This window comes from Myodes glareolus, chromosome 10 (genome assembly GCF_982192425.1).
Source record: "Myodes glareolus chromosome 10, mMyoGla1.1, whole genome shotgun sequence".
Classification (NCBI taxonomy): Eukaryota; Metazoa; Chordata; class Mammalia; order Rodentia; family Cricetidae; genus Myodes; species Myodes glareolus.
In genome coordinates this window covers 86,386,016-86,457,690 of record NC_142035.1, presented here as the reverse complement: position 1 = coordinate 86,457,690, position 71,675 = coordinate 86,386,016, and the positions used below count along the sequence as shown (strand labels likewise).

Sequence of the window (71,675 nt, the reverse complement as noted above, 5' to 3'; positions counted from 1 at the left end):
CTGGGATTCACTTGCTCAACCCTGAGCAAATGTAGAATAGAAGCTGACTCTCCTTACCAGCTTCCACAGGGAGGCCCTTCTGTCAGACCCCGTGGGCATTTGCTCTGCCTGTCTGGCCACCCAAGGATAGACACCACTCATTTCTGCGGGCCTTTCTATTGCCTGTCAAAGAAAATTCATTTCCATTATAAGGCCAGGGCAGCCTTCCTATTGTCCCCACCTACCTTCCTTCTTTTTGTGGCTTTATTGAGTTATAATTGGCAAATAAAAATTTTATATGTTGAAGGCATATAAAGAAATATTCTGATGTCTGAATATGGTGTGAGATGATTGTTGTAATCAAACTAATTAATTTACATATTCCTCAGGTATTAATCCTTTTATTAGTGGTATGAATATTTAAAATTTACTCTTAGCAAATTACACCATACAATGTTATATTTTTAATTATAGTCACCATTTCAAAGTCTTTATTTCTGACCAAATTCTCTCCCTCACTAAGTCTATGTTTATTTTTATTTGACAGTTTGATCTGAGATCAGAAAGAACAGTACGAAATAGATACAGAAAGGAGAAATACTTCAGATAGAGGGTGTAGTAGGAGGCTGCTTGTTCATTTCCCAGCTGCCTAGACACAGAAACTGTATTAATAAATCACTGCTTGGCCAACTACTTAAGCATATTGCTTGCTAGCTCTTACATCTAGAATTAACCCATATCCATTATTTTATATTTTACCACGAGGCTTGTGGCCTACTGGCAAGGTTTCAGTGTTTCTGTCTTTGGTGGTGGCACCATGGCTTCTCTTTGACTCTGCCTTCTTCCTCCCAGCATTCAGTTTAGTTTTCCCTGCCTAGCTAAATTCTGTCCAGAGCAGTTTCTTTATTCACCAATGGTATTCACAGCATACAGAGGGGAATCCCACATAAAGAGGGAGTAGCATGGACCAAGGTTATGAGGTAGGTGGGAAAACTGAGAACATGGATGCCAGAAGGCTAGCGTGCCTAATGAAATAAGTACCAGCAAAGCACCCAGTTTCCTCCTGCCCTCTTTGTGCATCCATTTTCAATGGAGCTGCCACTTTTACAGCAGCAAAATGACCAATCGGAGGCCTCTCTGCCATGATGCCTCCCCTCAGCTCACTTTGACCCGAGCTGCATGCTCGCCACTACCCAGACCAATACACAGGGGTTACTGATGCGATCCAGACCAACTGGGCTGGTGCAAGACCCAGTTGCAGGGAGGTGTGAGAGGTACTTTCTTAGCAGAAAGAGGGAATTGTGGGTAGACTGCAGTGCTAAGTCTCTTCACTCGCGCACCCCCTGCTAGCGGTCTTCAGGACAACAGCCAGCCTCGCTGCCAGTCCTTCCTTCACTCTGTTGTCATCACAGTTGCAGCACCAACCATAGAACTGGTCTCCCGTCAAGGAGCAAGAAGACAGTAAGGAAGGCTGTGGAACATCCCAGTCCCCTAAACACCCCCCCCCCCCACAGACACATACAGACACACAGACACACAGACACACACAGACACCCACACCCATACACACCTACACAGATACACATACAGACATACACCTACACAGACACACAGACATATAATTACACAGACACCCATCCCCCCACAGACACACACACCTAACAGACAGCCACCCCCCCATACCCCTCACAGACACACACACACACACAGACACCCACCCACACCCATACATACCTACACAGACACACACCTACATAGACACACACACACAGACAGCCATCACATCCTCCCAGACACACACACAACCCCATAACACCTACACAGATACACAGACACACACACAGACATACCCACACCCGTATACACCTACACATACACACACATATACCTAGACAGACACCCCCCACACCTACACAGACACCCCTCACATACCTACACAGACACACACACCTACACAGACAGCCACCCACACCCCCCACAGACACACACACACAGACACCCACCCATACCCATATACTGACACACTCACACATACAGACACACACCTACACAGACACACATATACCTACACAGACACCCACATCCCACACACAAACAGGCACACACCTACACAGACACACATATACCTACACAGACACCCACATCCCACACACAAACAGGCACACACCTACACAGACACACATACACCTACACAGACAGCCACTCACACCCCCCCAGACACACACCTATACAGATAGCCACCCCCCTGTTGTAGGAGGACACGGTTGCCTGGTGCCCAGTTGCCTGGCTAGCTTAACCCCCGAAATAATGACACAAAAATTATATTAATTAAATTACTGCTTGGCCCATACGCTCTAGCCTCTTATTGGCTAACTCTCACATCTTGATTCAAGCCATTTCTAATAACCTGTATGTCACCACGAGGTTGTGGTTTACCGGGAAAAATTCAGCATGTCTGACCTGGCAGCTTCATGGCGACTTGGCTCCATGGTGACTCGGCTCCATGGCGGCTCTCTATCTGCTATTTTCATCCTCCCAGAATACAGTTTTGTCTTCTCTGCCTATATAAGTTCTGCCCTATCAGGTCAAGCAGTTTCTTTATTGATTAACCAATGAAAGCAACACAAATACAGAAGGACCTCCTACACCCCCCACAGACACACACCAACACAGACATACACCTACATAGACACCCATACCCACACACACCTACACAAACACACACCTACCAAGACACACAGACACACATACACACCTACACAGACACCTACTCCCCACCCCTCACACCCCTCTACACATAGACACACACCTACACAGACACACAGACACAGATGCACAGACACACACACCTACACAGACACCCACCTACCCACCCCCCACACCTACACAGACACCCACACACACACCCATACACCCCCTACACATAGACATACACCTACATAGACACACACCTACACAGACACCCACACACCCACATCCCTCTCCACAGACACATACCTACACAGACACAAACACACAGACATACACACACCTTACACAGACACAGACACACACACACACACACACACACACACACACACACACACAGAGTCCAGTGTTGCAGGATATTTGAACAGACGTGTAAAGATGTGTCACTGTTTTATCTTGCTTGCCCAAGGCACATGATTGGTTTAATAAAGAGCTGAACGGCCAATAGCTAGGTAGGAGCAGATAGGCGGGATTACAGGGGAAACAGGAAGAGGGAAGAAATCTGAGGAATATGGAGGGATGCCAGCAAGATATGGAGATAGTCTGACATACAGAATGGAGGAGAGGTAAAAAAAATAAATAAATAAAAGAACCCACATGGCAGAACATAGATTAATAGAAGCAGACTAATTTAATGTTGGGGGTTGTGGACCCCCAGACCCTGAATTTCCTGTAAACAACTTGCTTGCAGCTGCTCTGAGCAAAACAACTTGTTTTTCTGAGTTTGCAGCTGCTTTGAGCATGAGACCGGCAAGTGGGTTCTGGTTGCTGCAGCTGAAAGATCCCGAGAGCTGGGGCGTGGCCAGAGCACTATATAAGCTTCCCCCAAACACAATAAAGTTGGCATTCTTGTTTCAAGGATGACCCATGCCTCTGTGTCTCTGTCTGTCTGTGTGCATATGTGTTTAAATCTCCAGGCCCCTTTCCCGGCTCACGCCCAGTTCCGTATTACAGATGGAAGATACAATTTAAGTTATAAGATCTAGTTGGGAACATGCTTAAGCTAAAGGCCAAGCTTTCATAATTAAAACTACATCTCCGTGTCATTATTTGGGGCTGAAGGTCCCTAAGAAAGTCTGACAAGAAAGGCTCACTACAGTCCAGAGCTGTTTAGTGATGCAGAAAGTGGTGGGAGCTACCAGAAAGATCTTTCTGAAAGCTATCTCTTGTGGAGGTGGAGAAAGAAGGGCCAGGCCATGGCAACCCTCAGTTATAAACTTGCTGCCATCTTTGCCCCATGGGTCCTGTGTGATGCTCATCTTCTCACAGATGTGGCAAGCTTTCAAAGAATTGAAATGCCAAGAAAGCCACACATGGGGGTCCTGGGTTGCAGCCAGCATGCATGTTTGCCACCCAGCCCACAAAGTATCTTACAACCTGAATTTCCTTTAAAGACCAAGAGACTGAATATAAAGTTTCAGATTTCTGGTTTCTCTTGCAAAGAAGTTCTAGAAATTTAGGCCTGCCATAGCTTGGAGATGGTTACACCACAAGTCCCCAGTGGGAAGATCTGGACAAAGGGGTGACATTTTTAAGAGGCGGGACCTACTGGGAGGTGATTTGTGGTAGGACTAAAGTTGGTCTCAGGAGTGGATTAGCTTCCACAAGAGTGGGTTGATACTGGTGAGTGAGTGGGCCAGACCAGAGACCACTGTGGGTCCAGCTGTGAATCTGGGACCTTTGAGGGAGTAGACCTGAGCCTGGATCCCTGTGGGTCTGGGCGTGAGTCTAGGACCTCTGATGGAGTAGGCAGGAACTAGAGATCTCTGCGGGTCCAGGCGTGAGTCTGGGACCTCTGAGGGAGTAGGCCTGAACCAAGTCCCCTACAGGTCTGGGCGCATCCGAGTCTGGGACTTCCAAGGGAGTAGATCAGAGCCAGAGACCTTTGCAGGACCAACCCCGAGCCAGGGACCTCTGCAGCAGCAGACCAGGAACGTTTACAGAAACAGGTCTGAGCCAACAACATAGACCAGAGCAGGCCCGAGACAGCAAACTCCACAGGAGCAGAGCAAAGCCCAGTAGTGTTGAGTGGCCTCCAGGAACACAGAGTGACCAATGAGATAACTAGAACTATGGTACTGACTGTACCATAAGGAACAACCATCTGAGCCTTGGATCCACTGGCACCTAGAAGATTAATCACCAGAATCACAGACAGCCCCAACCACAACTATTAGAGGAAAAGATGAGTAGAAAAGGTAAGAACACACACAACACCACAAAGAACAACATGACATAGGTAAACTCTAGAGACCCTACAACAGCAAGACTTGAACAACCAAATATAGATGAAGCAGAAGAAAATGACCTAAAAAATAACTTCAGGAGAAACTCTTAAAGAGGAAATGAGAAATTCCCTCAAAGAAATGTATGAAAAGACAATCAAAAAATTGGAAGACATTAGCAAATCCCTTAAAGAAAACCAAGAAAAAGCAATCAAATATATGAAAGAAACTATTCAAGACTTAAAAACTGAAATAGAGACAATAAAGAAAACACAAGCTGAGGGAATTATAGAAACATAAACCGTGAGAAAACAAGCAGGAACCACAAATGCAAGCATGAACAGCAGAATACAAGAGATGGAAGAGAGAATCTCAAGCACTGAAGATACAATAGAGGAAATTGACTCATCAGTCAAAGAAAACATTAAATCTAACAAAAGCTTAACCCAACATATCCAGGAAATATGGGACACAATGAAAAGGCCAAATCCAAGAATAATAGGTATAGAAGAAGAAGTTCAACTCAAAAGCACAGAAAGTATATTTAACAAAATCATAGAAGAAAACATTCCCAACCTAAAGAAAGATATGCCTTTGAAGATACAAGAAGCTTACAGAACACCAAATAGACTGGCTCAACTCTTATAACATATATTAGCCCATTATTCTTGTCTATGTTAGCCACATGGCTCAGTACCTGGTGTAGGAGGTTCTTCTGTCTATGTGTCGCTTTCATTGGTTAATTAATAAAGAAACTGCTTGGCTGATAGGGCAGAACATAAGTAGGTGTAGGTGGGGTAGACAGAACTGAATGCTGGGAAGGACAGAGTAGCAGACACCATGGTTCTCCTGACCAAGATGGATGCTATTAGACTCATGTCGGTAAGCCACAATTCAGTGGCGATACACATTAATGGAGATGGGTTAGATCAGGATGTGAGAGTTGGCCAAGAAGAGGCTAGATATAATGGACAAGGAAGTAATTTAATTAATACAATTTCTGTGTGATTATTTTGGGTGTAAGCTAGACAGGCGGGACAGAACAAGGGACCCTGCTCTTCCTACAACAAGTACCTTTTTCAGTGAGACAGTCACATCTTGCTTCTTCTGTGGCTGGTCAGGACTCCATAGGAATGGGCTTCCTCCTTCCCAGAATTCTCCTGTTCTAATTGACCCGCCTCTACTTCCTGTCTGGTTGTCCTGCCTATACTTTCTTCCTGGCTACTGGCCAATCAGCATTTATTTAAAATATAATTGACAGAATATAGACAATTGTCTCACACCATTTCCCCCCCTTTTTTTTTTAAACAAAGGAAAATATCCACAGTCCATTTTTTGGGAATGTGGGCGTAGTTTTCCAGGCTACTTCCTGCTGGTTGGAGGTGTTAATAATCTTATGGGGACCTAAAGAAAATTTAGAATTATGATCAAGTCCTGATTGGAGTATCCTATGAGGCTTGATCATCTCAGGCAGAATCTTGAATCTGTTCTGGATGTAGAACTCTGACATCTGGGTCATCTGTTCCTACCAGAGATTTCTCAGGTGACCTTCCTTGATCAAACCTGATTTTTCTTAACTCAGAATGAATCCACAGCTTCTCATTTCCTGTGGAAATAAAAGCAAAACCTCTTCTCCAAAGTAACATACCTTTTGACTTTAATTTTGAAGTCAAGGTATTTTCAAAATACCTGCCTTGGATTAATTCAGCAGCATTTATAAACAAATATCTTTTAGCAGCTGTTGCTCCTTCCTCAGCATTCAAACAATTCCAAGAAAGCATAATGAACACACAGAATCCAGACTCTCTGTGTATTTCCCATCTTTATGTGGCTTTATTTTAACCTCTGTTTCTTTTATTTTTACTTTTAATTTTTGGTTTTTTGAGAAAGGTTCTCTGTGTATCTTTGGCTGTCCTGGAACTCCCTCTGTAGATCAGGCTGTCCTTGAACTCACAGAAATCTGCCTGCCTCTACCTCCCAAATGCTGGTATTAAAGGTGTGCACCATCACACCTTGAATTCACAGAGATCTGTCTGCCTCTGTCTCCCAAGTGTTGGGATTAAAGGTGTATACCACCCACACCCAACTACTCTCTTTCTTTCTGTTTTATTTTTAGGACTTTAACCTTTTTCTTTTCTCTCCCAAGCCTGCATATAATTTTAACACACTATAAACCATTTAAAGTTTTTCTTTGGCTTTGAATATCTCTTTACTGTATCTCTCTCTCTTTTTCTGACCACATGAGTCTTTAATTTGTTAAGCAATATTGTTAGGATTAAAGCCGTGGCTTTAGCAGCTGGATCCAGCACATTCCTTAGCTTTCTGAGATTCCAGCCTCATGGCAGAAGTACCAGCCAGAGCCATGTTTATTGCCACAACTCTATGGGATTTCAAGGTTCCTGCCACCGCCAAAAAGCATGCGGTCAGTTTTTCATCCACACCATTTAAGTGTTTTGTGGCAGGACCTCTTAAAAGAGCGGCAAGGTTTTGCAGATAAAGCTGAGTCAGGAAGCCTCTCTTAAATGATTGCCTCTAGCAATCAGAGCCCATCTGAGAAAATGCTGCTATCAATAAGCCATGCTCATCTCTTTTCTGTCTAGAATTACTTCCCAACCTCTGTCAGGTTTTATGTGGATGCAGTTGTCCACAAGTTGGGCACCATTTGTTGTCAAGGTTTCTGTCCTGCCTGGTTCCCGCAGTCGTTAAGTCCCAAAGAAATCACACAGAGGTCTACATTAACTACAAACTGATTGGCCCATTAGCTCAGGCTTCGTATTAACCCTTATAATGTATATTAGCCCATTATTTTTGTCTATATCAGTCTCATGGCTCAGTACCTTTTTCAGTGGCATAGTCACATCTTGCTTCTTCTGTGACTTGTCAGGACACCAGAGGAATGGGCTTCCTCCTTCCCAGAATTCTCCTGTTCTCATTGACCTGCCTCTGGTTGTCTCACATATACTTCCTGCCTGACTATTGGCCAATCAGCGTTTACTTAAAATATAATTGACAGAATATAGACAATTGTCCCATACCATATATATGTTAAATAAAAATAAGTTTTTAGAAATGTATTATCTGTGCGATATAATAACCCCATAAGGTAAGCACAGGTGGGAGCCTCTTAAGATGACAAAGGTTTGTCTTCATATGAAAAGATCATGGCTCCTGGGATCTTTCAGCCAAATCACTGGCCTTCTGTGGTAGATGCCTGGGAGATCAGCAATTCTGGCTGAGGCTCTGAGGGTGTTTCCAGACAAAACTAACTAAAGGTGGAAGGCCAACCTGAGTGTAGGTGCCACTAATCCTTAGGCTTGAGACAGACAAAAGGGGAAAGGAGAAAACCAGTAGCAAAGGCATTTTCTGCTGGGTCCTGGTCACCAGAGGCTAGCTCCTCTGCTTTGATTCCACAGAAACACTTCCCGGGCTGAGGAGGTGGCTCAGTGGGAAAGAGTGTTCACACAACATCATGAGGATCTGCATTTAGTGTCCACCACCCAGATAAAAAGCTAGACATGGCCACACGATGTGGGACACCTTTCTGTATGTTGTGAATATGTTTTAATACTATTGGTTAATGAAGAAGCTGCTTTGGTCTAGGGCAGAGCAGAATACAGCTAGGCAGGAAATCCAAACAGATATAGGAAGAAAGAAGGCAGAGTCAAGGGAGGTGCCAGTAGCTGCTGAGGAAGCAAGATGTGAGGTAGCAAGCCATGAGCCTCATGGTAAAATATATTTTTTTAATACTCAAAAAAGCAACATGGTTTATAGCTGAGACAGGGACTACCGGGTTTGACTCCCAATTTTGTCCCTTGCTAGCCATGTGAGCTCAAATCACTCATTCCTGTGTACTTCAGTCTCCCTCTCTTACACAGGAGACAACTGTACCCACGTTGGGTTGCTTTGACAATTAAATGAATATTGTAAAGACTCTTTAAAATATTTTCTTACTTGTTTATCTGTTTGTACACACTTTCTTGCCTTGGTATGTGTGAATGGTCAGAATGTGAGTCCTCTTCTATCACAAAGGTGCCTGGGATTGATCTTAGGTCCTCCGGCTTGGCAGCAAGTACCTTTCCCCATAAGCCATCTCTCTGGTCCAGTTGCTGGTGGCCATGCCAGAGGAGTAGCAGTGGAAAGTAATTCACTTCAGGTGTCAGCTCATCAGGAGGAAAATCCCTGATGGGTGAGTCTCAGGTAGACAAGGCCCTGAGACCACAGGCTCCAGAATGTCTTCTGCTTCTGCTGGGCCTTCACCTTTGCCCCTGCCCTCTTCCTCTGGCATCTGCTCTGGTGAGAGTGGGTGTGGGGAGATCCTGGAAGCACCCCATTCTGCTGGGCATTTCTACCTGTGGATTATATGAAGATGATTTCTTCCTATCTAATTGATAATAATAATAATGCTAGTTTAAGTAGAGTCTTGAAGATAAAAGATAAAACAAGGAAGTGTCGCACAGCTAGAACACATGAGTTTCTATTGAGGAGCTATAGACTGGGGTTAAAGATTAAGGAAAATAGGGGCTGGAGAGATGGCTCAGAGGTTAAGAACACTAACTGCAACTCCAGAGGTCCTGAGTTCAATTCCTAGCAACCACATGGTGGTTCACAACCAGCTGCAATGAGATCTGGTGACTTCTGGCCTGCAGGCAGACATGGAGGCAGAACACTGTGTACATAATAAATAAAAAACGATTAAGAAAAATAATTGAGTCCCAGTAGCCCAACTAGTTTAAATTCTTCTAATCTTAGTGTTGGGAGATGTGTTCACAGATTTTGGAGTGCATCATAGCTGAAACAAAGCTTTGAAAATAACTTAAGGTTAGATTAGATATTTTTGTTAAGTAGTTTTGAGCTGAAAAACCCAAGAAAACAATCTAAAGTTTTAGAAAGTCATATAGTTGAATGAGGAACTTGTTAAGGTCGGGAACAAGAACAAAGCAGCCCAATTATCATTGACTGATGTACCTTTCTTGATAGGATTGGCAGATGACCAAAGGTGATGATTAATTCCTTATACCGTTTTCTACCCTCAATCTCCTGATATACAAACTATTGATGAGTGCGTATATATTCTAAAGACTTAAAGTAGAGCTGACAGATTGTTTTTCATGCATAAAAGTTTAGGTTTGTGATTCCTCTAAGATTTCTTTCAAGATAAATAATGAAGTGACTGATTCTTTCTTTGTAACCACCCAACAAAATATGTAGCCTGCCCATCAAAATAATTGGCTGAGAAAAAGTACCCTCTGTTTGCTCATATTCTGTTACTGTGTAACAAGTTACTTAGATGTGAATGTATATGGGTTCTTAGGATAATTTGTTTTTCATCTGTAATATATAAAGTGTTTAATCATTGTAAGGGATATGGAAAACATGCTGTTTTTTACTTGTATTCATTGTAACCATTCACTGGAAAAAAAAAACAGAATGCAAACTCATTGCAATTTTTATATTGCCCAAAAGATTTAGTTGGGGTTTATAAGCTGTAAGGGAAAGACTAACAATGGAGTTAAAATGAGTGAGAAGGAAAACATCAAGAGTTAGAAGGAATTACAAGGAAGGAGAAGGAAAACATCCAGAGAAACAGAAGGGACATTTCTGGATAGAGATTAAAAAAAGAGAATAGAGAATACAATTCAGAATACAAAAGAATAAAGAAATGGTCTGGAGGAAACCATCAATAGAGAGTGTGAGTGTCTTTCCCTAACCCCCAAAGATAAAAAGTCTTAGTGTGGGCCGACTATGTGGATTCCTTCCGAGCCCTGTGCTGCTGGAGGCTGGTCCTCCAGACAGCGAAACTCAGTGGTGTCTGCAAGTAAAGTCATTAATTGAGTGAAGATGGACAATCACGCAGTAAGTAGGCAGAGTCCTTAGGCAAGCATATGGGCACAAATTCAACCCTAGAGCCCACACAGAAGCAAGTCAGGCACAGTCATGTGTGATTATAAACACAGTCAAGTAGCTGAGGACAGGAGAATTCCTGGGACTTGTTCTAGGCAGCCTTGTGGGATCATGGGTCCCAAGTCCCAGGGAGAGACCCTGTCTCATAAAATAAGGAGGATAGCTCCTGGACAGTAACACCTGAAGTTGACCCCTGGCTTACGCATGAGTGCGCGCGCGCGCGCGCGCGCGCGCGCGCGCGCACACACACACACACACACACCTATCAGCTTCTGACCTGGAGCTAGTGGAAGGCATTTGGATCAGAACCAGGATCTTTCAGGTGAAGCCAGTCCTTTGCTTTACAAAGCCCAGAAACTCCCTTTAACCTTTCTATACCTTATTTTCCTCCACTGCAAAGCAATGGCTTTGGGCAAGTTTAAGGGCAAATAGTAGTTTTGAACGAAGACAGATCAAGTCTGGAAAAGACTTAAAACAGTTTTGGGGCCTCATTTTCTTACCTATCAGAGTCTACTGTAGGCTTACTGTCTCATTCTCAACCTGCTGCAGGCAGTGTCTGCACGGGAGCTGCCTGGGTGACCCAGTCCCATCCCAGACACCCAGATGTGGGAATAAAGCACCTTCACGGGGTGCTCTGGCTGGAGACTCAGGAGTAGCCACTGCTGCTGGCTACAGGCTTCTGATTGCTGACCTCCTGTGTGACTTCTTAGAGCCTCCAATTCTATAAGGAACCCCAGTTTCCCTCAAACGATGCACCCTGCATCCTAGGCTAGTGTGTTAGGACTCTCTTGCTGCATATTGAGTTTCCCACAACTAAGAGGCTTACGATGACTGGTAGTGTCTCTAGATGTTGAGGGTTGAGTGGTTCTGCTGGCCTTGCAGAAGGGCACAGGGTAGCAGCATTCACCCACTGCCAGGAAGGGCTCTTGGCTTGCAGGGTGTATCCTCCACAGGGCTTTTCCACTCAAGGTTCACCGGTAAACATGGGCGCAGAAATGCATACCCTACACCACACCTCAGAAAGTTTTCGTTGCCTTTGGCATCTGCCTGCACCACCCCACAACCCAGCATTCTGGTAGGAGTGACTGAATCACAAGGACCCAACACAGTTGGGTCTCATTCATACGACTTACTGTCGTGAACTGACACTCTGAAGTTGGGTGTCACAGTAATTCTTCCTCCTTTAAGTTGTTGGTCAGGTATGCAGTCATATGGTGGGCAAGTTAACGTAGCTTTGGCCCTCTTCCTCATCTGAGAGCTCTAGGCCGAGGGAGCAAGCATTCTTTTGAGCATTTGCCCTGTGACAAGCACTGTAGCTGGTGGTAGCCCAAGGCACTGTAGGAGGCCCAGCTCTCCGTCTGAATTCTGCTACTATTCTCCACACAAGCCTCTCTGAGCCTTAGTGTCCTCATCTGTAAAATGGGAGCATCAGTGATGGTTCACCCCACAGTAGGAATGGCTGTGGAGATGAGTGGCGGACCAGCATCACTCAGAGCTATGTCTGCCCTCAGTAAGCACACAGCCAGTAGCAGTCGGTACTAACAGAGACTCGAACTCTGGCCACCCACCTCCCAGGGTGGGTATATGGAGAATCCTTGTCCCAAGAGACTGCAGGCCCAGGAAGGCTGCCTGCTGTAGCTGGGTCCCTGCAGACTTGGCTTCTAGATCCCACTGAGCCTTGTGTCCCTCAGTCCACACACATGCTAGGTCTTGGTTTTCTTTCTTTCTTTCTTTTTTTTATTAAATCACATACAACTCAGGGCATCAGGCCCCACCAACTTCATTAGAACCTGGGATTGTGGGAAGTAGGAATCACAGGCTGGACACATTCTCCCCATCCTTTTATGACAGGAACAGAAACATCAGGCATTACCACAAGGAAATGGGGATACAAACGGCCCTAGAGAAGGGACTAGGAGAATGGCAGCTACCCTGAGGTTAGGAGGGTGTGGTGCTGGAGTTATGGTCTGAGTGCTTCTGTCTCCAAATTCATGTTGGAGTCCTTATACTGAAGGCTTTGGGGGTGATCAGGTAACAGGGTAGAACCCTCATGAATGGGGCTGGTGTTCAGCCTGTCTGTGCTTCTACCACAGAAGGGGTTTTCTCTGAACCACTGATCTATGGGCTCCTTGATCTGGGCTTTGCTGCCCCAGAACTTACAAACCAACTTCTGTTCTTAGCCACCTGGTCTAGACTGCTTTGTGACAGGAGCCAGATGGGCCAACTCTGAGCCAGCCGGCTCCTTTAGCCCCAGCCTCAGAGAACAAAAATGTCTCTGACTGTCACGGGGACAGACCCCACTTCCTGCACAGAGATGAAGGTGTGGGGGGGGGCGATGATGGAGAGGAGTACAGAAGGGGAGTGTAGCCAAGTGCTGGAAGCCAGGCAGGTAAAGCCAAGGTTAGGGGCGCAGAGGGGCTCATCACCCTACTTAACCTGCAAAGATGGGTGGCTCCCCCTGTTCTAAAGCTGAAAACAAGGAGTGCAGAGGTGAAGGCTTCTCAGCAGCCGCTCCTGGGTGCAGCTGCCATGGATGGGTCTGCCACACCCATCCACACAGAAGAGGGCAGACTGGCCAAGCGCCCACCTCCCTCCAAAGGTGGGCTGGGGTGGTCCTGATGTTAACAGCACCTGAGTGACCGCTCTACCTGCCCTGGGCCCCAGGGATGTGGGGCCATCCATCTCCCTTCAACCAGCCATAGCGGGGTCATAACCCGTTTCTCCTGTGCAGCAGACAAGACATTACTTCATCAATCCAGCCCCGTAAGGCTGCAGCTGGTCCCAACCCCAGAGGCAATACTGAGGTAGATGGGCCCCAGAAGGAGGCAGGAAGGAGTGCCACTCCCAGCAGGGTTTCCCCAAAATGAGCTGGGGCAGACAGGAGATTTGGCAGCTTTCTGACATTACCAGGAAAGACCCTGGCTCCTCTTAGATCATATTCCGAGGAGGATGTAAACAATATTGCTCAGGGCCACAGCAGCTGTCCCTGCAGGAGCTCACACCCCAATGGCATTCTTCTCACCCTCTTTGGAGCTTGGGCTCTCCTGGGTCTTCTGCATCTCCCAGCCCCTGACCCAGGTGTAGGCTGAGGAGCCACCCAGCACCATCAGGTTGCTTGCCCACCACAGGAAGCTCTTAGCTTCCTCATAGTAGAGCACAGCCAGTACTGTCTGTGCACAGGCCTTGGCTGTGCCCGACACATTGTGGGTCAGGGGACTGGTGAATTTGATCTGCAGTCCTGTCACGTAGCCGATGGCGAAGCCGAACAGGCCACCTAGCGTCATCATGACCCAGAAGTGGGCACTGTCCAGATGAGGGAAGTCAAGGAGGGCACGGAGCTCGCCCAGCAGTGCCATCAGGGGCAAGAAGAGCACACAGGCATTGACATTGTTGTAGAAGGTTAGGCGCCAGATACTGTTGTCTACCGCTGGGAGCACCTTCTTGGTGTAGATGGCATTGAGGGAGACGCAGAGGCTGGCCAGGACCCCGAAGACGGTGCCCATCAGGGATAGGGTGCCCTCAGCTCCCTCTTGGTCTATACCCAGCCAGAAACCACCTGCAGCAGAGACAGAAGAGTGGCAAGGTGAAGAGGGATAAGAATAGGAGGCGAGGGACAGGATTCTGAGACCACGTTTCAGACTGTTCTGTGGTCCTTACCTCGTCATCAACACAACCAAAGTCTAACGCTTGCAGCAAACAAGGGCTGAGGGAGTAGGACCCAGAATGAAAACCTGTGGCCCCGCAGCTCCTCCAGGCACAGTCTAGCAGAAGGGGACGGCAAAAAGGACAGTGTGACCCTGTTACCTCTCGAAATACAATTGTGATCACTGTAATGAAGGCTGTAAGACAGACAGGTACCTGGTGTCCTATAGAAGGAGGCTATATTAGTCGGTGGCTAAAGTGACCTTGGGCAATGGCTTTGGCTCCATCAGTCTAAGCATTAGGTCAGAGCTGCTCCTGGCCAGATGCAGCTTGGAGAGTCACGTGAGGACTCTTCTTACTCAGGATCTTCTGTCCAAAGAGCCTGCATGGCTCCCCAGGCCTCAGCACTGGCTTCCCACATCTGGCTAGCACTTCCTCAAGCCTCCCTCCCTCTCAGCTCCCCACACTATAGAGCTGTTTAGCTGCATCCAAAACGCTCCTTCTTCCAGGGACTCTGCCATTCTTTGAGGTCAAAGCCATCCTCTCCGGGGGAATCCCTTCCCGATCCACCCAGACCACCCAGGCCTCCTCCCACTTTCCTGCTTTCTGCCCTTTAACACAACGCTCTTTGCCTGTCCCTGGCCGGTAGGTGCCTGCCCCTGGCCGGTAGGTGCCTGCCCCTGGCCGGTAGGTGCCTGCCCCTGGCCGGTAGGTGCCTGCCCCTGGCCGGTAGGTGCCTGCCCCTGGCCGGTAGGTGCCTGCCCCTGGCCGGTAGGTGCCTGCCCCTGGCCGGTAGGTGCCTGTCCCTGGAAGCACTCTGGTCTCTTTATTTAGATCCTGCATTCCCACAAGGCGGAGGCTTACTGCTGCCACAGGGATCAGCAACACAGAACAGGAGGACAAGCACAGGCATCAGAGAGATCTGGATTCTGACTGCTCTGTGGTCTTAAAGCTGAGCTACTTGGGTGAAGTTACTTAATCTCTATGAATTCCAGTTTCCTTCCTCTGTAAAAATTGGGGCCATGTTCTTGCTCCCATGTTGACCAATCTACTCTTTGTCTTATAACTAAAATGATCTTCCTCCATGGCTCCCCATCACCTTCAGGAAAACTGTACTCATTCAAATGTGTGTTTCCAGCCTGCACTACTCTGGCAGCCTCTCTGCAAGGCCTGCCTAGATTGCTCCCCCTGCTCCCTCTAGAAACCCCACAGTCCTTACCAGAGATGGGCCCTCCTCACAGGAGGAGGGAAGGGAGACCCAGCAGATGAGGCCAGTTCTGGGGCAGCAGAGTTCCACTCTCCCATGCCACTCAGGCAGGCTCTCATGGCTCTCAGTGGCCTCACTATCAGCAACTTGTGACTTGGGGCCCTGGGCTCAGGTTCTCTAGTGACTGTACCTTCCTGCATGTAAATTTCCCCCTAGGAGGCCCACCCTTCTAACCCTGGCAGGGCACCTTGTAGGGCAAAGAGGAAGTAAGGAATACTATTCTCTTAGGGTGTAAGTGTGGGGGCAGGCGGGAGTCACCCAGTGCTGGCAGCTTTACCTGCCTCTCTCTGGTCCAGAGCCCTTACCGCTGGATTCAGGGGCTGCTCAGCCCGGGGAACATTTCTAGGGCAGGTGTGTGCATCAGCCTGGTCTCCACATCCAGAGCACCTAGCCTGGGCCTCTGGGACACCAGAGAAGAGAAAGTAGGCCAAACAAGACAAACTAAAGAAGCTGAGCAGGTACAAATGAGGGTCACATTTCTATCCGCCCAGGACTCCGAGGGAGCGGAGGCCTTGGTCTCTGTAGCTAGCAGCCATTTAGTGCCATGCTCTCAGTGCCAAGCATGCCCCTAACACATGGTTCCCGGACACGCAAAGACGGTCGCAGACCAGGCTCTAACTCCTGCAGCTGAGGAGCCAGACGTTTAAAAGCTCATCTGACTTTAATTTAAAAGCACATTTGGTCTGTAGTTATTGTGTTTGACTGCACGGTGCTAATTTCCAAAGGGCAGGAACAAAGCGGACTGGCTTGAAGCACAGGCCAGAGAGTGGCATCCCAGACTATCTTAGTTATGGGACCCTGTCAGTAGCCTAGCCTCTCCCAGCTTCCGTTTCCTCTGTTATATGGTGGTGACTACAGGGATGCCACCACCCAGAGGGCTTCTGGGTAAAAAAGGATGCTACATTCGAGTCTGGGAAGATGGGTAAAGGTGCTTGTGCCAATCCTGATGAGTTCAATCTGCAGCACCCATGTGATGGCACAAAGGACCAGTTCTCAAGTTGTCCTGATTTCCACCCATACACTGTGGTGTCCTCCACACACACAAAAAAGAGGAAGAAAAAATTTTAAGACATGTATCTACCCACTATTCTGATGTTACCTCAAGGTAGCAATGTCAGAGGGAGACAGTGAGCTCACTAAAAGGTGTGCTGTCCTTGTAAAAGAACACTGGACAGAAATCAGGATCCTGGAGCTCTTGAGAAGGAACAGTGGCATGGTGGTTAAGGTGTGATCTATGCAGGTAACTGCTTATGTTTAAATCCCAGCCAGGGCAGTGATTAGCTGTGTGATGCTGGTTGAGTTACATAGCCTCTCTGCGCCTTGGTTTTCTTTCTGTAAAATGGAGGTATATTTTACCTTGTCATGGGGATTAGTTGAGTTACTATGAATCCAATGCTTAGATCTGAGTGCCTGGCACACTTGAAGCACCCAGGCAGTGACAGCTGTCTTCCCTGTAGTTGCTGCTAACATAATTACTTTTACCCTGCTGCGTCCCTAACTTGATGAGTGACCACAGGGAAGTTGTTTTCTGCAGGGTTCTTCCTTGGACTGCTGATGCAAGGCACCTGGAACTTATAGATAAAGCAAAGGTGCCTATAGTGTTGACCTTTAGGACCTCAGTTCGCCTCCCATCCCGCTCCCCACAGTCCCGGGCACCACTCACCAATGATGATGCCACACGTGAGCAGGGCATAGAAGGAAGTGGTCTGTTTGAGCAGCAGGTACGACAGAAGCACATTGAACACGGTGGTGAGCGAGCGCCCCACGTTGTAGAAGGCTACCCCCACGTACTTGAGGCAGAGGTTATTGAAGCTAATCATGCCGATGAAGACCACCGACAGCGGCAGCACGCTGCGGGCCACCTTGAGGTCCAAGTTCAGGGTGGGGAAGTCAACGGTGCTAGGGCAGCAGGTGGCCAGAGTGCTGAGGCCCTTGCACAGCAGCGAGGTCACCAGGCATTGGTAGAAAGTGACGAAGATAGGGGTGTCCAGCTTCAGGGAGGGGCTGTCCAGCAGGTACTTGTTGAGGAATACCATGGAGATGGAGATGACCCAGTAGAGAGAGACCACCAGCGCGATCTGCAGCGCCCGCAGCAGAAACGGCTTGTTCCTGTTGTCTGCATCGGCCTCCTCGGAGGCAACAGAGGCTCCAGATAGCGCCATGCGCAGGATCCTGGACCGCTTCAAGGGGGCCCTGTTCATGGTGGCAGAAGAGCTGGGTCACCCCACGACCAGAAACATCCCCAAGCTGCTAGGGTCTGTGGGAGAAGCCTTCAATTGTCACATGGGGTGACCTAACGGTCCCCTCGGTCTTGTAAGAAGTTCTGCTTCCGGATTTGCCCAGATGCACCGCTCCACATCGCGCTCGCTCCCAGAGGAGGGGGTCATGAGACAAGACCCAGGGAAGGGAGAAGGGACCTAGCTAAGGGTGCGGGCCTTGACGGCCACGGCCGGCTGGAAGACAGGGGGCTGGTGCCTAATAGGGGCGAGTAGCAGGGAGAAAGGAAGGGAAAGGGACAGAGGGCAGGGTGGAGGAGGAAAGAACAGGACGCGGACCGCGTGGAGAGCAGAGCACCGGGAGGGAGGCGTGGGCTACGTGCAGGGCGGGCTGCAGGAGCGCCCGGAAGCGCTCACCGAACCTAAGGGAGGGCGGGCTGCACGCAGGCCACAGAGCTCATGGAGGCGACCTGAGGGACACTGACAGAGGAGTGGCAGACGCAAGGCCTCACCGAGGCGGCGAGCCAGTGCGAGTTCCGGCTCAGCTTGGCAGGTCCCGGGCCGCGTCCCGGGAGAGGCGGGCCCAGCGCGCATTTCCTGACACGCCTCCGGGAAGCCTTAAAGGGCCCGGCTCCCCGCGCCTTTCGCCTTTTCCGCGGCCGCCGAGCGCGCGTACCATCGCCAGCCGGAGCGTGCCGGCACGTCTGCACCTGTGTCCGTGGTCCTGCCCTCTTCTTCTGGGAAGCCCCGGAGGACAGGGAGGGGTTCGCAGGTGCTGGAGCCTCTCCCATTTCCTGGAAGGGCTCTGTCACCCTTCCCGCCACCCTCGCTGTCTGTTCCCCTGGCCTCTTCAGATCGCCTAGACTTGGTCAGTTGCTTCTACACCATCTTTCCAGAAAATAAAATACCACCCCTCCGCTTCTGGAGACCCCCACAACAGCCCTTTGCTCTACGACATCCCCCACTCCCGAAGCCCAGGCCATTTGGGAAGACCTTGTTGCAGTCCTCTCCTTTTTCCCTCCTCCCTGCCCCCATTTTCACCCCTTCCAAACCTAGTAGGGAGGACCAAGGTCCCAGAGACCCCAGCAGCACGGGCAGAGGCCGGAAGCCACCACCAGAAAAAGTCCATTCTGGACTCCCCGACCACAGCCTCTGAGGCTCCCAATGCAGCATCCCGTGTCCGAGATTCTTTTCCAGAACGTACCGTCCGTCCGCTGGATTCGGCTCTGGCTGCAGGCTGGTTCAGGGACCTGGCGCTCACCCCCGCGGTGCCCTCGGGTGTACCTGGCAGCACCGCCCTCGCCTGCACCTGCAACGCTGCCCAAGCCGCGCCCCCGTACGACTTCCTGCTCGCTGACCCCAGCGCGCGCCACGTCGGGCTCCGGGCGAGGTGGGCGGTTGCCCCGGGAGCCCTGCCAGAAGGCCCCTTTCCTCTATCTAAGAACAGCCCTGTCTCCCACCTTCCGCCCCAGCCCTACTGAGACTCCTCCGTCCTGTTACCATCACTGGCGCGCCCCTTGACAAGGCTGCATTCCTGGTTTTGCGGGTCCAAGCTGGTGCTTCCAGAAGGGCGTGGGTGGGGGAACTGCCCCCACTACCGGAGGAGGGTACCCCTCCCCGTCCCGCGGACTTGGTCTGAGTGGGCAGCAGCTCTAGGTCTTTTACTGCGGAGCTATGAATACTGGCTTGTCTGTGCTTTCTTCCTACCATCGATTTTGGGCGGGCAAGTTTGTCCCAAGCCGAGCTGGCTTCACTGGGGAGCTACCTAAGTAGTGGGGTTCAGTCTTGTTCCTTGTGTGGTTGACCATAAAGATGTCGTGTTTAAAATATTTCAAATAATATTCTATTAGCCAGGCCTGAGGTAAAGGGCCTGTACTCCAGCTGCGGTAGGAAGATAAAAAGTCTGGGTTACAGAGAAAATTCAAGGCCACTTAGTGAGACCGTATCACAAAATAAGAAGCATTTGTCCCAAAATAAAAAACGGGTGTGGGCACACACGAGAGACATGGATAAAAGGTTGTGAGTATAGTTCTGTTAGAGTGCTTGCCTGTCATGTACAAGGTCTGGGTTCAATCCCAGTACAGCCAGAGGAAAGGGTAGGGATCAGGACTATTTGTCAAAATAGAAAGTTGAAGCACATTTAGCTATAGACCTGTTGGCTTTTATGGCCAGCTGCACTCTCCACCAGGACAGGAGTGGCACTGGTTGCCGTTGTCCAGCCAGAGAAGCTGTGCCTGGGAGCCCTGTGTGCCTCACCGGGGGCATCTGTGAGAACACTATCATGTCCTCAGAATTCTGGCCTTCAGGAGAGGCTCTTTCAGGTACACTGTCAGGCCCGCACCTGGGGAAGGGCGCTCTCACAGAAAACATTGCTGAAAGGACTCGGGCTTGGGTCACAGGGAAGTAGAACTCCAGGCATAGGTTCATTAGCCACTTACTAATCTCATTTGTAGCATTTTCCAGAAAAGAGTTTGTTACAGGTGGCCTAGATAATTATGTTGAAATTTCTGGGTGTCAGCCAAGGAGAAACTAAACCAGCAGAGTGCGGGTGAGGGGAGGCTCTTTCCCTGCTGATGAGTGAGTGTCCCCTCACCGTCCTTTCTCGGGGGTTTACACACACACACACACACACACACACACACACACACACACACACACATACAGAGTTACCAGCACTTTAGCAGGGGATTGAACAATTGGAGGAAATTGGTTATCAACCATTGGCCTTTTTTGGGGGGACTCTTCTGAATCAGGCAAGCTGGCATTGGGCTTCAAGAGAAACTGGTCTGTTTTGAGATGATGTTTGCTTGCTTCCTAGAAGTTGCTGTTCAGTTATGTGGCGTTCCGTGCAATTGACATTGTAATTAAACTCCAACTGGTTCATCCTTGGCAAGTGCAAAGTCAATAAACTCAACCAGGAAATCAAAGTGTGAAGATGCCAGGGCAGGTGGGCCATGGCTATAATTCCAGTGTTAGGGAGGTTTAGACAGGAGTGGAGGACAATTAATAAAAACATAGAAACAGAAATTGGGGTTCAACCTGCAGTTCAGAAAAGCAAAACAGTCAGCCACTGGCTCTTACCTCTACCTCAATCCGAAATGGAGATCTTGTCTCCTGGAATCTCAGGACGAGACTGCGAGAGCTGTCTCCTCCATTTTATATTCCGCTCTAGGGCTGGGATTAAAGTTGTGCACCACTACCGCCCTGTTTCTATGGCAAACTAGCGTGGCTACTGGGATTAAAGATGTGTCATCACTGCCTGGTCTGTGAGGCTGACCAGTGGGGTTGCTTTACTCTCTGGTCTTCAGGCAGGCTTTATTTATTAAAATACAAATGAACTATCACTAGACAGGAGAATGGTCAGTTTGAAGTTAGCCTGGGCTACATAGTGAGTCTCAGTCCAGACTGGGCTACATAGTGAATCTCAGTCCAGTCTGGGCTACATAGTGAGAATCTGTCTCAAAAACCGAAAGCGACAGGGCTAGAAAGGTGGCTCAGTAGGTAAGGGTGCTTCCTCTGCGAGCATGAGGTGTGAGTCTGGATTCTCAGTTTGCCCATAGAACCCGGGCTCTGTGCATGTCTTCAGTCACAGTTTTGGTGGAAAGGACACACAACGAACCACTGTCCTGTCATGCATCGGCTCTCGTGTCTTGGGATCATTGGGATGAACCATTTGTCCTGAAAGCTTTGGCGTGTTCCCCACTGCTTGATGGAGCTCCTACTCAAATTGTCAGATTGCTTCAAGTCTGAATTCAGTTTGTGCATTGCCTCGCATGAACCAGCTTTAATATTGGGCATAAGATATGGGGGTTTATTATAGGAATTTCCTGGGCCTGGAGAGAAGTCTGCCTTTTGCTAGTATCTGTGCCAGACACTACTGCTTTTCTACTCCAGGAGGGCTTGCTAGTTTTTCTGAAAAGGATCAGAGAGCAAACATTTTAAACTCTAGATATCAGGTAGTCTTTTACCATGAGTCAACACTGAGTATTGAGTAAACACTCAATTTCAGTATTAGTAAATACTCAACAATTTTAGTATTGTAAACAAATGGACACAAATGTATTTCAATAAAACTTTATTTATAAACACAAAGAGTGAACCGGTTTTTGTTCATGGGCTACAGTTTTCTTCCTATATTATTTTATCTTTCTTCCCTGCTAATATTATCCATATACTGTAAATCAGTGTGTCCATCTAAACTGCTTACTTCCAGATTCTACCAAGAGGTAACCATATGTCATCCTTTTGGATAATGAGTAGTACTGTTGTTGTCTTTGTTGCTTCCTTTTCCTTTTTCTGACTACGATGCAGAACTGAGGTCTGGACGGACGGGAAGCAGCTCTCTGGTGACCTTGAGTCAAAGGATCGCACAAGGAAAGTCAAGAGCAGCATATTAGAGCACGGGGAAATTGTGGGCCCTCAGATTTTCCCTACATTCTCTTTTGCTGTGAGCTGCCTTCAGTTTATTGTAGGAGATAATCAGTTAAAGCCACCTTGGGACCTTTAGTCTTTGTTTCTCTTTTTAAACAGAGACCTTATGGAAACAGTTCTCCTGGGTAGTTCCTGCTACTAACCACTTGTGCTGAAGGCTCCGGTAAGGTTTGGGATTGGGTGGTTGCGAGCCTGGGGCAATAATGCAGATTGTTTAGTTATCAAAGACTGAGCAAAATCCTCAGAGCTGCAAGTAGGTGGAGGACTCCAGAGGCGCGGCTGGTGTTCAAGGTGTTCAACTCTGCCAACAGGAGTACCAGCTTGAGGAGCACATCTTTTGGGCAAGATTTGGAAAGTTGCAGAGATGAACAGGGAGCCAGTTCCTCTTTTAGTCAAATTTATAAGACATGACTTTTATTTTCTGAGTTGACTTCAGTTAATACTTGACTCTGAGTGGCACAGATCTTCTTGGGTGTTCTGCAGGCCGGTCCGCACAGGCGGGTCATCACAGCACCCTGTGAGGTGGAGTCATTATAACTGAAGCCCAGACCTTGCAATAGCTCAAGAGGCCATTGAGGAGAAGGTTGAGAGATCTGGATTTTAATCCCAGCCTGTTTGCTCCTGAGCTGAAGTCAGCTCACCCTCAATTTTCTGCTTAATCTCTCAGGTTCCTGGATGCTGTGGTTTGGATGTCCTTTGTTCCCTAGAGTCTGTGCATTGGAGACTTGTTCCCTAGTATGAAAATATGGGGCTGGGGGGGGCACACACCTCTAATTCCAACGCTCAGGAGACAAACGCAGGAGAATCTCTGTGAGTTTGAGGACAGCCTGGTCTACAGAGCAAGTTCCAGGACAGCTACATAGAAAAACCCTCTCTCTGAATGTGGCTGGCAGTGAAGGCTGACTGAGAAGCCAAGGACAATGGCACTGGGTTTCGATTCTACTGCATGGACTGACTTTGTGGGAACCTGATTTGTTTAGATGCTTACCTTTATAGATCTGGATGGAGAGGGGAAGACCTTGGACTTCCCATGGGGCCTGGAAACCTGACTGCTCTTAGAACTAGAGAGGGAGGGGGAGGTGGGGAGGGGAAGGGAAAAGGGAGGCGGGGAGGAGGTGGAAATTTTTAACAAATGAATAAATTTAAAAAAAGAAGAAAAACCCTCTCTCAGAAAAAAAAGAAAGGAAGGAAGGAAGGAAGGAAGGAAAGAAAGAAAGAAAGAAAGAAAGAAAGAAAGAAAGAAGGAAGAAAAGAAAATATGAGAAGTCATGGGGCCTTGGAGGAGTGGCCCTTTATGGGACATTCTTGGGCCCTTAATGGGTAGGGCACCGGCTTTGTGAGTAGAGCTTGACCTGGCCCCACCCAGCACTCTTGCTTCCTGTTCCACACAGGAAACAGAAAAGTCTTTATGCTTCCATGCATGCATTCTTGCTATGGCCTCTCTGTGATGGATTACCTACTGAAGGGTCCTCTCCAGAACTCAGCAGGTACAGGTGCTACACCTTTGAGCTGCTAAGCTGTTGTCTGAAGAAACTTTCTAGGTTTACTAGTAGCTGCAGCAGGCATTTAATTCGTAATCACAACTAACAGTTAACATGCCAGTTCTAGGGAGTATCCTGGCATTGGTGCTGTTTGCCCTACTACTGAAGAATATGCCTGGGCTCCGACTGTCCCAATCTTTAGGGTACCTGCTATGGGACACCTTGGCAGCCCGACAGTTGATCCGCTGTGTGGGCTTTTCCTCTAGCTCCACCATCCATTGGGTTTATCTCCCACTGCAGCTAGTAGCTCCCTGGTGATGGAGAATATGCTGGGGACAGTGGTGACGAGCAGTTACTGTCACAAGCCACCCTGCGGCATCAACACTACTCACTTAACATACATTGCCTCACTTCCTAGAAGGTAAACTGAGGGACTAGGGATGTGGATCAGTTGGTAGAGTGGTAGTATGTGTGAGGCCCTGGATTTGATCCTCAGCTCTGCACCAAAGAGGACATAATGGGATATGCCACCAATCTGAGCATATATGTGAGGTGGAGGCAGGACAACCAGAAGTTTAAAGTCATCCTTAGCTACAGTCCATGCAGCCTGGGTTACACATTGTAACGATTGTTCTGTCTCTTTAAGAGACAAGCCACGCACACTCCCTCCCCCATCCACTGAGGCAGGCTGATCTTCAGCTTCCGGCCTGAGCTCACTCTTCTTTTCCATCTTCCTCTCAGAGAGGCAGCTTCACTTCTGCCTCTCTCCCCACTTCTCTGCTTTCCCCCTTCTCTGTCTCTTTCACCTCTTCTCTCTCTCTCTCTCTCTCTCTCTCTCTCTCTGTCTGTCTCTGTCTGTCTCTCTCTCTGTTTCCCCTTCTCCCTTCCCCCTCCATAACCCCCTGAATAAATATTCAACCTCACTCTGTATGTCGTGTCTATCCATGTCTCTGTCTCCTGCCTGCCTGCCATGTGTCTCCCTGCCTTGGACCAGCCATTGTTTGGGGACTGGCAGCCGTCTCTGCCTTGGACTGGCTGCTCCCAGGGCCCACTGTCTGCCACCACATGGCCTGCTACCACCATTTGGGACCTACAGCATTTCTGCTGTCTACTGCTGCCAGGGATCTTGCAGCATTTTTTAAAAAATCATAAAACACGTGACCTTACAGAGAGAGAGAACTAATAAAAGAAACTGAGGTTCAGAGAAGTAAAGTGACCTATGATCTAGGGTCATGAGAGCTTGTAAAGACAGGGCTGGGATTTGAACCAGGGCAGTGACTTACTATCTACACTACAAATGCTCTTCTACCTCCCCTAGTGTACAGCACTGTGCATCTCACAGCATTTCCTTCTTCCCTTCTTCTCTCCCACCATTCCCTCCATCTCTCCCTCTCTACCATTCCTCCCTCCCTTTTTTCCCATTCTTTCTTCTGTGCTGAGCATTGAACTTTGGGCCTCATGCATGTTAGGTAGGTGCTCTACCACTATATCTAATATCTACAACACACATGCACGTTTGCGCATGTGTGCGCGCGCGCACACACACACACACACGCACACACACCCTGCCATTTTTTTTCCCTTTTAAGTTTTGAGACAGGGTTTCACTGTTACTAGGTAGGCCTTGAATTCACTCTATAGCGTAGATGGCTGGTGCTGGAGAATTGTCTGTCTGTTTATTTTGAATAAACGCGGATTGGCCAGGCAGGAAGGATAGGCGGGTCAACCAGACAGGAAGTAGAGTCAGGGCAATGAGAACAGGAGAATTCTAGGAAGCCCACTTCTCCCAGTCCTGTCCAGATGACTGAAGAAGGTACTGAGCCATGTGGCTAGCATAGATAAAAATAATGGGCTAACATAAGTTATAAGAGCTAATAAGTAACCGGAGCTAATGGGCCAATCAGTTTATAATCTTATGGAGTCCTCTGTGTGATTTTCTTTGGGGCTTGCCGGTTGTGGGGTATTGGGTGGGACAGAAACCCCAACAAGCTGGCCCCCTCATGTTACAGATGGTCTTGAACTTGTGAACCTTCTGCCTCTGCCTCCTGGGAGCTGGGACTATATCTCTATCAACAGGCCCAGTCAACATTTTCACATATTGGAAAACCTCTCAGAACATCAGCGCTTCACCGGCGCTTAGGGACTGTCTACATCCCTAAGAAGAGAAAGGCATGGGTTCAGGAGTGAATTTCTATGGAGCAGTTTCTAAAAAGATTGAACTCGGCTTGCCCAGCTGCTCCCAGGCCAGCTAGCATCCCAGCCTTTGCTCTAAGACCATGAGGCTGAGTTCCAGGAGTTTGTTCTTTGGCACTTAGCAGCAGACCCACAGGAAATGTGCACTGACTGAGTATTGTTGGGAGAGGCTGCTCATTCGTTTCTCAGCCACCTAGACTCCCAAAATAATTACACAGAAACTATATTATTTGCAATACTATTTGGCCAGTAGCTTAAGCGTATTGCTAGCTAGTTCTTACATCTAGAATTAAACCATTTCCATTATTTTATATTTTACTACCAGGTTTGTGGCCTACCAGCAAGGTTCCAGTTGACAGCTCATGCCTTTCCCCTCCAGTGGCTACATGGTGTCTCGTGACTCCACCTTCTTTCTCCCACCATTCAGTTTAGTCTTCCAGTTCCTCCTTCCAGCTCTACTCTGCCGTATCACAGGCCAAGCCAGCTTCTTTATTAACCAGTAAAAGCAACACATATAGAGAAGGACTTCCCACACCATTTCCCCTTTTCTGTTTAAATAAAAGGAAGGTTTTAACTTTAATACAGTAAAATTACATATAACAAAACAGATATCAAGCAAGAATCACAGTTACAATATTTATATCTACTTTATCTTTTATCATAACTAAGGAAAACTATAATTATATCTATTCTTCGACTCCATCAAAGACCCCAGAAAGACATAATATTACATAAATAAACAGGAAGTACATTGTAGGCAACTTCTAAAACTCCAGAATTGGCAGAGACATCTTTGCTGCCTGGACAGTCAAAAGTTCTTCTGTATAACTGGGGCATCCATCTTCAGCCTTCAGGCCCACAATATCCAGAAGACTTTTCCATAAAGCAGAAAATTTCAAAGAGAGTTCCAACTATATTGGTAGTTTGACAGTACTTTTTTCTGTGTCCTGCAGAATGTCTGGAAGACTCTTTCTTTCTTTTTTTTTTAAAGTAAATTTTATTAAATTATAAAAGTTTCCATTTCCGCCCCTCTTCCCAACACTCTCCCACTCTCCCCACTCCCTCTCCTCCTCCCTCTTCGTCCCTTAGGGCAGTCAGGGTTTCCTGCCCTGTGGGAAGTTCCAGTTCCTTCCCCCTCCCTCCAGGTCCAGGAAGGTGAGTGTCCAAACAGACTGGATCCCCAAAATCCAGTATATGCAGAGGAAACAGGTCCCAGTATCATAGTCAATGGCTTTTCAGAAAGACTTCGGGCCAGCCACAGTCAGAGAATCCGGCCAAATTCCGAGAATCTGGTTAGATCACCTCCTCGTTCAGTCCCAGTCCAACTGGCCTTGGTAAACTCTCATTAGATCCATTCCCTTGTATCAGTGGGTGATAGCATCCCTCGCAGTACTGATTTCGTTTTTCATGTTCTTCCTCCTTCTGCTCCTCATTTGGACCTCGGGGGGCTCAGTCCGGTGCTCCAATGTGGGTCTCCGACTGTATCGCCGTCCTTCGCCAGATGAAGGATCTATGGTGATAAGCAAAATATACATCAGTATGGTTATGGGCCACGGCCGATTCAGGCACCCTCTCCTCTGTCCAGAGAACAATCTGGGGGATCTCTCCTTGGACCTGGGATCCCATATATAATCAAGTCTCCTGTAAACCCTAAAATGACTCCCTTAGTTGAAATATATTCTTCCCTGATCCCATATTCATCCTTCCTCCCTCCCCCCCCATCCCAGGCCACCGAGCTTTCCCCGTTCCTCCCCTACTCCCTTCTCTCTAACACTCTCCCCTTCCATCAACCCTCCCACCCCCCCATGCACCCGAGGTTACCTGGGACTCTTGTCTATTACCTACCTCCTGGTGGATAGCTAAATAATCTTCATCAGGTTCATCTTCTTATTTAGCTTCTCTAGGATCACGAATAATAGGCTCAAAGACCTTTAATTATGGTTAGAATCCACTTATGAGTGAATACATACCGTGTTCCTCTTTTTGGGTCTGGCTTACCTCACTCAGTAAAGCGTTTTCTATTTCCATCCATTTGCATGCAAAATTCAAGATGTCATTGTTTTTTACCGCTGAGTAAAACTCTAATGTGTATATGTTCCACACCTTTTTTAACCATTCTTCTATTGAGGGGCACCTAGGCTGTTTCCAGGTTCTGGCTATTACAAATAGTGCTGCTATGAACATAGTAGAACAAATGCTTTTGTAGTATGTTAGGGAATCTTTAGGGTATATTCCCAAGAGTGGAATTGCTGGGTCCTGAGGGAGGTTGACTCCCAGTTTCCTGAGAAACCGCCACACTGATTTCCACAGTGGCTGCACGAGTTTGCATTCCCACCAACAATGGATGAGTGTTTCCCTCACCCCACATCCTCTCCAGCATAGGCTATCGTTGGTGTTTTTGACTTTAGCTATTCTGACAGGTGTAAGATGGTATCTCAAAGTGGTTTTGATTTGCATTTCCCTGATCGCTAAGGAGGTTGAGCATGATCTTAAGTGTCTTCTGGCCATTCGAAGTTCATCTGTTGTGAATTCTCTGTTAAGTTCAGTACCCCCATTTTTTAATTGGGTTAATTAGAGTTTTAGTGCCTAGTTTCTTGAGTTCTTTGTATATTTTGGAGATCAGACCTTTGTCTGATGAGGGGTTGGTGAAGATCTTTTCCCAGTCAGAAGGCAGCCTTTTTGTCCTACTGACAGTGTCCTTTGCTTTACAGAAGCTTCTCAGTTTCAGTAGATCCCATTTATTCATTGTTTCTCTTATTGTCTGTGCTGCTGGGGTCCTACTTAGGAAGAGGCCTCCTGTGCCTAAATCTTGTAGACTACTTCCCACTTTCTCTTCTATCAGGTTCAAAGTGGACGGATTAATGTTGATGCCTTTAATCCATTTGGACTTGATTTTTGTGCATGGTGATAGATATGGATCTACTTTCATTCTTTTACAGGTTGACATCCAGTTATGCCAGCACCATTTGTTAAAGATGCTTTCCTTCTTCCATTGTATACCTTTAGCTCCCTTGTCGAAAATTAGGTGTTCATAAGTTTGTGGGTTAATATCTGGGTCTTCTATTCGATTCCATAGGTCGACTTCTCTGTTCTTATGCCAATACCAAGCTGTTTTCAATACTGTAGCTCTATAATAGAGTTTGAAGTCAGGGATGGTAATGCCTCCAGAAGTTCTTTTATTGTATAAGATTGTTTTGGCTATCCTGGGTTTTTTGTTTTGCCATATAAACTTGATTATTGTTCTCTCAAGGTCTGTGAAGAAGTTTGATGGGATTTTGATGGGGATTGCATTGAATCTATAGATTGCTTTTGGTAGAATTGCCATTTTTACTATGTTGATTCTCCCAATCCAAGAGCAGGGGAGGTCTTTCCATTTTCTGGTATCCTCCTCAATTTCTTTCTTCAAAGACTTAAAGTTTTTGTCAAATAGGTCTTTCACTTCCTTGGTTAGAGTAACCCCAAGATATTTTATGCTATTTGTGGCTATCATGAAAGGCGATGCTTCTCTGATTTCCCTCTCTGCTTCTTTATCCTTTGTGTATAGGAGGGCCACTGATTTTTTGGAGTTGCTCTTGTATCCTGCCACGTTACTAAAGGTGCTTATCAGTTGTAGGAGTTCTTTGGTAGAGTTTTTGGGGTCACTTATGTAAATTATCATATCGTCAGCAAATAACGAAAGTTTAACTTCATCCTTTCCAATACGAATCCCCTTGATCTCCTTATGTTGTCTTATTGCTATTGCTAGAACTTCAAGCACTATATTGAAGAGGTATGGAGAGAGTGGACAGCCTTGTCGCGTTCCTGATTTTAGTGGAAAGGCTTTGAGTTTCTCTCCATTCAGTTTGATGTTAGCTGTCGGCTTGCTGTATATTGCTTTTATTATATTTAGGTATGATCCTTGTATCCCCAGTCTCTCCAACACCTTTATCATAAATGGGTGTTGAATTTTGTCAAATGCTTTTTCAGCATCTAGTGAGATGATCATATGGTTTTTTTCTTTCAGTTTATTTATATGATGGATTACATTGATAGATTTGCATATGTTGAACCAGCCCTGCATCTCTGGAATGAAGCCGACTTGATCATAATGGATAATTTTTCTAATGTGCTCTTGGATTCGGTTTGCCAGTATTTTATTGAGAATTTTCGCGTCAATGTTCATGAGTGAGATTGGCCTGTAATTCTCTTTCTTGGTTGTGTCTTTGTGTGGTTTTGGTATTAGGGTAACTGTAGCTTCATAAAAGGAGTTAGGCAATGACTCTTCTGTTTCTATATTGTGGAATACGTTAAGGAGTATAGGTATTAGCTCTTCCTGGAAGTTCTGGTAGAATTCTGCATTGAAACCATCTGGTCCTGGGCTTTTTTTGGTAGGGAGATTTTTGATAACAGCTTCTAATTCTTCGCGACTAACAGGTCTATTTAGATTGTTCACCTGTTCTTGGTTAAACTTTGGTATATGATACTTATCTAAAAAAATGTCCATTTCTTTTACATTTTCCAACTTTGTGGCATATAAACTTTCATAGTAAGATCTAATGATTCTCTGAATTTCCTCTGTGTCTGTGGTTATGTCCCCCTTTTCATTTCTGATCTTATTAATTTGCATGTTCTCTCTCTGCCGTTTGATTAATTTGGATAGGGGTTTGTCAATCTTGTTGATTTTCTCCAAGAACCAGCTTTTTTGATTCATTGATTCTTTGGATTGTTTTCTCTGTTTCTGTTTTGTTGATTTCAGCTCTCAGTTTGATTATTTCCAGTCTTCTAGACCTCCTGGGTGAATCAGCTTCTTTTTTTTCTAGATCTTTCAAGTGTGCTGTTAAGTCTCCAATGTGTGCTTTCTCCGCTTTCTTTAATTGGGCACTTAGTGCTATGAACTTTCCTCTTAGCACTGCTTTCATAGTGTCCCATAGGTTTGAGTATGTTGTGTCTTTGTTTTCATTAAATTCAAGGAAGAATTTAATTTCTTTCTTTATTTCTTCCTTGACCCAGGGGTGATTTAGTAGTTGACTGTTCAGTTTCCATGAGTTTGTTGGCTTCCTGGGGGGAGCATTGTTGTTGAATTCTAATTTTAGTCCATGGTGATCTGACAAGACACAGGTAGTCACTAATATTTTTTTGTATCTGTGGAAGTTTGCTTTGTTACCGAGTATGTGGTCAATTTTCGAGAAGGTTCCATGAGCTGCAGAGAAAAAGGTATATTCTTTCCTATTTGGGTGGAGTGTTCTATAGATGTCTGTTAAGTCCATTTGATTCAATACCTCCAATAGATCTCTCAATTCTCTGTTTGGTTTCTGTCTGATTGACCTGTCCATTGGTGAGAGAGGAGTGTTGAAGTCTCCTACTATTAGTGTGTGTGGTTTGATGACCGCCTTGAGTTCTAGAAGAGTTTCTTTTACATATGTGGGTGCCTTTATATTAGGAGCATAGATATTCAGGATTGAGACTTCCTCCTGATGAATTGTTCCAGTTATGAGTATGAAATGTCCATCTCCATTTCTTCTGATTGATTTTAGTTTGAAGTCGATTTTGTTAGATATTAGAATGGCCACGCCTGCTTGTTTCTTAGGTCCATTTGCTTGGAAAACCTTTTCCCAACCCTTTACTCTGAGTTGGTGTCTGTCTTTGTGGTTGAGGTGTGTTTCTTGTAAACAGCAGAATGTTGGATCCTGTTTTCGTATCCAATCTCTAAGTCTGTGCCTCTTTATAGGTGAATTGAGTCCATTGATATTAAGTGATATTAATGACCAGTGGTTGTTGACTCCGGTCATTTTTTTTTTTTTTTTAGGTAGTAGAGTGTATGTGTTTTTCTTCTTTGATTTGTGCTTGTGAATGGTCGCTAGATGTTTGAGTTATTGTAGGCCGTGTTGGGAATGTTGGATTCCTTCGGTAGTGATTTTCCTTCTAATATTCTCTGTAAGGCTGGATTAGTAGCTACGTATTGTTTAAATTTGTTTTTATCCTGGAATATTTTGTTTTCTCCGTTGATAGTGAACAATAGCTTGGCTGGGTATAGTAGTCTGGGTTTGCATCCATGGTCTCTTAGTTTCTGCAGTACCTCTATCCAGGATCTTCTGGCTTTCATGGTTTCCATAGAGAAATCCGGTGTAAGCCTGATAGGTTTACCTTTATAAGTTACTTGACCTTTTTCCTTTGCAGCTCTTAAAATTTTTTCTTTAATATTTATATTTTGTGTTTTGATTATTATATGGCGAGGGGATGTTTTTTTCTGATCCGGTCAATTCGGTGTTCTGTATGCTTCTTTAACCTTCATAGGAATATCGTTCTTTAGGTTGGGAAAGTTTTCTTCTATAATTTTGTTGAATATATTTTCTGGGCCTTTGATCTGCAGTTCTTCTCCTTCTTCAATCCCTATTATTCTTAGATTTTGTTTTTTTATTGTGTCCTAGATTTCCTGAATGTTTTGTGAAGAGAATTTGTTGGATTTGCCGTTTTCTTTGACCAGAGCATTTATTTTCTCTATGGTGTCTTCAGATTCCGAGATTCGTTCTTCTATCTCTTGTATTCTATTGGTTATGCTTGATTCTGTAGTCTCCGTTCGTTTACCTAGGTTTTCCATATCCAGCCGGTTCTCCGTTTGTGTTTTCTTCATTGCCTCCATTTCAGTTTTCAATTCTTGCACTGTTTCCTTTACTTGTTTGATTGTTTTTTCTTGGTTTCTCAGGGTATCACTCACGGATTTACTTATTTCTTCAAACTTTTTGTTATATTTCTCATCAATTTCTATACTCATTTCTTCAAACTTTTTGTTATATTTCTCATCCAATTCTTTAAGGGAGTTATTCATATCCTGTTTAAGGGACTCTATTGCTTTCATAATGGCACTTTTTTCCACTTCTTCTGGGTTAAGGTGTTCAAGCCCTTCTGTTGTAGGGTCCTTGGGATCTGGTGTTTTCATGTTGTTTTTCAGATTGTTGGATGAGGTCTTGCCTTGGCATCTGCCCATCTCTTACTTCAAATGTTCTCTATTGGAACTTCTGTTACCGGGTCAGGTTCCCTTCTTGGGCAGGGACTTCACTGACAGAATGCCCACCTTTCCTCAGGCAGGCTATTGAAGCACAGGCACTCCCTCTTTCCTGGATGCGCTTACAATGCAGGCTCAGCTTGCAAGGCAGCTGAGCTGGGGAAAATTTTATGGCCCCAGGGGGAAGGGAGAAATATAGGAATTCGTACCTGGATGGGAGCTGGGATGGCAGGCGGGAGGGGGTAGCCAGCACTGCAGGGCGACCTGGGCGACTGTGGGGTCGGGGAACGCCAAAGCTCTTCCTCACCAGGACCCTGTCAAGGCCCGAAGCAAACTCACCCCTCCGATGGCCCTCTGCTAGAAGTCAGGGCCCCTGCTGGTCAGAAATGTGGCTGAGCTAGCACCTGGTCCACCTGTCCTCAGGGAGGCCTTTAAGACCCAGGAACTGCCTCGAGCTGGGCTGCACCTACAGCCCAGGCCCAGCTTGCAAGGCAGCTGAGCTGGGGAAATTTTATGGCCCCAGGGGGAAGGGAGAAATATAGGAATTCGTACCTGGATGGGAGCTGGGATGGCAGGCGGGACGGGGTAGCCAGCACTGCAGGGCGACCTGGGCGTCTATGGGGTCGGGGAACACCCAAGCTCCTCCTCACCAGGACCCTGCCACGGCCCGAAGCAAACTCACCCCACCGATGGTCCTCTGCTAGAAGTCAGGGCCCCTGCTGGATGGGAGCCGGGATGGCAGGCGGGAGGGGGTAGCCAGCACTGCAGGGCGACCTGGGCGTCTATGGGGTCGGGGAACGCCCAAGCTCCTCCTCGCCGGGACCCTGCCACTGCCCGAAGCCAGCTCACCCCACAGAAGGCCCTCTGCTAGAAGTCAGGGCCCCTGCTGGTCAGGAATGTGGCTGAGCTGGCACCTGGACCACCTGTCCTCAGGGAGGCCTTTAGGACCCAGGAACTGCCTCGAGCCGAGCTGCGCCTACAGCCAAGGCCCAGCTTGCAAGGCAGCTGAGCTGGGGAAATTTTATGGCCCCAGGGGGAAGGGAGAAATATAGGAATTCGTGCCTGGATGGGAGCTAGGATGGCAGGCGTGAGGGGGTAGCCAGCACTGCAGGGCGACCTGGGCGTCTATGGGGTCGGGGAACACCCAAGCTCCTCCTCACCGGGACCCTGCCACGGCCTGAAGGAAACTCACCCCACCGATGGTCCTCTGCTAGAAGTGGAAGACTCTTTCATGAATCAGGAACTCTGAAGGACTGTCTCACCTTCTTTAGGCAACTTCAGAAGTCATTTTTCTGTTGGTCTTGCATGTTCAGTTCATACAGCATAATATCAAGCAGTCCAGGAGAGAGCAGGTTCTTGCCCAAATGTCTGGCAAAATCCAAAGGAGTTTCTTCAATGCCCACCATCTTTTTGAAGTAGATTGATGGTGCCAGGAGCAGATGTGTTTCATTGTCCTAAAAGTCCTAAATTTTGGGGGCTGGAGAGATGGCTCAGCGGTTAAGAGCATTGCCTGCTCTTCCAAATGTCCTGAGTTCAATTCCCAGCAACCACATGGTGGCTTACAACCATCTGTAATGGAGTCTGGTGCCCTCTTCTGGCCTGCAGACATACATACAGACAGAATATTGTATACATAATAAATAAATAAATATTTTTTAAAAAAGTCCTAAATTTCTTAAACACTTCAAATGCCTTATTTTGAAGGTCTCTGAAAGATTTGAAGAATACCTGTCTAACTGAAATATATCTTTATATACCTACAAAACCTAACTAACATGACTATAAGCTTGACTATTATAGATGATTGTCTATTAACCTATATTTCTTAATTATACATTGCATTTTTAAATGAGCTGCACAAGCACAATACCTTAATCAAGAGCAGAAATAAACATATAACAAAATTGATCTTAAATTTGTATCAATAGACCAAGAAACATTTGTAAACAATCATTTAGGGAATTTGAGGACATAGTTCTCTCCAAACTGCTTTCTGCTTTTTGTTGGGCAAAGTAATTTTTGGGGTATTAATGAAGACCTTTCGGGTGATCTTGATCCAACAAACCACATTAGTCTGGAAGGATTCCAAAGGTTCTCATTCTCTGTGGAAACAAAAGAAGAACCTCTTTTCCAAAGCAACAAATCCTTAGACCCAAATTCTAAAGTTATGATACTTTTAAAATATAGATGTTGGTTTAGTTTAGCAGTTCATACAATGAAATGTTTCTCTGTACTTAGTTCCTTTACAGTCAAAGAATTCAAAGAAAACACAATAATACACATAATCCAGACTCTCTGTGTATATTTCATCTTTATGTGACTTATTTTTCTTACTCTATTACTTTTTATACAAGTTTAATATTTATTTTATTATCTTTACTCATTTAATATATGACTCTGTATTCTTTTATATTAAATTTACTGTCTCTTTCCTCTTTTTTACACATGTACAGAAGGACTTCCCACAGCAGAGCATGAGATGACGTTGAGGTTCTTAGACACATCGTTTCAGAGTGACACAGCTTTCGTGTCTCTTACATCCTGTAGCTTGCTTAACATGTCATAGGTAAACAGGACTGAAGAACATCTACCCCTGGATTCCTACCCATAACCTTAGAAGGAGAGTAGAAAGAAGCTTTCTGCAGCTGTGACTGACTGAATTAAGATGGACACATGCCAGTTCAGTTTGTTTGCCTCAGGTGTGGCAGGTTTGGAGACAAGGATACAGAGGTGATGCTCATGCCAGAGGACACATGGAAATGGAGGTAGATGACAAGTGGGTGGAAAGGGATCCATTTACAAGTTAATAAACCCCAGGGCCTCTGCAGGTCAGAGCATATACCGCTCTTGCAGAGGACCCAGTTGGGTTCCCAGCAACCATATCTGATGACTTACAACAGCCTGTAACCCCTGCTCCCAGGGAGCTTATGGTCCATGTGGACACCTGTATTCGTATGCATCCCCCCTACACTTAAAAATAAAAGCCTTATACAGATACTCCACTTAATAAATCATCTCTGTCTGTGTTTCTAACCATTGGACATTGCAGCAGGTGGCCTGAGACTCAGATTCACACCTTAATAATGTCTACAACAGCGCCACCCCCCCGAGGCAATCTGCTTCTGCAAATGGGACCTCCAGGAGTGACTTGCCTGCTGACTCATCCCAGCGTGCCCTTGTCTTTCTCAGTTCCCAGACCTCCACTGGTGGTTTGTTCCAGTGTTGATAATAGTTTCTTTTCTTCCTGTAGTATCTGTGGCTATGAAGAATCTCCCTCAAGGTGTCGACATGCCCTTGCCTCTTCCATTAGCGGTTAACTCAGTGGCATAGGCCAGGGACCTGGCTAGAAGAGCACCTACAAGGAGGCAGGATCGTGTGCTTTCCTTTTCCAGAGACCCTGTCCCCAAATGCAGTCACTGTCAGCTGTGCCACCACAACGTTCCACTGAGTCTGCCCACCTTTCTGTGGTCTGACCCAGAAGGGTGTAACTGTTCCTTTTTCTTTTATTCTGTCTTTTTAAATTTTTTTATTCACTTTATTTTTTGAGAATATAATGTGATAGCATCATTTCCCCCTTCCCCTTCCTCCTTTCAACCTCCCATACCACAACTTAGATGCTACCCAGAGCCTAAAGATGCTTTCAAACTTAGTAAAAAAGAGTAAGTGGGTCTCCTTACTCTTCTTATTCTACTGGCCAGAGCCATTCCTGAAGGTGACCCAGAGTCTGAGTGGGAGGACAGTACAGTTAGTTACAAGGCCAAGAGCATGGGCACAGGTTGGTTAACTATGCAGTTGTAGGAGGAGGGCCTGCTTATTCATCCTGGCTGCCCAGCTGGCTTAGTCTCGAAGTAATCACACAGAAATTGTACTCATTAAAACACCATTTGGCCCATTAGCTCTTGTTTCTTATTGGCTAATTCTTACATTTTTTTTTTTTTGAGACAGGGTTTCTCTGTAGCTTTGGAGTCTGTCCGGGAACTAGGTCTTGTAGCCCAGGTTGCCCTCAAACTCACAGAGATCTGTCTGCCTCTGCCTCCCGAGTGCTGGGATTAAAGTCATGTGCCACCACCGTCTGGCTAATTCTTACATCTTAATTTAACCCATTTCTATTAATCTGTGTATTAAACGTGGCAGTGGCTTACCAGGTAAAATCCCCAGCATCTGTCTCTGGCAGATCCATGGCATCTCTCTGACTCTGCCCTTCTTCCCCTCATTCAGTTTTGTCTTCTCTGCCTACCTAAGTTCTGCCCTATCAGGTCAAAGCAGTTTCTTTAGTCATTAACCAATACAAACAACACACAGAGGGGACTCCTACATCATGCAGTCAGGTGTGTCCCATGTTCTATGGTGGAATGAGACACTGTCCTGTTTACCACAGGGTTGCTGGTACAACATAGGGTGCTGTAGCGCCAAAGGCGGTTTGGTGACTGACTGACAAGTGGCAAGGTGGGGTGCATGCTAGAGTAGCCCTGGAAGTGGAACAGAGAAATGGAGAGAGCAGGGTTAGGCTTGCTTGCTTGCTTGCAAGGGTTTTACTATGTAGCCCTGGTTTTATGTACACTAGGTTGACCTGGAATTTACTGTGACCCACCTGCCTCTGCCTCTTTAGTACTGAGATGAGAGGTGTGTGCCAATATACCAGGCTAATGTCTCTTTTGTAAGAATTCTCTTACAAGAACTCAAGGCACCTGACAGAAATGACATCTATCTTACAGTGCTCTAAGGACCTACTACCCCCACAAAGCCACCATCTCCCATCAGCACCGCCCCCAGGATCCAGGGTTTAATTCCAATGGACTCTGGGGACACAAGTCATATTCAAATCACAGCGCCTGAGCTTCAGTCTTTGGAAGACCAGATAGTTGAATGTCTGTGGTGATGTCATTTGTAAAATATCTGAAACTGGAAACAGTTGATTATCCTGTGATTGTGAAAGGGATGTATCATACACACACACACACACACACACACACACACACACACACATGCACGCACACACAAGATGCACATTCACATACACACATACACAACATTGGATACACATACATATGTATACACATACATATACACACACACAAAGATACACACTCACATACACACACATTCACAACTTCAGATACACACACATACATATGCACGCACATACATACTCAGAAACACACACACACTTTTGATACAGGACCTCTCTATATATCCCAGGCTTGCCCAGAACTCAGTGTGGTATAGGCTGTCTTTGAACTCAAGATAATTATCCTATCTGAGCCCCTTGGGCACTAGGGTTACTGGTCTGCATCACCACACCCAGCCTTGATTTTTTAAAAATAGGTTTATTGCATGTAACTTGTTGATTTCGTATGCACATATGTGGGTGAGCACAGCTCTGGAGTCAGAGGACCATGTACGGGAGCTGGTGCTAGCCTCCCACTGCATGGGGCGAAGGGATAGAATTTAGGCAGTCGGGACTGACGGCAGCTGTCTTTACTCACTGAGCCATCTTGCCAGCCCTGGTTGGTTTTTTCATTTGTTTGACTATTTGTTTTGTTGTGTTTTAGATAGTATCTCATGATGCAGCCCAAGTGGCCTCAAACTCACAAGGACTCTTCTGCCTCAGCCTCCCCAGCTCTGGGAAGACAGAAATGCATTGCCATGCCCAATTAGGACACATTATTTGAACAATGTAATTACACCAGGAATACAAACTGGACATTTGGAAGTATTCTTAATAGCTGAATATTTGTTTTTTAAACGTAGAAAAGTGTAGAAATCTCCATTCGTGCTTCATATGAGGCAATTATTCCCATTGGCTGGTGGACACACTAATGTTTATGATGCCGGGGTAAACTGACTCAGTAATTAATGATATTGAAAGCTGCTATTTTTCGTATGAAATCATTGCTACCTTTCTGCTATGTAAACAAACGGGAGAATGGATTGACAATTCATGTGAACATTAAACACATGCATTAGCCAGATAACTTTAGGAGGGATATTTCGCTCTTTCAAAAACAACAAACGTTTATATAAATTTAAATAAGATGACTAGGGGGGATAATTGAGAGTCAGTTCCTTTTTATATTTTTTGTCTTTGCAGAATTGCTGGCAGAATAGTATTTTTACATTAAACAAAAGAATTGAATTCCATTTAGATTGCTAATCACTCAAGAAAATGTCTATTTGAGAATTATTCACATTTTGCGGTATCTACTAAAATGAAAATATCTGCCTTGCCACCCAAAATTTTTACAAGGAAGAGAAATTCTGATTATTAAAATAGAATAGGATCTATGGGAAGTTAAATCCCCGTCAGCCAATGATGAAGACTGTAAGAAAAAAACCCCAGTTTCATTTCTGTGGATGTGAGGAAACACACTGATAAGAAACAGCTTAGAGGAGAGGCTTAATTTCGCTCAGGCTTCCAGGCCCTTCCATCGCTGTGCGGAGGTGAGGCAGGAGCTCGCTGGCCACAGCCTCCCTCCAGGGCAGAGAGAATGTGTCTCCACCGCTCTGCAGCCCAGGGCCCCAGACAGGGAATGGTGCTGCCGCCATTCGGGCCCCCTTATCCAGCAACAGAAGAGAAGGGAAGGCTGACACACAGGGATCCAGTCTGAGATGCTAGTCCGACAGCGACAGCTGGAGACGCCAGTCGCTTCACCGTCTCTGTTTTAGTAATGGCTGGAACAACGGAATGAGAGTTGCTGAGGACACAGAAGATGTCACCCCTTACACTAACTAACCCTGTCTGTCTGACTAATGTGGAAAACTTCACCCAGCAACTCAAAATAGACATTTTTCTCAGGTACTCAGGGAACCTCATGAAAGAGCATGTGTTAGGCCACAGAAGTGTATTTTCCAACCAACAGAGAGCAAAACTGCAAACAACACCAGAAAGAAAGCCAGAAAACTCACAAGTGCTTGGAGAGTAAGCAAAGGGACAGAGAAGAAATGACTTGTGGATACAGAACATTTGAGGTGAATTAAAGAAAGCAATGATGTCAGAACACAGAGGATGTAAGAACATGTGCCAGAGACACTCACAGCCACCATAGCCCTGCTTTCAGAACCAGCCTGGGAACGCCTCAAGAGCAGGGTGTAACATCTGTTTGGCTCTGGTGCCAATGCCACAGATGCTGGCGTCAGAGCGGGGAGGGGCGTAACAATATGAAGGAACAAGGGAAAATGGGGAGCAACGGCCTCAGAGATGGGAAGTGATGTGGGATTCCCCTCTACATGCTATGAATATGTTTTATTGCCATTGGTTAATAAAGAAGCTGCTTTCAGCCAATGGCTTAACAGAATATAGCCAGGCTGGAAAAGATACACGGAGAGTAGGCAGAGTCATTGAGAAACCATGGAGCTGCTTCAGGAGACAGACGCCAGACACTGCATGGAACCTTGCAGGTAGGCCACAACCATATTATGGGTAGGCAATACACTGTAGGAGGAGGGCCTGCTTGTTCACCCCGGCTGCCCAGAACCAAAATAACCACGCAAAAAACTGTATTCATTAAAATACTGCTTGGCCCCTTAGCTCTAGCTTCTTATTGGCTAAGTCCTACATCTTAATTTAACCCATTTCTATTAATCTGTATATCACCATGAGGTCGTAGCCTATCAGCAAAGTTTCAGCATGTCTACCTCTGGCCGCGGATCCATGGCGTCTCTCTGACTCTGCCCTTCTTTCTCCCAGCATTCAGTCCAGTCCTCCCCTCCTACCTAAGTTCTGCCCTATCAACAGGCCAAGGCAGTTTCTTTATTCATTAATCAATAAAAGCAACACATAGACAGAAGAACCTTCCACACCAATACACAGATTAATAGAAATGGATTAATTTAAGATATAAGAGCTAGCCAATAAGAAGTGGGCTAATAGGCCAAGCAGTGTTGTAATAATACAGTTTCTGTGTGGTTTTTAGCATCTGTGTGGCCAGGAAATGAACAAGCAGTCTCTGCTTACAGGGAAGAAGCGAGAATTGCTTTTCCTCCTCTTCTTTTAAAATTATTTTTGTAAAAATCACCTTTCTCTCTCTGTAGATCATACTGGCCTTGAATTTACAGAGATCCACCTGCCTCTGTCCCCCAAATTTTGGGATTAAAGACATGCACCACAACTGCCCATCTTTTTTTTTAAGTTTATTTATTTATGTATTTTTTGTCTATGTAGACATCTGCACTTCAGAAGAGGGCATCAGATTCCATGATAAACAGTTGTGGGCCACTATATAAATGCTGGGAATTGCTGTTCTTATAACAATCCATTCCCAAGTGAATTGATGATGGGATAATAATATATTGGTATTCATGAGTTATTGTTTTTAGAAAATTATATTGGCATTGATTCTTGTATATTGATATATTAAATATTGTATGTGAATATGCTTCTACCTCTGTTTAAAACATTTGTTATGTATTGATATATATATATATAGTATTGATATATATACATATAGTTACCATAATGCAATGTACATTTCTACCTCTGATTAAGATACTTATATATTAATTATGCAATGATATATATTATTTACATTTGAAGGTCATTGTCCTCATTTATTGCACAGTTGTTTATTCTCTTAGTCTTCAAGTTAGAAAGATATCAAAAATTATAAATCAATAGTCATATATGTTTGTCATATTTATATTTAGGCTAATCAGGCTCTTTAAATACATAGAGATTATATTTAATATAGATAGTATAATCTTCAACCTCTTTGAAGAGCTATGAAAAATGACCTTTAATCTAACCTAGAGTTCCATGCTAACGAGACACAATCACTCCTGGCAACACCGCTCTACTTCCGAGAGAACGTTAAGCACCAAAGACACTCCACTTGGAGCTTGTCTTCTTCTTGGCAGAACTGGCCTTTGGGCAAAGAAAAGCCCATACCTCGACCACTGACAGAGTTACAGAATATCCGAAAATGGATAAAAACAGGATTGTCTTATCCTGCCAAGACAGGGTAAGATAGCTCTAAATGCCTTGCCTTTGAAAATGGCATGTAAGTTAGGCTTTAGCCAAAGTTGGTTGTCTCAACATTGCAAATGAGATTTTGGGTGATTGCTCAGGTAGTCAGTTGTCTCTGTCATTTGTTGCACATTTCGGAAGTTTCTCATTTGTACTTCCTGGTTGCTTAAGTAAAATTACTCCCCTTTTCAGATCTTTGATGGAGTTGAAGATTAGGTAGTTGTAGTTACCCTCTACATTATTTAGACTCTTTAGTAAAACTTTTGTTTTGTGTTTCTTGCTTAATATTGTTTGTTGTTTGTAATTTTATGTTTGGTATCTGTTCCTACTATGTATAGTTGTATTGGGTTTAGTTCAATCTTGTTTAGACAAAGGGGGAGATGATGGGGAACTTCAGCCAATCACATTCTGCTTAGGGTGTGTCCCCCTGGGGCCACACGAAACAAATAAAAGATCTAGGTGTGCTTGTGCTTCCTCTTTTGCCCCCTGCGTTTCTGGATTGCTGGAACCCTGGTTTTGTAAGTTTTCCTTTCTTCTGTTTATTAAAGCTAAATCTTTTATATTAAGCTAGTCTGGTTAATTTTTAACTACCGATCGACCACGCCCTTCACTCAAGGAAATTAAGCAGGGTCCCATGAGACCATCATTTATCTATTCTAAGAACAGTGTCTTTAGGGACCTAACCTCTTCTACTAACCACTTCAACACCTTGCCACCAACCCTCTAGGGAGACAAACTCAAACAACATCCTACCGTAGCATCTAGAGCAGAGCAATCAAGGCAAACAGAAGGCACACAAGCTTTTGCCTTGGAACTAGGCTGGGAGAAATGACCTAAGGAACCGAGATGAAGGTCTTTTACTGGGTGGCGAAGTATTCTATAGTGACTGATGTTAGCAGATGTCTGACAATATACTAAAAGCCATTGACTCGAATACTCTTACTGGGCAGATGGTACATGAAAGCTTTTTGCTGGGATGATGAGGACATTCCAAAACCATTGTGGTTACGTGCTCAGAGCCCTGAGGACACTGAAAGTCACCAAACAGCAAACTCTAAGTGGGAGGCAATATGGTATGTGATTTATATCTTAATAATGCTGTTTTAAAAAGTCATGGGAGTTTATAAGTGAATTAAGCAAGGCTGCAGAATATAAGATCAATACAAAAATCAATTGTATTTTTATAAGTAGAAATAAACAACTGAAAATTGAGGTTTTTAAAAATGTACCACTTAAAATAGCAAGCAATAATGAAAAGAAACAAAACACCAGGAAAAAAAACCCCACCCTGAAATGTTATGGAGAACTCTAACAAAGTGTGTTCAAGATCTGCTGCTGAGCTCTTTCAACGAGACAAAGACCTGCAGAAATGTAAGATGTTCGGGGTAAAAAGATCGCAGATAGTAAAGATTCCGGCCACCTCAGTTTAATGAATAGATGAATATAATGGATCTCTCTCAGTTCTGTCTGTTTTGTTTATGTCTCTTAAGGCTTTGTTGTCAGTCCATGCATGTTTATAACTTTGTCTTCATCTTTACACAGTCACATGGAGGAAAGAATTCAGATGTAAGCCCTGTGAAGTGGTGTGGAGAGGCACAATTCAATGATATTCCATTCTTGGATAGGACTTTCCACACTTCATCTATCCACTCGTCTTGAAGGACATTTTGATTGCTTCCAGTTTGGAGCAACTGAGAATAAAGCTATTGTAAACATTTCTGTAGAAGTTATTTTTCCTCCTGTGGATGTGTTTTCAAGTCATTTGGATATAAATACTTAGGGGCGTGATTGCTGGCTTGTATGGCAAGATTGTTTATCTGTTTTCCAAAATGACTCTCTAATTTGCATGCTCACGTGAATAAGAGTTCCTGCCGCAGCAGGGCAGTGTTGGCACGTGCCTTTAATCCCAGCACTCGAAGGTGGAGGCAGGCAGATCTCTGTGAGTTCAAGGCCAGCTCTGATCTACAGAGCAAGCGAATTTCAGAACAGCCAGGACTACACAGAGAAACTCTGTCTTGAAAATAAAAAAAGAAAGAAAGAAAGAAAGAAAGAAAGAAAGAAAGAAAGAAAGAGAGAAAAGAAAAGAAAAAAGAAAAGAAAGGAAAAAGTTCCTGCTGCCTTGAGTCCTCACTAGCGTTTGGTGCAGTCAGGCTTCGGGACCAATGCATTCTAACATGTCCTGGTGTCCCAGCTACTTTTGAATTGCTGTGACAAAACACCATGACCAAGGATTTAATTTGGGGCTCACAGTTCCAGCGGATTAGAGTTCATGACCATGGCAAGGAGCATGGCAGCAGGTAGGTGCAGTAGCTGAGAGCTCACATCTGATCAACAAGTACAAGGCAGAGAGAGAGAGAGAGAGAGAGAGAGAGAGAGAGAAAGAAATGGCATGGGCCCATCCCCACACCTCCTCCAACAAAGTCACACCTCCTAATCCTTCACAGGCAGTTCCACCCACTGTGGTCCAAGCTTTCAATATATGAGTACATGGAGGCCGTTCTCATTCAAGCAGCCACACCTGGACTCTTTCATTGCTGCTCCACCTGAATTCCTTTAGTGATGCTGAGTGTTGACGTCAGGCTGTTCCCTGCCAAGAGAGACTCTGTTCAACTTCATTTTGAGGATAAAGGATGGTTGTGCACCTAGGTGGGCATATCAAGGGCGCAACTGGTCTGGCACCACCTTGTGGCACAGACCAATAACTAGCTTATCCCTAAAATCAGAAAGGAATGGTATAAATCTGTCGAGTACATCAGAGGTAGTGGGCACATTAAAATTTTATCAGGAAAAAGAAGTCTGAGAATTTATGAGACACCCCAGACTAAGGTAAGAGTGTACCCCATAAAGAGGTGAGCACTCACCACTGCAGTGGGACAGCCCCCCAGATCCATCATCTGACTAACTAATATTTTGTTCTAAACAGAAACTATGGAGACACTCCTGGTCCCCTCAGAAGCAGGCATGCCAGCACACCGTGGTGTGTTTCTATGGTGGAGTGCCATTGGCTGCTACGACATTCTTGCTTCTGACCACTATTTGACACCCGTGAATAAACCAGAAATGCTGGGTGGTGTAAGGTAAAAGGGCCAGCCAAAGAAACGCACCCTGGCTCTGAAACCAAAGACAGTGAAAGAAATACTTCCTGGGTCTGAGACCTGAGCCAGTGAAAGAGATGCTTTAGCCCCAAACCCAGAACCAAAGAATGTACCCTGACTCTGAAACCAGTGCCAAAGAAACACACTTTGTCCCTAGAATCAGAGTCAGTGAAAAGAAATATGCTTTGGCCCCAACCCTAGAGACAAAAAGTTTTAAAAGGCCAATGAAAGAAACAGTTTGACTCTGAAATCAGCCATCTCTGCCCCTGACCAACTAAATCCGTGAGCAGGGAAAACTAACCAATCCCCCTTCTCCCTGGGAAAACTCCGCCCCTAAGAAGCCCTACATAAGCCCTTCAGCTTGGGGCTGCTCTTCTTCCACCCTGGTAGAGGCAGCCACTCTCCTGGACTCTTCTCCCCAATAAAGCTCTTGAATCAGGTTTGGGGGAAGACCTTCTTTCACTGGAGCAGAGACTGAGCCGGGTAGGGTCTAACACTCTTGCTGGGGAAACCTTCCCCTAGCACTGCAGAGTTGCTACACTCAGGCGGGGCACAGGCACGAGCTGTCACTTTGGGGGAACCTTCTCTAGATCAGGGCTGCGAGCTGCTACACTTTCTGTGGTCTGCGCTATTTCCTGGCTCCCGACTGCCAGGATCCCTTTCCTTCCACTTGCAGATGGAACTCAAAAATATTTCACTGGGGCTGGAGAGACACCTCCATGGTTAGAAGCCCTGGCTGCTCTTCCAGAGGTCAGAACACTGCATGCACACAGGCAAAGTCCATACACATAAAATACAGCAAACATTTTGCTGAGGGAAAGGAAACAAGATACCAAAAAGTGCACATTTATACAAAATTCTCGAATAGATAAAAGCAACCTTGGGTTGACAAGAGTGGCTAAGGTGTCACAGAACATTCTGGAGTGATGAGAGGCTTTCTGTCCCATCATTCCCACATCAGTCACTGTCTTGGTTGTGTTGCTATCACATGGATAAATAAAGATTTCAGAACTTCAGTCCTACAGTTATGAACCTGTGTGTAGTTATGTTTCAATAAAATTGATACTTAAAAAAGGGGTAGAGAAATGCCTCAGTGGTTAAGGCTGATTCCTGTTCCTTCAGAGGACCAGAGTTTAGTTCCCAGGGTACCTGTAAGTGCAGCTCAGGGGACTCCAGATCATCTGGACTCCTTGGGGACCCGCACTCATGTGGACATACCCCCACCCCACAGAAACACACACATGTGTAATTAAAAATTAAGTACAGATTTTTTAAAAAGTTGGTTGGGGGCTAGGAAACTGGTTCAGTTGGCAAAATATTTATCCTACAAGAATGAGGGCTCCAATTTGACCCTAGAACCCATGTACAAGTGCCATGCATGGCTTGTAATTTCAACCTTGGGGACACACAGATAGAAGGGTCCCTGATTCTCACTGGTTGGCCGGTGAGGCAGATGGTTCCTGAGGAAGCCATGACAATGACCTTTGGCCTCCAAGATGAATGCACACATATCCATGCTAGAGTTGTCTTGCACACTCACAGAGACACACATACACTTGTGCGCGCGCACACACACACACACACACACGTATACTATTCAAATTTGGCCCCATTATTCATTGTGTATACAGTGTTCTGTCTGCCTGTATACATGCAGGCCAGAAGAGGGCACCAGATCTTAGTGTAGATGGTTGTGAGCTACCAGGTGGTTGCTGGGATTTGAACTCAGGTCCTCTGGAAGAGCAGCCAGTGCTCTTAACCTTTGAGTCATTGCTCCAGTCAGGCCTCCTATTCTTTATATATCGTTATCATCTGTGAACTATCAAAGCAGCTGCCAAAGTGCGCATTTTAGGTTTTACTTCTTTCTGTACTTCCAGTCTTCCCATCAGGCGTTTGGACTTTTAATTTAGAAATAGTTTCCTGGCAATTACGCATTTATCAGGCAAAGCTTTTCCAACCTTCCCTACATTCCACATGCGTGAGCAGAAAGGAATCTGACTGGAAATGCACGTTCACAGCCGTCAGTCCAAGGCTTGATAAGGTCAGCGCCCCTGGGGAGAGGTCCCCATTTCCTTTGCATTTTGAAAGCTATTTTGTCTGCTTTCTCGGTTGTTTCATTTTAGAAATTCATTTTCCAGTCATCCATGCCCACTCTACCTATTTAGTTATGTTTTCACAAACTCCACAGATACTTCTTTCTACTCTCTCACAGGGAAGAGAGAATTGACTGTTCCCAGCCTTGCCAAACAAACAGAGCAGGCAGGAAAGACAGAAAAGAGATTAGGTCATTCAGTCAAAACAGCAAAACCCCAGAGTCAGAGAGAAGACCATGCAAATAATAATAATAAAAAATCACAGTACAAATGCACACAGAATGACCTCATAACATTTCCAGGTTCTGTCACCACGTCACAATGGGACCCTAGAAATTCAGGTTCAGTCTTTCTTTTGTTGTTTTTGAGACCGGTGTTAGGTAGTCCAGGCTAGCCCCCAAATCACTATGTAACTGAGGAAAACCTTGCATTTTAGCCTCCACCTCCTGAGCTCTGAGACTGTAGGTGTGTACTATCCTTCTGGGCAAATTAAACTGCTTTAACCTCATTTTCAGGCCTGAGAATAGACACCTACCTCATTGGTTAGCATGGGGGTTAAATGAGGTTGTGAGGAAAGAATTTGAGTCCAGTAACATGTGTGAGTATCAAAGGCTTAAGAAATATGTTAGATTATGTTTTTGTTAGTATTCAATTTTAAAATTTTACTATTATTAATTATACTATCTTATTCTTACCTCCATGGTATACAATTATTACACAGAACAAAAAAAAATCAGTAACTTTAAAAAATATTGACTTTTATGTGTTGTGTGGTGTGTGTATGCACACACAGGTGCTCAGGTGCCCACAGAGGCCAGGAGAGGCCGTCAGATCTCCTAGACTAGAATGATTGACATAGTTGGGAGCAATTGTGTGGGTGCTGGGATTTGAACTTGAGTCCTCACTCAAGCAGCAACTGCTCTTAACTGGGGAGTCATTCTTCCAGGCCCTGGGATGTTTTGCTTTGTTTTTGTCTGATTTTTATCTTTTCCCTCAGTCTGTGTTGAGGAAATGCTGGCTGGCTGGTGGTTTGGGGGAGGGGTGGGGAGTGGGGGGCTGGGGGGTGTGGGGTGTGGGGAGTGGGGGGCTGGGGGGTGTAGGGGTGGGGAGTGGGGGGCTGGGGGGTGTGGGGTGTGGGGAGTGGTGTTGTATGAAAGAGAACGAGTGGTGGATGAGGAGATTCAGAACTTAACTTCAATGTGCTTGTTGGGTAAAGACTCTTGCTTGATAGGCCTCAACTCATGATCCTCCTGCCTCAGCCTCTTTACTGCCGGGATTATAGGCCTATGCCACAATGCCTAGCTCATTTTTAGTTCTTGGTGTCTGGGCTCTGATTTCCTCCATTTGGCCACTGAGTAAATATACCAGTTCCTCGGTGTCTTGTGAGTAAGCCTAGGTTGTGCTCACTGACCGGTGGAAGCTGATGCCAGGGCAGGCAGTGGGGGAGGGTGGTGGGTTGGCTATGTAGTCCCAGGGCTCATGTGTACACATGGTTAAAGAGAAGGCTGCTTGTGACTCCGAAGACAATTGGGCATCGTCAGGGCTGGCATGTGCCATCCACCCCTTGATTGAGCAACGGTCTCCAGCACCTGTGGCTATAGCCTAAGGGAGGGGGCCCTTGGGGCCCTCCAGAGGTGGTTGATTTCCCCAGAGAATGATGTACTTGGTTTGGACGGGCACACGGGCATCACCTCAGTGAGGACGAGCTGTTCAGGAGACTCTGGGAAGTCTCTAAGGTTGCCTTAGGTCTCACAAGGCTTCCTGAAGGAGGTTTTTGCCTATGGTCTGTGAATATGGGGTGAGTGTTTTCAAGGACTTATGCAGGGAACTGAAAGTTTCACACAGATTGTAAAGCAACGGGGAAACTACTCCAAGTGGAGTCCCGGTACAGGTTAGACAGAAACAAACCGTGAGGATCGGCAGCGTGAATGAGGACACTCGAGAGCCACAGTCACTGTCTGGGTTTCCATTTACGGGGGCAAGTGAAGGAGGAATTTGGCTCCTAGGGCTGTGGTCTGAGTGGCTCTTTATCTGACAGGCTTGGATTAAGCGAGCCTTTCCCTGCCGCTCATGTCCCTTCCCACAATGCATCTGGATTTAAGCCTATGTCTGCTCAGTTGTGCATAGACATAGCTTATAAATAGGGGATTCTCCTGAAAAGTTCACAAGGGACATGGCTTTCCTTATTGGAGTGGGGGGCTGTGAGAAGATTCCGAGAACTTATAAAATAAAGCATTAAATGGGAGGCCTACTGTTTGAGATGATTGGTCTATGAATATCACAGTGGAGAGCTTGGTGCCAGATGGCACACCATGGGAGCCGTAACTAAGAGCTCACATCTGATCCCCAGGGAGCACGCAGAGAGAGGGCGCGGTGGCCTGGCATGGTCTTCTTAAACCTCAAAGCCTACCCTAGTGATACACTTCTTCAAACAAGGCCACATATTCTAACTCTTCTCAACCAGCTCCACCGACTGGCAACCAATAATTCTAACAAATGAGCCCGCGCAGGCTGTTCTCATGCAAAACCAGCGCAGCCTGGATTGGCCCATTGTCCTTAGTTCCCAGACTGGGCCAGAGTATAACAAAAAGGAACAGATGCCAGCAAGGCGTGGCCATTGTTTGAAGCAGTACACCTGCACCTCGATACAGGTGGGGGCTGAGGTCGCTAATAGGTTGCTGGGTACATTGTTCCGAGAGGGCTGTGAACACAGCCTAAAGCTAGGCAGAGTCCTGGGGGGCTCAGCTATTCCCTATGCTTGCCTTCTTCAGAAGGCTTGGTGCTGGTGTTGGAAAATGGGATTCCAGTACCTGACCTTTTCTCAGTTACCAGACAGTGTTTGTTTCTCCTATCTAGATACCTGTCTCCTCCCTATGGACCCCTTTTCAGAACCAAAGTGTCCTATAACTCTAGTGATGAAAGTCTTCAGAAATGCAACACGGAAAGGACATGGACCCTTGTCAGATAATCATGTGAAGTCATAGGTGTGCAAATTTCCCTGAGGAGAAACTCCCATAGGATTTTTGTTTATTTTCTTTTTAATTAAAACAATTTGATCTGTCTGGATGTTTTGCCTGAATGTCTGTCTGTGCACTGCATAAACTCTTGGTGCCCTTGGAGGCCAGAAGAGGATGTAGAATCCCCTCTGGCTACAGATTGTTATGAGTCATGGCGTGGTTGTTGGGAACTGAGCCCTGGGTCCTCTGAAAGGGTAGTAAGTCACTCAGCCAGCTCACAAGGCTTCCACAGCGTTTTTAGGTGCTTCCTGGAAGCCTGACCACCATGGCGGAGTTGCCACTTCCTTCCCTTTATTCTTCCCACCCAAAGCTCCTGTTCCTCATTGCTGTCCCCAGGCCAAGTGAGAAATGACTGATTCTTCAAGTCAAGGATGGAGGCAAGCTCAAGTGTCCGGGAGCTGTGAGGAGGGAACTGAGAAGAGAGAGCCTTTAGGGCAGTCCTTTCTCAGAGAACTTCCAAACTGGATCTAACAAGCAGCTGGGAAATCTGGTGGTGGCTCCTGCCCCACTATCAGGAAAGCGGTGCTGGGCAGGCAGAGTGCTACAGGCATCCCTGTCCTCGGGACTCTGGTGTGGGAGAATTGTCTGTATTCTGTCAATCATGTATTTTAAAAAAAATGCTGATTGGCCAGGCAGGAAGTATAGGTAGGTCAACCAGACAGGAAGGAGAGGCGGGGCGATGAGAACAGGAGTATTCTGGGAAGCAGGAAGCTCCATCCGCACTCCTGCCCAGATCACCGAAGAAGCAACATGTGAGCTGACAGCTGGAAAAGGTACTGAGCCACATGGCTAACACAGACAAGAATTATGGGTTACCATAAGATGTAAGAACTAGTTAATAAGAAGACTGAGCTAATGGGCCAATCAATTTATAACCTAATGTTGACTTTGTGTGATTTTCTTTGGGATTTGTTGGCTGTGGGGTACCGGGCAGGACAGAAACCCCAACAAGCTAGCTGGCCTTCATGTTACAGATGGCGCCCACATGGATAACTGAATCCACAGAAAGCTTGAGAAAGCTTGGGAAAGAATAGAGTAAAGCATGTTTTCTTGGTGGCAGCAATTTCTCAGGTCTGCACTGCTTGCTAGAGGCAAGCAAGCACTCTCATCTAAGAGAGGCTTCCTGACTCAGCTTTAGCTGCAAAACCTTGCAGCCCTTTTAAGAGGTCCTGCCACGAAATACTTAAATGGTGTTGATGAAAAGCCTAACACATGCTTTTCGGTTTTCAGCTGTAGTAGAAAAAAAGCCACGCTGTTTTAAAATGCTGGCTTTCTGGGCCATCCTGTCAGGGAAAACTCTGACTCTTTCAAGCAGGCAGTCCTGACAACAGAGGTTTTGAGTGTTGCTTAACACTGTTGCAGCTTGCTTTCTGGCAAGGACCTTGAAACGCCATAGAGTTGTGGAGATAAACGTGGCTACAGCCAGTACCTCTGCCACGAGGCTGGAAAGCTAAGGAATGCTGTACCTAGCGGTCAAAGCAATGGCTCTCCATTTTGCTTAGCAAATTAAAGACTCATGTGGTCAAAAAAAGATAAATATACAGTAAAGAGGGATTCAAAGACAAAGGAACCCCCTAAATGTTTTACAGTATGTTAAAAATATATGCAGGCTAAAAGTTAAAGTTCTTAAAGTTAAAAAGAAAGAAAGAGAGTAGTTGGCTGTGGTGGTACATAGCTTTAATCCCAATGCCTGAGAGGCAGAGGCACACTGACCTCTGTGACTTCAAGGTGTGGTAGCACACGCCTTTAATCCCAATGTCTGGGAGGCAGAGACAGACAGATCTCTGTGAGTTCAAGGTGTTGTAGCACACACCTTTAATCCCAGCACTGGGGAGGCAGAGAGGGATGGATCTCTGTGAGTTCAAGGACAGCCTGGTCTACAGAGTTATTCCAGGACAAAGAAATACAGAGAACCTGTCTCAAAAAGTAAAAGTAAAAATAAAAGAAATAGAGGTTAAAATAAAGCCTCATAAAGATGGAAAATATACAGAAAATCTCGATACTGTATGCTATTATGCTCTTTTTGAATTGTTTGAATGTTGAGGAAGGAGCAACAGCTGCTCAAAGACTTTTGTTTATAAATGCTGCTGAACTAACCCAAGATAGGTTTTTTTTTTTTAAAATACCTTGACTTCAAAACTGAAGTCAAAAGGTTTGTCACTTTGGAGAAGAGATTTTGCTTTTATTTCCACAGAAAGTGAGAGGCTGTGGATTCATTCTGAGATAAGAAAAATCCAGTTTAATCAAGGAAGATCACCTGAGAAAATTCTGGTAGGAACAGATGGCCCAGATATCTGAGTTCTACATCTAGAACAGATTCAAGGTGCTGTCTGAGATGATCAGGTCTCACAGAATACTCCAGTCAGGACTTGATTATAACTCTAAATTTTCTTTAGATCCCCATAAGATCATCAGCTCCCCCAACCAGCAGGAAGTAGCCTGGAAAACTATGCCCACATTCCCAAAAAAATGGACTATGGATATTTTCCTTTGTTAAAAAAAAAAGAGGGGGAAATGGTGTGGGAGAATTGTCTGTATTCTGTCAATCATGTATTTTAATAAAATGCTGATTGGCCAGGCAGGAAGTATAGGTAGGTCAACCAGACAGGAAGGAGAGGCGGGGCGATGAGAACAGGAGTATTCTGGGAAGCAGGAAGCTCCATCCGCACTCCTGCCCAGATCACCGAAGAAGCAACATGTGAGCTGACAGCTGGAAAAGGTACTGAGCCACATGGCTAACACAGACAAGAATTATGGGTTACCATAAGATGTAAGAACTAGTTAATAAGAAGACTGAGCTAATGGGCCAATCAGTTTATAACCTAATGTTGACTTTGTGTGATTTTCTTTGGGATTTGTTGGCTGTGGGGTACCGGGCGGGACAGAAACCCCAACAAGCTAGCCGGCCTTCATGTTACAGGACTCTTCTTCACAGGATTCAGGAACAGGAGGTCAGAGGGTAGGAATGACTGAGGCAGCCCAGGGTCAGCGAGTCTGGGCTTCCTCATATCTGAGCTAGCCCACCCCATTCTTTCTCCTGTTCCATAGGGTCCTCCTTGGTTCTGGAGGCCAAGAGAAAACGGCTGTGCTTCTCTCAGCCCGAGCAGCAGAGGACTGTGAGGCCTAGGTCATTTTGCAAATCTTTCCCATTAACTTGTTTTTCTAGATGCCTGCTCTTTCTGTCGTCCGCTTTGATTCTGTAGTACAGGCCTCAGGAGTCCCTCTCCCAACCCAGTAATCAGAGGCAAACTGACTACAAGCATTTGCTATGGACTGCCAATCAGTCATGTGATACATAGGCACCCTCCTCCAGCATATGAGAAGGGAACTTCATTGTGCCCTGTGGCCCTAATCGCTCCCCAGAGCTGTCTGGCTACAGCATCAGTAACTCTTTCAATAAATCGCTTATCCAAATGGCAATTTGCCTCAGTGTCCTCTTGAATCCCAAACCTGAACTTTTTTTTCCTTTCTTTTAGTGTTTTGAGACAGGGTTTCTCTATAGCTTTGGAGCCTGTCCTGGAACTAGCTCACCCCTCACCCCGTTAAAACAAACAAAACCACCGAAAACACTTGCCCAAGCCTTGCCCAAGTTCCTAGAGCTAGAAGCACTAAATGCTTAGTTGAGGACTGCAAGCCAACCACAAGTACAGTGACGGAGGGTAATTAAACCTGGACAACGTCTGCGCACGTTGCAGTTTGTAAATGCTGTGGGCGAATCTGGCCACCAGCTTGCCACTGTCACTCTTCTCTGTTTCTTAACGATGTCATTCGATCACTCTATCAGTGGCGGTACTGAAGCAGGAGCCCCAAGAAATCAATAACTCTGGGAAGGAAGCGAGATGCAACCAGACACTATGAAGACTGCCCCCTTGGCCCAGGGAACCGCGTTGCTAATTTCCAGCAAAGCATCAGTGAAATATTAGTGACAATGTCAGGAAAAGAAAAAGTAGTGTCAGAGCAGAAACATACCACTCCAGGAGTGGGTTTATGCGGGAGGTTTTTCACTTGCAAGTGCGCATTTTGCAATGTGCCATTGCCCTATACTTGGGCAGGGTGGAGGATGAAGTAGCAGGTTTTAAGATACCTTAGGCCAGGCAATTAAAATATTTTTATTTCGGTGTATGCCATGTGTGTGTGTGAGTGTTTGTAGAAGCCAGAAGAGGGCGTTGGATTCCCTGGAGCTGGAATTAAAGGCCATTGTTGTAAAGTTTTTGCTGCCTGACAAACCTCTCCTCTAACACAATAGTCCAAATCAGACCAAATAAAACCGAATTAGAAAAAGCCCAGGTTTAATGGATGCCAGTGTTCCCAGAGAGGAAGACCGGGAAACCTCGGAGAGAGGAAAGGAAAACCAGGAAGACTACATGTTCATTCTCTGAGGGCAGTTTAAATAGCCCGTGGGAGTGGTCTTGACCCTCTCTGGGGAGGGCCACCATTTGGTGGGCTTTCTCAGAGGTGGAGTCTGAACTGGGGCAACTCCTAGGAGATGGGGTTTGAAATGGATACCAGGCGCTGGGATGACGCTTCCAACCAAACATCCTAGACTCCTTGGATATAGGGGTGTCAGGGGGCTGGGGTCTCACTTCCAACCAAACAGGTATGTGAGCAGCCTGACGTAAATGCTGAGAACCGAATTTGAATCCTTTGCAAGAAAAGCAAGTACTCTTAACTGCTGAACTATCTCTCCTGTCCCAGGCTGATGTAGGATTCCCCTCTGTATGCTGTAAATGCCATTGGTTAATAAAGAAACTGTCTTGGGCCTGCCCAGGGAATAGAGGTAGGTGGGAAAAACTAAACTGAATGCTGGGAGAAAGAAGGGCAGAGTTAGGGAGAAGCCATGTAGCCCCTGCTGGAGACAGACGCTGGAACTTTACCTGTGGTAAGCCACAGACATGTGGCGATACATAGATTAATGTAGATGAGTTAAAATAATATGTAAGAGTTAGTCAATTAGAAGCTAGAGCTAATGGGCCAAACAGCATTTTAAATAATATAGTTTCTGTGTGATTATTTTGGGTCTGAGCTGCCAGGCTGCTGGGAAATGAACAAGTGGCCTCATCACAACAAATTGGTGCCCAACGTGGCCAACTAAATCCACTTAAAACCCGAGAGAGCTTGAAAAGGAAGCCTAGACACAAAAGAACAGAGTTAAGCATGGTTTGGTAGTGGCATTTTCTTGGGTGGGCTCTGTTTGCTAGAAGCAAGCAGAGACATGGCTCCTTTAAGTGAGGTTTTCCTGATTCAGCAGTAGCAGAAAAAAAGCTGTGGTTTTGAAATGCTGGCTTTCTGGGCTGTGCTGTCAACATGAACTCTAACTCTTTCTGGAGGTCCCGTTATGGAGCATTTAAATGAGGTTTGTGAATAGAGTGCTACAACTTGTTTAATGGAAACAAAGACTGGCTGTGAGCCAAAAAATGAAGCTGTGAGCATGGCTCTCAGAGGTAGCAAACAGCTCCGTCATGCTGGACTGGGTGGGGCAAGCAGCTAGGGCCATATTTCCTCTAGCAATGGTGCTGCTTAAGTTCATAAGAAGGGTGTAGCATTTTAAGAAGCACTCCTGGACAGAAAATAATTATAGTTATACAGTAAAGACAGATTCAGACCTTTAAATGGGACACAGTGTTGAATAAATGTACATAGGTTTGGGAGAGAAAAGAAAAAGAAAAAAAGAAGTAAATAATTTTAAAAAAAGCTAAAATTTTTAAAGAGACAGAGTAAGTCAGTCATAGATTAAATGAGTAAAGATAATAAAATAAATATTAAAAAGTAATAGATAAAAAATAAGTCACATGAAGATGAAATACAGAGAGTTTGGATTTTGTATATTATTGTGGTTTCTTTGAATTTTTTGACTGTGAAGGAGCTAAATACAGAGAGACATGGGCTGCTAAGCTAAACCAACATATATACTTTAACGCTATTTTGATTTCAAAAATTGAGTCTAAGGATTTGTTGCTTTGGAAAAGAGGTTCTTTTTTTGTTTCCACAGAGGATGAGAACCTGTGGAATTCTCCCAGACTAATGTTGTTTGATGGACCAACAACCCTTGAAAGGTCGCCTTGAACACCCCTCAAAAAATTACTTTGCCAAATAAACAGCAGGAAGCAGTTTGGAGAGAACTATGCCCATATTCCCAAATATTATTTCTAAATGTTTGTTTGCATTTAAAGGGGGATATGCTATAGAGATTTGCATTGGTATGGATCTTGGTTTATTGATACCAATTTTAGGTCAATTTTGTTATATGTATATTTCTGCTCTTGATTAAGGTATTGTGTTTGTGCAACTCATTTAAAATGCAAAGTATAATTAAGAAATATAGGTTAATAGATAATAATTTATAATAGTCAAGCTTGTAGTCATGTAAGTTAGAGTTTCTAAATGTACAGAGATATCTTTCAGAAGGATAGGTATTCTTCAAATCTTTCAGAGACCTTTGGAATATGGCATTTAACATGTTTTAAGAAGTTAGAACTTTTCATGACAATGAGACACATCTGTTTCTGTCAGCACCAATTACTTCAAGAGGAAGATGGGCACTGAAGAGGCTCCTCATGGAATTTGTTAGTCATTTGGGCAAGAAACTGCTCTTGCCTGGACTGCTTGATGGTATGCTATGTGAACTGGACATGCATGACCTACAGAAAAATGGCTGCTGAACTTGCCTAAAGGTGAGATGATCCTTCGGGGTTCCTACTTTATTGAAGAGTCTGCCAAACATTCTACAGGACACAGAATAAAATGACTGACAAACTGCCAATAGAGTTGAAACTCTCTGAAATTTTCTGCTTCGTGGAAAAGTCTGCTGGATAATATGGGTCAGTAGGCTGAAGATGGGTGTCCCAATGGTACAGAAGAACTTTGGGTGACTGCCCAGGTAGCAAGATGTCTCTGTCATTTCTAGAATTTTAGAAGTTGCTTATAATGTACTTTCTGTTTACTTAGGTAATATTATATCCTTCTGGAATCTTTGATGGAGTTTAAGAATAGGTAGATAGTTATAATTATAGTTTTCCTTAGTTATGATAAAAGATAAAGTAGATATAAATATTGTAATTGTAATACTTTCTTGATACCTGTTTTGTTATATGTAATTTAGTGTGTTAAAGTTAAAACCTTCCTTTTTATTTGACAGAAAAGGGGAGGTGATGTGGGATTCCGCTCTGCACGCTGTGAATACCATTGGTTAATAAAGAAACTGTCTTGGGCCTGCACAGGGAACAGAGGTAGGTGGGGAAAACTAAACTGAATGCTGGGAGAAAGAAGGGTGGAGTCAGGGAGAAGCCATGTAGTCCCCTTACTGGAGACAGACGCTGGAACTTTACCCAGTAAGCCACAGATACGTGGCGATACACAGATTAATGTAGATGGGTTAAATTAATATGGGTTAAATTAAGCCAATAAAAAGCCAGAGCTAATGGGCCAAGCAGTGTTTTAAATAATATAGTTTCTGTGTGCTTATTTCAGGTCTCAGCTGCCAGGCAGCAGGGAAACAAACAAGGGGCCTCATCACAATACCTGGCCAGACAATATTACCTTTTGTGGGGCTGGGTCTTAGTGGTTTCATCAATAAAATAGAGTCAGACTGGCTCTATTATCCCCAGCCTGGGACCTTGGTTAGACTGACATCATATCATATCATATCATATCATATCATATCATATCATATCCAGTAACTTCTGACATTAAGCTTGTTTTTTTTTTTCAGGGATTGATCATTTAAACCAAGGTGGAATAAAATAAAGTTCTTCCTCCTCCATCATGTCCCACAGAGGTATGTCCTAGGGACAGCCCACTGGTAGAAGGCCTAGAGGAGGTGGGAAGGTTACACTTGGGCACCAGAAAAAGCAACTGCCATGGTCCTAGCGCCACTGGAGGGCAGCACCAGCACAGAGCTGAGGCCGTCGACGTCCAGCCAGGAGAGATTATCTGGGTCTGGGCTGTGGGTCCCACCAGGCATCATGCTTGCCGTCATAAAACTGAGGAGGACAGCCAGGTCTTGCTTTCGTTAAGACTGTATCATCCAGAAGGAGACTAAACAACACACCAACAAAATTAGAAACAATGTGGCAGTTTCAAGCTGCAAGCGGTATCAACAGAGCCAGTCAGAGAGGCCTTGTTGGATATGTATGGATGCAAGCGTGTGCATGTGCGTGCGCGCACGTGTGTGTGTGTGTGTGTGTGTGTGTGTGTGTGTGTACTGCCGCTGAGATGAGTCCTGGATTGGAAGAACAGTCAGTGATCTGAATATACAGACATATGTGGATGCGGAAGTGGGTTTGCATAGGAACTGGGAGGCCTGACGTGAGGAAACAGTGGGACAGAGAAGCCAAGTAACACACACATGGTCACAGAGACACCAACTTAGGGAACTCACTTTTCGTAAGCTGGGCTTCTTTTGTCTTTCTCCTGTAAACAGGATGGTGACTACCACGCTCCCCATTTCAGACCTTAACACCCTGTGTCTTTCCCTGCCTGCCACTTTCCCTAGCTTATAGGCATGTGCTCATATGTGTTGCTGTGGGACTGTGCCCGTGACTGTGTGTTCTAATGCATGTCTGTGTGAGAATGAAGTGCCCATGTCCAGGTAGGTGTGTGCTTCAGCAACAGGGATGGCGAGATCATGTGATTCCCAGTGGCCAAGGCGCCCCCATTCCTCTGGAAGCTCACCTCCACCCATCTCTCATTCCTGGGGTCCCCACTGAACCACTTCACTAACAGGATGGGTTCAAGTCATATTTAGAAATTAATTTTTCTTTCTCCACATCCACATCTTTCTCCACATAGCTGTAAACTTCTCTCTTCAGGGTGGGTGAGCACCTTGTTGTCCAGTGGTCTCCCAGAGACAGAGATCTGGGGTTTGAACAGAGCGGCCCTCTGAGGGTGCCCCAGAAAAACAGGCACACCATCATTAGAACTAGGCACCGTCCACAGCAAGCTCCAAAATCTCCTTCACACCATCTCTTGCCTAGCTCACAGGCTGGCCATGACTTACTATCCTTGTTTTATAGCCAGGGGACACAGGGTCAGATAGAAGCCCCTGGAGACCCAGTGAGACAGCACACAAATTCCCCAACTTCCTAACAGCCTGAAGGGAGGAAGGAGGCTTTGTTTCTCTTTAAAAGGCGAAGGTGTCAGCCGAGAGGTGGTGGCCACACCTTTAACTCCAGCACAGCCTGAAGGGAGGCAGAGGCAGTCGAATCTCTGTCAGTTTGAGGCCAGCCTGGCCTGCAGAGCGAGTTCTAGGACCGGCATTAAAACAACACAGAGAAACCCTGTCTTGGTAAAAGCAAAGTAGAAAAAAAGGCAATGATATCAGCCTTTAGCAGCACTGATCGCTGCCCAGCACAGTGTAGCCAAGATGCGATTTCAATTTTTCTGCAAGACTTTAACTTACTGTGCCCCTGCTCTGCAGGCTTCAGGCTGCTCAGGACTCTGTAGATAGCGACTCAGCTGTCCCTCCCCTGTGGCTCCAGGGTCCTCTCCCAAGAACATTCTTTTCAGAGCCCCAGGGGAGGTCACCTGCTATTTGTTTCCCAAATGTGGGTAGTGGAGTCACATTCCCGAGAGATTCCAAAGGCGCTGGAAGGGGCCAGCATTAATTTTGCAATCACCTCACTGTGGTGCACCTAATTGCCTGATAACCGTAATTGAGTCTTGGGAATCACATCAATGGTATTACAGGGAGCATTTTAGGGCAGTTAATGGAATGTACAGTGATACTTGGTTCTGACTCCAGGCTGGCCCAGACTGAGCTCTTTCCTGGAGGTAGAGAGCTGGGCGAGCATGGGGTGAGTGAGGGGTAATAGCTAGGATATTTTACACCTGCATCTCATATCCCAGCCCTGCAAAGTCAGTCTGCTGGCAGGTGCAATAGTGATTTTGCAAATGCAGATGTAGTTGTTTGAAAGCTGAGAGATTCAGACACTGTAGGTGGTCTTTAGGCACTCAGTGGGTTCTTGTAGAAATGGCTTCTGGGCTCTGCCTGTGCCCATCAAAATGAAATCTGTGCTTTTATAAATTTCCCAGGAGATGGACATGCGTGTTGAGAGCCACTGAATGCTGATCTAAGCAGTTCATGGGTTCAATGACTGACTGGTTACCTACAAAGGTTACAGTGACCCATGAGCCTCCCTACTGCTCCCCCCAGGACACAATGGGGAGGGCAAGCACCCTGAGTCAGGCAAGGGACTCAGTTCAAAAAGGTTCCCTAGAGGAAGATCAAGTTATCTGTTGACAAAGGTCCCTGTCTTGCTATTCTTGCTCGGATCCACCATGGGTTCAGCTACCTGTCTGTCTTCTGTGCATGGAAGCTGTCCAGTAGTGGCAAGTCACCAGTTGCAAGCCAGACCTGAAGGAAGCTTGAGGTGTGTTTGCCCCTGACTGCCACTTTGAGGAAGATTTGCCCAGCTGGTCATGGCAGCTTCCTCTGGGGAATTCATCTTCCATCTTCCAGGATGGAGGGTTCACTGTACCTAGCCGAAACCTGGAGTCCAGCATAACCCCATGACTCACATATTTATGAGTATTAAAAAAAGATTGCAGTAAGTGACTGAGCTTTCTGGAAATGCTTGTTATACAGCATTGCTGTGACAGATGCTGACCGATAAAGAACTGTGTTCTTCGCATGGAAGCGGCTAAGCTGAATTCAGACTTTTAGAAGTTATCTCCGGACAGGAAAGCAGGGCCTGCCTAAGAGTGAAAGCAACATAGAACAGAGGTGGCGAGCATGGTGAGGAGCACGGTGACAGTGATGAGCACGGTGACAGTGACGAGCACGGTGAGGAGCACAGTGAGGAGCACGGTGAGGAGCACAGTGAGGAGCACGGTGAGGAGCACAGTGACAGTGACAATGACGAGCACGGTGACAGTGACAGTGACAAGCACGGTGACAGTGACGAGCACGGTGAGGAGCACAGTGAGGAGCACGGTGGCAGTGACAGTGACGAGCACGGCGAGGAGCACGGTGACAGTGACGAGCACAGTGACAGTGACAGTGACGAGCATGGTGAGGAGCACGGTGACGAGTCGAAGTCCATTGATGGCTTTTGTTTCTGGGCATCCAGCTTTACCTGAGTCGGGCGGGACTATCCAGGTCTCAGGGAACAGAAGGCAGAATTGTCCCTGACTCGACCCAGAAAACGCAAACAAACCCAGAAGTAATGAAAGTTTCAGGTGTGGCTTGATCTAGAAGCTCCATGATTTTCCTTCAGGTTTAAAACTATTTTGAAACTTAAGAAACAAATCAACAGACCCAATGAAAAACCACCAAATCCTATGACATTTGTTTTGCATTTTTAAAGAAGGGATTCTTACAATCTGTTGGGCACAGGCTGTTGATCAGTGTGAGACTGAGCTGTTGGTGTCCCCCGAGGTTCATGTCCCTCTGCGATCTCAGCATGTAGCCGGGTCTGGGAAAGGAAAGCGAATCTTTTCAGGTGTAATTAAGATCTAACTGCAGAGAGTGGGGCCTGATGACGGGTGTCTTTGCAGGAAGGCCTCTGAGCACATGTGCACAAACCCAGAGACTCTGTGACAACGGCACAGAGATCTAAGATACATCTTCGGACTAAGACTCAGAGTTTCCAGCAGATGCTAGGGAGAGGCACTGACAAATTCCTGCTGAGAACCTGCAACAGAAGAAGCCCCTCACCTGAATATCATAGTTCTGGCTTCCAGACTGTACTTACTTCAGCTCTCTCCAGCATTTCAGAATGTGTTACAGCATCCTGTCTTACCCAATGTTTTGCTGTTCAAGGTTTCAGTTATCTATAGCCAAATGCAATCCAAAACTACCAATGTGAGATATCCTAGAACTATCCAATCAGGTTTCGAGCATCATGAGATTCTAAGTAGCAATATGAAATCTCACAGTGTCCCACTCTCTTCCACCTAAGACATGAATTCCTCTTTTGTCCAGCGTATCCACACTGTATATACTACCCACCCGTTAGATACATAGCTGTTTCCATCATGAGATTGATTATCATAGTATCACGGGCTTATTCCATGTTCAGTGTGGCCATACTACCTGTCCACTAGTTACTTAGCCAGATCTGTTATTAAATTGAGTTTTGTGCACCATATTGACACTGTATACACTATCCTCCCGTTAGCTCCCTCTGTCCTCAGATTGACTATCATAGTGTTACAGGGTTTATGTTTTGTTCAATGGATCCACACTGTGTGCACCACCTCCTGTGAGAAACTTAATTGTCCGTTACCAAATAAACTATTATAGTATCACAGAGCTATGTTTACATAATCCTTGCTTTAATTAGTGTAGCAATTTTAGTTTATTATTTGCTATTGTCTCTTTCTGTGTCTAATTTATGTTAGACTTTACCATAGCTATGTGTCTAGGGAAGAGTTTAGCATGTATAGTTCAATGTCATCTGTGGGTTCAGGCATTCTGGGGTCTGGAATCCACCCCTCAAGGATACAAGAGAATCCCTGTCCTGTGTTACACCAGTCCTAGCAAAGTTCCCCTCCTCCTCCTCACAGCCTAGCAGGCTGAGGAAATCCATCACATTCCCTATTGTAACCTTTCAGGTGGGATCCTCCCATTGGCTCTGGCTGGGGAGGGGGGAGATATTTACCGCCACCTGTGGACTCCAGAAGACACTGTGCCATTAGACTGAATGGGGAAGCCATTATGTCCCAGGAGAGGAGTCAGCCTCTGGACAAAGGCATGAGTCCAGCAACAAGTTTGTGCACATGTGCAAAGACACCCGTCATCAGGCCCCACTCTCTGCAGTTAGATCTTAATTACACCTGAAAAGATTCGCTTTCCTTTCCCAGACCCGGCTACATGCTGAGGTCGCAGAGGGCGCAGAGGGACATGAACCTCGGGGGACACCAACAGCTCAGTCTCACACTGATCAACAGCCTGTGCCCAATGGATTGCAAGAATCCCTTCTTAAAGAATGCAAAACAAATGTCATAGGATTCGGTGATTTTTTCATTGGGTGTGTTGATTTTTTTTTTTTTTTTAAATTTCAAAATAGATTTAGATGTGGAGGAAAGTCATTGACGTTCCACAGAGAGTTCTCAGAGGTACTCCCTTCATCTTCTCTAACATCTTGTGTAATAGGACACAATGGCTAACACCAAGGAAGTCGCCTGGGTACGATGCTACTCAGGCCTCATCAGCTGCTTCTTCTTCTTCTTCTTCTTCCTCCTCCTCCTCCTCCTCCTCCTCTTCTTCTCCTTCTCCTTCTCCTTCTCCTTCTCCTCCTCCTCCTCCTCTTCCTCCTCCTCCTCCTCCTCCTCCTCCTCTTCTTCTTCTTTTTTTGAGAAGGAAATAACTTTTACTGTACAAGGGTTGAAATGGATGGGAAAGTACAGACGTAGCAGGCAGTCACTGCCCTGATTAGCCTCGTATGCCTTTTCCGACGGCCATGAATGTACCAAAGGTGTCGCCACTCTGCATCATGCTTTTCCCAACGCTGCCCATTAGCTCCTGACCCCGCATTCCGATCCTGAGACAGGAGAAGGTGCCGAACAGCTCCCGGCCGCCATGTCCACGGCAGAACCCATGACAAAGCCCATCTTCACACGGGAAGCAGCTGGGCTGGGACTGCCCGTAGGGACCCACGGCCACCGGCATCTCGTTCGCCGCTGTGTTCGCTGGTCTCACACTGAAAGCTCACCAGCTTTTTTATTAATGACTTTTCTTCCTTCTGGGATTCAGGCTAGGATTCAGGCAGTGGGCAGTCCTTAGGACTCCTATCTGCTCTGGCAAGGCCTTGGCTCTTCTTGTTCATGACCTTGACCCTCCAGAAGGGCATTGGCCATTTATTTAATGAAGGACTCCTGTGTGGGTTGGCTACCGTTTCTTCGCCATCAGGTTGAGGTCTCGTGTGTTAGGTATAGATGCTGATCTCTGAAGTGACATGCCTTCTGTGAGACATGTGGGACCCGTCTTGGAGAAGCTGACCATTTGTGTGGGGAGCATCTTCTGGGCCCCAGGAGCATCTGACTATCATTTCCTATGCAGTGAATACAGACATCAGGGTGCAGCCTCACTACCATGTAAGAGAGTGAGTGGAGGACTCACAATGCTCTAGTTTGCCACTTGGAAGTCTTGTCCTCACAAAGTTAAGTGTTCCCCACTTCATGTGGTCTTTACAGCTCCCCCAACCCCCACTAAGTACAAGATGCCTCACTCTGTCCTGTTTTCCCACTGTGAACTTATCATTTCCCAGCTGTTGCGTGCTTGCCATTTTCTTTGTTACTATTTATCTGACTTTACCTTGTGTGTCCCTATGTGTGTGTGTGGTGTCCATGTAGGGCGCGTGTCTCTGTAATGGGGGTAATGGAGGTAATGCTATATGTCCTGCTCTGTGTCTCTACCTTTTTATTCCCGTGAGACACACTGGCAGCCAGTCCCTTGCCTTAGTTAGGGTTTCTATGGCTGTGAAGAGACATCATGATCACGACTACTCTTATAAAGAAAACATTTAACTGGGGACGGTTCACAGTTTCAGAGGTTCGGCCCATTATCATCATGGTGGTCATGACGGCATGCACACAGACATGGGGCAGGAGAAGGAGCTGAGAGTTCCACAACCTGATCTGTAGGTAGCAGGAGACTGAGAACTGGATAGACCTTGAGCATGCATGAGAGCCCCCCTCAAAGTGACACATTTCCTCTCACAAGGCCACACCTCCTAATGGTGCCACTCCCTGTGGGCCAAGCCTTCAAACACTTGAGTCTGTGGGGCCCTACCTATCTAAACCACCATCCCCTTTCTTCTTGCAGAGATGCTGAACGCAGGCCCTCATGTTAGCCGCGTTTCCCAGTTATAGACAACATAACAAGGACTATGCCTGCATTTACCGTTACTGTCTTCTGGGAGGTTATTTTATTTTATTTATTTAATTTCTTTTTAGAGCAGGTCTTACATATCACAAGCTAACCTTGAACTCTTTACATAGCTGAGGATGACCTTGAACTCAGGCCCCTCCTATTTTCATCCACGAAGTGCTAGGATTATAAGTATGCACCACTGTGCCTGCTAATGTGTTGCTGAGGCTGGAACCCAATGCTCTGTGCAAGCTGAGTGAGCCCTCCCATTCAGCCAATCGCCAGAGTCATGGGACTGTGGGCCTCAGAATGGAAAGTCAGAGGCAAGAGATATAAGCATTGATTTCTTCTCCAATAACCCAGGCAACAGCCAAGTCTGTACTTGAACATCCACACACTCCACACTCCTCCCATTCACCTGCCGCAACTGAGACTGGAGAGCAGACCTCCAGGGTGTGGAAAGTGGACCCCCAGGGGCGGTGAGCAGACCCGCCTCCCAGGAGCCAACCCCCAGGGTGCGGAGAGCAGACCCCCGGGGCGGAGACCAGTTCTTCACAGCTCTCCAGCAGTTTAGCTTGTAGCTCTTGCCTTCCGAGTCTCTCTGGCCTCATCTTTTCTAGCATGTATACACTCCACTGGCTAAGACACTGAGAATGGTCTATTTTTAATATAATCCACATACAGTTGACAGCATAGAATTTAGTATATTTCAAGCTTGCAAAGCCATCACCATCTCTGGTTCCAGAATGTTTTTATTATAAGAGCCCTCACCCCTACCAGCAGCTGTTCCTTTTTGTCTCCTTCTCTGGCCAGTGGTAAGTGCTCCAAGCACGCATTCTGGAAATGTCACCAAATGGAGTCACATGCCCCGGTGAGTGGCTTCTTTCTTGTTTGTACCTTTAAAACCCAAGGTTCATCTATATGGTTGCACAAATTACTTCCCCTCGTTCTTTTTTAAAAGCCACATGTAACCCACTGTTTCTCCGTCACCCTTCAGGTACCACTTCTTTGTGTGGACACATCTAAATTTCTCATAGATTTTGCATAATTCTGGCTCCTAGAGATCCTCTAAGGTTATTCTGAAGGGACTGCCACACGAGTTTCAAAATTATTGAAGTATGGATTTCTGGGGCTGGATGACTTAGTTATTAAGAGCTGCTCTTAAGTGATTAAGGCTGCTCTTCTAGAGGACCTGGGTTCAGTCCCAGCATCCTCTCAGCCTCTGAAACTTCAGTCCCAGAGAATCTGATGGCCTCTTCTGGCCACCGTGAGAACTGCATGTACATACACAGATACATGCAGGCAAAACCTCCACACACATAAAAATTATAAGTATAGATTTCTAATCTCTAACTGATAAGATTCTGGCTCTTTGGGCTGGAGCCCAGAACAGGAAACACGATTTTTTTTTAGTCTTTGTAGCCTGTCCTGATCTCTGATTTGCTAGATAGCCCAGGATGGCTATAAACCCTCCATCTTCCTGTTAATGTTTCCTTATATGACAGGTGTGAGATTCTTGGTGTGCTTGAACATGCATGTTGGGAAGCTGCAGTGTGTGTGTTCATGGAACCTGAAACCCCTCTCTGTTCAACTAGGTTATCTGGCCACTGAGCTCCAGGGTCCTGACCACCCACTGTGGCCGTCCAGATAAGCCTACACCTGGTTGCTGGAACTCTGCCTGTACAGCAAGCGGCCTGCTAACTGGCCGTCTCTGCCGTCCTGGAAACTGTAGCCGGCACCAGGGAACAGTGAGCAAGCTTATGGTGGGTCGGGACACAGAAGCAGGAGCCAGGGTCTGTGCCTGCTGTCTGGGAACCAGCTTCCATTCCCATGTTCCCAAAGTCTGACAACACACGTCTGTGCCAGCCCTGGCACCACCAGACATGGAAACATGGGCCGTCTTGGAGCTTGGGAGCTCACACTCTAGGGAGCTCCTATGAGCTGATGGGCTTGGCTTGTTAGAGCTTGTGGCTGTGGCCAGGGGGCCAGCCAGGGAGCAGTGACATTCTGTTTGTCTGAATGTTTGTCCTTTTTCGTAAATGCTGAGCCAACATGTACTAATAGGGAGATTCTGTGCAGTAATTTGGTTTCTGGAATCCCGGAAAGGGCAGGAGATCTGGTGGCTCTGGGCATGCGACACTACACATTCACGACACGCTCGTACTGAGCTGGGACCAGACTTGCTCAATCGCCCCTAGTTCATCCCATCCCTTCAGTGTGGTCCTCCAGTTCACTGTGTCTGAGGCCATCCCTGTGCGGCTTGTGAGACAACAGGTTTTCCATTCCTGCATTTGACCTCTTGTCACCCTGATCCTTCACCCACACGCTCTCTTTGTCCCTTCCCTTGGCCGAGGGTAACTGTGGGAATGGAAAGCCAGTTTGGACTCTGGAGAGAAGGATCCCTGAGCTCAGTGTCAGCTTCTGGCGTTTTCTGGAAATAGACTTGGGGGAGTCAGGTGACCCCTGTGAAATAGAGGCCACACAGCACCCACCCTGGGATAGGATGTCCTCCCACATAAGGGAAACATCGACTATAAGCACACCCTTTTCATTTTTATTAATTTATGTTTTCAAGACAGTGTTTCTCTGAGTAGCCCTGGATATCCTGGAATTTACTCTGTACATCAGGTTGGCCTTGAACTCAGAGATCTGCCTGCCTCTGCCTCCTGAGGACTGGGATTAAAGACGTGGGCCACCATGGCCCAGCCAACAGGTATACTCTTGGCCTGCTATTTTCCAGGTCCAGAATGACATGCAACTGGCAAGCCTAGGGCTAAGTTACTTCTCCGTATGTGCCCTACCTGAGACATAGCCCATGGCCAGGACCCCATGGCCCTGTGACTAGATGGTGAGCACTTTGTTGAGCGGTATTTGCAGTCACCTCTCCTGTATCTCTGAGCCCAATATTAGCAGCTGAGGCTGGATTGGAACAGGATATCCGGCAGCCTGGAGATGACGGGCTTCTATGCTCAGGACCAGAAACTACGGATCCCAAGAGTCTCATCAGTGACATATTTAAAATGGGAAATTCATCCCTGTAAGCCCCATTCAATCTTTCCCCTGGGCTTTTTCTCCCTTTGTCCTAGTTCCTTTCAAACAGTCACCCTTTGGAGCTACTGTGCAAGGCCTGGCACACAGTAGGTACTCAAAAAATGGCATTGATTAACTTTTAAAGTCTTTCTCCTCCCTGCAATGAGTCAACAAGGCCAGCGGCAGGAGGCTTCAAAGGCTCACAAAGGACCAGGAGATAAGCAGCCTCAGCTAGCGCTTTAGGTGTGTATGCAAATCGCAAATCACACTTTCTTAGCTTTCTTAGCAGTCTTCCCGAGGAAGTCGGACCGGATGCAACTGTGTGTGTGTGTGTGTGTGTGTGTGTGTGTGTGTGTGTGTGTGTGTGAGAGAGAGAGAGAGAGAGAGAGAGAGAGAGAGAGAGAGAGAGAGAGAGAGGTGGGTGGAGGTCACTGTCAACTGGGGAGGACGGGTGCCTGGGATCCTGAGGAGTAGAAAGAGAGGGCTGGGTAGGTTAGAGAGGAGAGTAGGTGCAGGAAAGGGGCCTCTGGGAGCCTGTAGGAGCAGCCTGCCCCAGAGCTATCTGCCTCCACCACCAGGCTGTAGAGCTGGCCACTCCTGGTTGTCCCTTAGCTTGGATGGCATGAGGCCAGCTTGGCTCTGCCCTTTCTTTCAGTCCTGTGCTAGTTCCCTGGGCTAACTCTTGAGCCTCAGTTTTGTCCTGTAAAATGGGTTCCCCCTGGAAGGACTGTTTGATAGGTATACCAAGGGCCTGGACGGGTTCAATCCTGTCTAATGGTCCCACACCTTCCCTGCCCTACTCAGAGCCTGGAGAACCCTGTTCTTCCTGCTTCCCTGTGTAGTGGTATCCACCTCTCTGTACCTAACTGCCACTGAGACACTGGGAGCCAGTGCTTCTGGGACCTGGCTGCTTCCCAGGAGGCTCTTTCTCCTTCCCAGTGGCTGGAGATGGTGGTGTGGAGGTCAGAGAGGTTGGGAGACTTACTTAAGGCCACACCACCATCTAGAGGCTAAATTGGAGGCAGAGATCCATGTGTCTGGACTGGGGGGTGGGGTGGGGTCTCACTACTTTTCCTATAGATCACACAACTTGTGTCCTCCAATCTGATCACTGTGGGGGAGTCTCTGGGTCCCCTTTTCTGGGCATGTGGAACACAGCATGTCTATGACATTGACTAGTGTCACTGTACCCACAGATCTGTCCCTCTGGGGATACTTGGGGACTCTAACAGGAAGTGCTTCCTGCTGTAGGGGTATGGAGCTTCCTGACTCTGGTCTGTGCCTTTTCCCTGTTTCCCTCCCCGCTTCAGGTTTCTGTGTCCCTGCTTTCCTGTCCCTTCCCCTTTCCCAGCCTCAGGGCTGCAGTGTTTGGGGGAGATTATGCAGTGTTGACATTGGAATATGAATTAGGCAAGAGAAACAGCCAAATATTGGAATTAGGGAGAGCTGGAGGCAGGCAGGGATCCAAGAGTGTCTGGGACATCTGTGTGGCGGCTGCTCCAGATGCCTGACCCCGCCGCCCACCTGGAAGCCACTGGTCCCTGAGCCAAGCAGCCTCTGCTACAGCCAAGCTTTGGCTGCTGTAGCCGAGTCTGCGAAAGCCTCATCAGTTGACTGAGCCAGGCCTGGGAATGAGCAGTCGCTTCTGCCGTGATCTGAGAGAGGGCAGATGTGTTCGAGGAGGGTCTGCTCCTTCCTTTCCCTTCCACCTGTCTGTCCCTTCTCCATTCTCTCTTCCTTTTCCTTCCTTTCCCCTCTGCTATGCTAGAAATGAGCCCAGGGCTCTGTGCATGCCAGGTAAGCATTTTACCACCAGCTAAATCCCTAGCCTTAGCTCTGTTCCTATGAATCAAGTCAGTTCTTGCCAGGTGTGTTCCACGGACCCACTTTAAGCAGACTGCTACCAAGCTCTCTGGGGAGGGACAGGTTATACGTGTGTGTATTCGGGAAGTGCAGCAGACAGCAGCACAAACAGGGCTTCTCACAAGCCTTTAACAAGAAAATTTACAAGGTTATCCTTCTAAGAGGAAGAAGAGCTGGTCTAACAAATAACCTGTCCCCACTGGTGTCTCTTTCAGATCAGTGGTGTCCACACCAGCTGTCCTTGAACTTACCCGATAGAAGCTGACAACAGACAGCATGGCTGACCCTCGCTCCCAAGCCCAGGTTCTTTCTTTTGTATGAAGATCCAGTGTGCCATGCAGTACCTTCCCGTGTCCCGGGGCTCCTGAGCCCGAGGCACTGACGACTACTGACAAATTCAAGGTGAGCTCATGGAGCTGCAGGACAAGAAGACACCAGGGTTCCAGATCCTGTGCCCAGGACCTCTGACTGCCCCAGTGCTGCCTGGGTAGCTGGTGTGGCATAGGTCACCAGAATGAGGGCACCAGGACACCTCCAGCCGATTCTCTGTGTCCAGCCCTGTCCCCAGCTTCTGTGAGGAGGCTGTGCCTGGAGTGCTTGCCTTAAGAAGACGGTGAGTTCTGAGAGTGGCCTTGCTTTCCAGCCACCAAAGGACACCTTCTTCTCTCCCCTCTCTTCTTTTCACGGGCTCCAAACAGCCACCTCGGCTTTGCCTCCAACTCAGTTGGAACTGTTGCAATCAGGAAGCAAAAAGGTCTATGTCCTGGAAGAACAGAGCAGAGTCCCATAAGATCCACAGAAGATGTAAAAACCTGATAGACACCCCCCCCCACCCACTGCACTGTCCTGTGAGGGTCTGGATCTCCTCATCTCAAGGCGAAGGAAATCCCTCCAGTTCAGACAGGAGATAGGTCTACAAAGTCATCAGTGGTACCTCTGCCCATTCCTCTCCTCACACTCACCTTAAGCTGGAATCTCCTTGTCCCCCACCGACTCCAGCTGTTCACTAAGGCATATCCCACCCCCAGAGCTTTCCCGTCCACTCAGACAGATCTTTTAGGTCTTTGCCTCCTTATGACCTTCTCTACATTGAGCCTGGGGCCGTCTCTGTTGTACAGGCCCTCCAGGCTTCCCAGCCTCCATTCTTGCTGTGTGCCCAGGCTTTCTGCCTTCTTCTTGGGATAAACAATCAGCTCCTGCCTCTTAGAGGGCATGGCCTGTGCTTGTCTGCTGAATTAGTCTGCATTAAAACCACCCAGACTGGCACGCCACCCTGACATCCCCTCTATGTCATTGGCCTACCTATCTCCCAATTTTAAATCCCAAATGGAAGCCCTTCTGTGATCTGTCAGAACATTTCAGCAGTAACCACGTGCAGGCCCATCCTTGACTCCATTGGCCAATACCATGGTCCCTGGGGAGTCTGCCACCCCCTGGCCTTCCTCTACCCACATGCCTTTGCTTGATTAATGTCCTGTTACACTGATGTTTGTTTGCCTAGTCTCCACGTGGGACATAGAGTTTCTCTCTCTCCCTCCCCCGCATCCCCTCTCTGTATCTGTGTGTGTATTGGGATGGGGGAGGTATAAGCAGGTGTGTGTAGAGGAGGAGGTTGGGTTCCTACTCTACCATTCTCTCCTTGTGCCTCTGAGTGTCTCATGGAATCCAAAGCTAGACTGGCAGCCAGCAAACCGCAATCCTCCTCTCTGCCCCTCCCCCAATCACACCCAACCTTTTCACT

At 46.3% G+C, this 71,675-nt stretch overlaps 1 protein-coding gene, 1 long non-coding RNA gene and 1 pseudogene across 3 annotated transcripts; 1 reads left to right on the top strand and 2 right to left on the bottom strand.

Moving 5' to 3' along the window:
* Window positions 1-12,563: 12,563 nt before the first annotated feature.
* Slc35c1 (solute carrier family 35 member C1) lies at window positions 12,564-19,327 on the bottom strand. Of its 2 annotated transcripts, XM_048428343.3 has the most exons (3): window positions 19,183-19,327; window positions 17,426-17,955; window positions 12,564-14,409 (listed from the first exon to the last, which is right to left on the bottom strand). In XM_048428343.3, the coding sequence occupies exons 2-3, from the start codon at window positions 17,922-17,924 to the stop codon at window positions 13,850-13,852; spliced, it is 1,059 nt and encodes a 352-aa protein (XP_048284300.1). In that variant the 5' UTR covers window positions 17,925-17,955; window positions 19,183-19,327; the 3' UTR covers window positions 12,564-13,849. The 2 variants fall into 2 exon arrangements, with proteins under 2 accessions (XP_048284300.1, XP_048284299.1); XM_048428342.3 differs by lacking the exon at window positions 19,183-19,327 and having other exon boundaries at window positions 17,426-18,863.
* A 23,184-nt stretch (window positions 19,328-42,511) lies between these two features.
* On the top strand, window positions 42,512-43,744 carry LOC125396500 (uncharacterized). Its single transcript, XR_007230818.2, has 3 exons — window positions 42,512-42,545; window positions 42,978-43,100; window positions 43,570-43,744. It is a non-coding gene; the product is annotated as an uncharacterized LOC125396500 (long non-coding RNA).
* Window positions 43,745-63,604: 19,860 nt separating this feature from the next.
* Window positions 63,605-63,857, bottom strand: LOC148120718 (reactive oxygen species modulator 1 pseudogene; annotated as a pseudogene).
* Between the last annotated feature and the right edge of the window lie 7,818 nt (window positions 63,858-71,675).

Bases quoted from the DNA above. Each gene is read 5' to 3' on its own strand.
- Slc35c1 (XM_048428342.3), bottom strand. From the start codon at position 17,963: ATGAACAGGGCCCCCTTGAAGCGGTCCAGGATCCTGCGCATGGCGCTA. The intron at 14,410-17,425 runs GTGAGTGGTGCC...TCTCTGCTGCAG, and splicing joins CACGTGTGGCATCATCATTG to GTGGTTTCTGGCTGGGTATA.